The sequence below is a fragment of the Artibeus jamaicensis genome, unplaced genomic scaffold (genome assembly GCF_021234435.1).
Source record: "Artibeus jamaicensis isolate MK-2021 breed Jamaican fruit bat unplaced genomic scaffold, CSHL_Jam_final contig_465, whole genome shotgun sequence".
Taxonomy (NCBI): Eukaryota; Metazoa; Chordata; class Mammalia; order Chiroptera; family Phyllostomidae; genus Artibeus; species Artibeus jamaicensis.
In genome coordinates, this window is record NW_026521843.1 from 7,732,059 (window position 1) to 7,793,006 (window position 60,948).

The 60,948-nt window shown below is 36.2% G+C and overlaps 1 protein-coding gene and 1 non-coding gene across 2 annotated transcripts; one reads left to right on the plus strand and one right to left on the minus strand.

Annotated features, from left to right (window-relative positions):
• The first annotated feature begins 5,111 nt into the window (after positions 1-5,111).
• Positions 5,112-5,218, plus strand: LOC119054039 (U6 spliceosomal RNA). Its single transcript, XR_005083433.2, has one exon. It is a non-coding gene; the product is annotated as a U6 spliceosomal RNA (small nuclear RNA).
• Positions 5,219-50,417: 45,199 nt separating this feature from the next.
• RAD51AP2 (RAD51 associated protein 2) lies at positions 50,418-57,931 on the minus strand. The gene is made up of 3 exons (XM_037151751.2): positions 54,682-57,931; positions 54,277-54,360; positions 50,418-50,536 (listed from the first exon to the last, which is right to left on the minus strand). Exons 1-3 carry the CDS (start codon positions 57,929-57,931, stop codon positions 50,418-50,420), a joined length of 3,453 nt encoding a protein of 1,150 aa, XP_037007646.2.
• Positions 57,932-60,948: the final 3,017 nt, after the last annotated feature.

The window sequence follows — 60,948 nt, forward strand, 5'->3', positions numbered from 1 at the left end:
TAGTACCTCAGTTCACAAACATATATTTGGAATAAGTATTTTCAATAATTTTTAAAATCCTACTACTGATTCCAACTTGCAAAATTCTCATATGGATTTGACCTGTGCAGAAAGTACTACCATGATTTGAAGGACCAAGTAAAAACATTGGCATTGCCCTTTATCCATACCAAAATATAAATTAAAAAAAAGTTTATCTCTCAGGTACCATAGAGATGCCAACATAAAGTACTTGAAAGACATACATGTGATGATTCCTAGCAAATACCCATAGAACTCTAGTTTGACCAGGGCAAAACACTAATAATAGAAAAGTAGCGACAATGCCTTTTGCAGCAGCCTGACAGGCTGTTTTCCTTACTGAAGTTATCTGCACTAGTTTGCAGTTACTGATAGGGTAAATGTATTTTTTTTCCATTTCTGTAAACAAAGAACACTGAAATGAGTCTACTTTCACTTGACAGGGACAAGAGTATATCTGTGGAGTTGTAGGAGCAACCGCTTTAGGTTGTCTATTCCCCAATTCTGTGCCACAACTTAGTTCTCAAGAACCTCTCACAATCTTGTAAGAAATCAGGCTGATTTACTCCGTGAAAGACAAGACATTGATGAAACATAGAGCAGCAAGTTGTTTAAGAAAAGGTGTGGTGTTTAGTGGATACCATATGGATATTCTATTTGGATCCTTTTATGTAATAATTTAAAAAGTTGACAGCTCTAGACAGGGCCCAATGCAATAGAAAATGTTCAAGCTAGTTGTCACTTCTGTGCTGATAGCTTGGAATTATAGGAACATATGTTAATATATCCTTATAATTTAGCACACTTATTGAAGCAGAGACCCCTTCAGTTTTGGAAAATAACTATATATCCTCCAACAAGTAAGCAATCTTTCTTTGAAAATAGCTTCCAACTCACTACTAAGCTTTGAAGAAGACTGAATTCCCCAACCACGGGAAAATGTGCCCTCCACATCTGTGAATTTGTGGACATTTCAGCAGAACATTAGATCATCACAGACCACGAAATTGACACTAAGATCAGGGGGACCATCCTTGCTCCCAACCAAATTACACATATGTCCATTAAATAACTTGTTCACTAGATTCCTATTCATTTTCTAGGCTTATGTTTTATATTTGATGCCAATTTGTTGCTTAGATAGGAAAGCATGAAACTTACTGTTCAGTATTCTGTACGCACTGTGGGGTACCTTCAAATACATAACAGTATAGAACTCCTCTCCAACCCAAGCTTCTTGTCCTGCAAGTGTGTCTTGTTTGCAGCTTCAATGTCTTTGTGAAGCCAGCATCGTCTGATCACTGGAGGTGAGAATATTTTTTAAATGCACACACTTTCTTTTCTTCAATTAAACTAAGGCCAAAGCCCCATTTCATATTGTTATAAAAAGCCCTGTAAAGCCCTATTATATATGATGCTGCAGAAGCATGAGCTAATGGCAATTGCTGCTTAATGGCATCGAGTTCAGCTCTATTGCGAAAAACACCCTCCAGAAATTATATCCTCAGCAAGGGGAATATCAAACCTGGTACCATAGGTGGCTAAATAATGTAGTAAAACAAAATTGTTAAATGGCAAAAGCAGCATCTTAGTAATCTGTGTTCTTAACCATTTGTTTATTGGTTTTCTAATCTTGGGAATGGTTTAATTTCATAATGCTACCTAACACAAAGACAGAAATGTGATGGACTTCATAGCCTGAAGATTCCTGGTGATGTTATTACTGGCATTACTAATTGCATATAGCATGATGATGAAAAATACAGGATGTACAAGCCTAGGTGTGACTCCTGGAACCATCCTGGCTTTGTGATGCTGAGAAAGTTACTTAATCTCTGTGAGCTTCAGGGTTGGTTTGCGTTTCAAATGAGATCGTGTACATTGAACACCTGCCACAGCACTGACACCAACTAAACTTTCAACAAACACCTGCTGTTAGTGTCCTCTGTATTTACTCTGCAGGCAAAGCTGCCTCCAGAAGTGCCCTAAAATAGTGAAGTTTCATCTGGGAATACAGAAGAAGTTTAGCATGATGGGAAGGAGTAAGATACCATGCAGGTGCTGCATTCTCCCTTGCTTATCCCACTACACAGATCAGAAGAGTTCTGTTGTAGCTGGTGGCCAATCCCACATAACAGAAAGATGAAATGGCTTAGGAGGTTTACAGCCTTCCAGGAAGAAGGAAATGGGAGCTGCTGAAATTCAGCTGCCTAACCAAAAAGCATGCCAGCTGGTGGGAAAGGAGGAAGTCAGGGTAGTCACAGAATAGTACATCCTGTGAAAATATAATGTGCGTGCACAGCCACAGTCTGGAGAAGAGTTTCCAGCCTCTGCTGTGTTCGTTTAATCATCTGGGTTGACACAGAAAACCTTTGCTCCTGTGGGATATATAAAAAGGTCCAGGTAATGAATGTTCTACCACAGCTGTGTAATGACTTTTTGTCTGGAGGCAACAGTTAAAAATCAAAGTCTATACGAGAAGCAAGTCTATTTCCAGGGATACAACTGGATGAGTTCCAAAAGCCTCCAAGTACTTTTCTGGGGTTAAAAATAGAATCAGAGATATTTCTCATCAGCTCAGGTGAAGACAGATTCACACACTGTTTTGTGCTTCGCCCCTTTTGTGGAAGCATGCTAAGTGCTTTCATCCTTAAGGCTGTGGTGACCGATGTCAACAGCATCTTTCCCTTTCCAGGGTAAAATAATAATCAGTAACAGTGACTGAGCACATATGATGCCCCAGGCACACAAATCTTTAAAGAAAAAGGTCAGAATTTGTATCTGAGTGAGCCCAGTCGAGATACAATGAGCTCCCCCAGAGACTCTGCAGGAACTGTTTTCTTCTGTCACTTATGGGTGCCTGTGAATGTCCTTCAGCTTCTCCAGGTCAGATGCAAACAAGAAGGGCTCTTCTGCTCCACTATCACAAATGTCTCCAGTTATTCAGATTGTTTCATATTACTCTTTCCTTAAGGAAGTTTTTTTTCTCTAATATGTAGCCCACAGACATCCAGCGAGCCCATTGCAATCATTACCTTGATTTTCCACTCTTTGGTCGGTGCAGGGTTAGTGTCAGTAAATTATGTGCATTTTAAAGCCCTGGAAGGAATTGTCCTTTCTCCCTGTGGTCTTGCTGCTCCTCACAGTACTGACAGCTGACTTAAGTCCTGGTTATGATTAATGACAACTTGATAGCGGTTTTACATAGCACGTTTCATCTCCAGATAACAAAATTCTCTGTAAAAATTCTCTCACAGTCCCTCCCAGCAGGACTGAATAATTTAAGAAGTCAGTGAGATTGTTACATACCCAATAAATAGTAATGAAAAAATAGAAATTAAGTTCCTCTGGGTTTAAGTCACTGTGTCTATTTATGGAGACAGGAGGCCTTCCCTTCATGAGACTTTTCTGTGGCAGCCACAAAACAAGTGAGTCTCTGCACTACTCGCCAGAATCTCAAAATTTTTGTAGAGGTCCTGATGGGGTCCAGTCACACACTCAGTCCAGATGGTCTCAACAACACATTGCTCTCTCAAGGTTGCATCCTTGAAACCAGCTTCCCCTGGGTTCCAGGAATGGGGATGAGGAAATGGGGGGTGGAGCATATATTCCAAGGATAAGGAGCGGGCGAGGAACCTCTGAATTCCAGGCCCAGCACACAGGTCAACTAGTGGTCACATGTTCTCCTTAACCTCTTCCAGTGAGTGTGCCTCTTTTCTTTGGTCTTTTTGTTTGTGGCTTTGAAATAGATGGCTTAGTCAAGTGGGACTACTAGTATTCCAGTTATTGATCAAGCACCTTTTAAAAAGCTTAGGGCTGTAGTTTATTGATAAGCAGGCAGTTTTGTCATCCTTGTTTCAATATCAACAATAGTCAGGGAGAAAATATTATTGTATGTGTTTAAACTGGCCATAAAGTTCAAGACCTGTATTACAGACCCATTGAAATCACAATGACTCTAAACTCTTCTTTCTCAACTCCCACTAACTTATTCTCCACGTTGGAGAGCAGGGCCTTGAGGACTATTTAGGACAACTTCTGACTCAGCCATTTTTTCAGAAGGAGGTCAAAGAACTCAGGGGGAAAAGCTCTGAACTTGGAGAAAAACAAACCTCAAGCCCTGGCTCAGACCTGGTTTCCTGTGTGGCAGATTCTTTAATCTTCTAATAAGCTATCTCCTGGCAGTACAATAAAAATTCTGTTCCAAGAAAATTAAGGAACATATTAAAAAAAAGATTAAGTTATCTCAAAGTTAATTTGACCAGAAAACAAAATTCCTGAAATATAAGACATCTGAACACGTATATAGATTTATAGATATATGTATATGTATATAAAATAAATTTGGTTATTTTTATCGGTAGAGAAAGACAATTAAGCAACAATATTGAATGGAATAAAATAAAATTGGCAAATAAAATTATTCATTTAAGGGAAGGAGGAAGGAAGGAAGAGAGGGAGGAAGGAAGGTTAGTTCTATTCAAGCTTAGCTCCTAAGGGCTCTTATGCATATTAGCTCACCAGGATGAGAGTATTTCAAGCTTTTCCAAGGAAAATGACAGTAACTGAAACAATTTAAAATATTTTATGAAAATCTATGAATATATTTTATGGAGCACATAGTATGTACAAATCACTGGGTACTAAGAAAATAAAAATGTGAAACACAGTTTCTTTCATTCTGCATTTCACAGACTTGCCTTAGGTAATAGAGTATACCATTAAAAAAGTAACTGAAAATGAACCTCAGCTGTACAGTGTATAAATTGTGATGTAAATGCTAACAGAGATATATGTGAAAGAAAGAACATAGAAGGTATAGAAGGGTTTACAAAACTAAAGATGAAAGAGAAGGAAAAGGGGAAAACCAAGGTGGGATGGATACTTAAGCAATGCTGAGGTATTAAGAAAACACCGGGCTCCTGAAGGACAGCTGTTGACCATTTTACTGGAGATAAAGATGGTGCACAAGAAATTGCAGTAAACACAATAGAAAAAAGAGAAATGGAAGGCTTAGAATATCGGGGTATGATTCAGGCTCTACTGCGCATTCGCAAACACAACACAATGACAAGGAATAAGGGAATTGGGCGCTCGCTTCGGCAGCACATACACTAAAATTGGAACAATACAGAGAAGATGAGCACGGCCCCTGCGCAAGGATGACACGCGAATTCGTGAAGCATTCTGTGTTAAAAAAAAAAAAGAAATAAAGGAATAGAAAACCTCTCATTTGTGTTATAAATAAGTAAGTAACCTAGGCAAAACACTTATCAATAAATATCAAATCTAATGAAGAAAACATTGAAACTATAAAAGGCTCCTAAAGGACATAAAAGTAGACTTGTGCAAATGAAGAGACATATGCCTTTGAGTAGGAAGACTCTGCAAAAAAAGAAGAGCTGAATTCTTACTAGGTTAAATTGTAAATGCAATGTGATCCCAATTTATAAAATACCATTTTTTTCTGAAGCTAAATGAGTTGATTACAACATTTATTATTAAAAATGGTAATATGGAATAACACCTAAGGTATCTCTGAAAAAGAAGATAAATTGGAGGAGATAAGGGGTGGATACCCCTCCCATGTAGTAAAATATAAACCCTCTAAAAGTTTAGCAATCTGGCATTATGACATGTATTGACAGACATATCAATAAAACAGCATTGAATTTCTAAAAATAGGACAAGTTGCATAGGGATGTTTAATATTTAATAAGCAAATCAGTGGAGAAAATGCCTATAAGTGATGTTGGAATAAATGGATAGCCATAACATTTTGGAAAAAAGATTAAACTGGACTGTGTCTCACACACGACAACTCAGGAAAATTGCCAGTGTGTAAGACTTTTAAATGTAATAATTGAAAACATACAAATATGAGGGGAAAAAGCATGGGTAATTTCTCTATAATTTGGAAGAGGACAAATTGAAATAAGAAGTAGTAAACAAAGATTAATAAACTTAATAAATAAATATGTTAAATACTTTGTCAAAAATAAATTATAAGCCAACTAAAAAAGACAAATGACAAACAGAAAAACATTTGCAACATTTATGACTGGCAAGGATTAGTATCTCTAAAACAGACATTAATGAAAGAAAGATATGGATATAGATTTCACAGAAAAATTAAAATGAAAATATGTTCAACATCGTACATAATAAGAGAACAGTAGATGGAAACTATAGATAACATTTTCACCTATCGAAATGTCAAAAGTTTAAAAATGTTGCAATATGTTCTTGCTGGTAAGCCTTCAGAGGAAGTCTCATACTTTGCTGATATGCCAAATGGCACAACTTCTAGAGAAAAGAATTAAGCAGGACCTAATAAAATTACATATTTTTACCATTTGAATCAGCAATCTCACATCAAAGATTATTATGCAATTACACATTAACAGTCCCCTTTCCCCCATAAAGGCATATGCATGAGGCTATTCATTATGTCATTTTTTAAATTTTTTTATTTTATATTGGTTATGCTATTACAGTTCCCACTTTTTCTCCCTTTCCCCACCTTCTCCCACCCCACCCTTTCCCTTCCCTAAGTCAATCCCCATACTGTTGTCCATAGGTTAGGCATAAATGTTCTTTGGTTAACCCCTTCATCATCTTTCACTCCAATCCCCCACCTTCCCTCCAGCAGCTGTCAGCCTGCTCCATGTGTCTATGCTGTTTCTATATTGTCCATTAGATCATCGAGTTCATTTGATTCCTCATATAAGTGAGATCATGTGATACTTGGCTCTTCACTGGCTGACTTAATTCACTTATGTCATTGTTTTTGATAGCCAAAGAATGGAAACAACTCAAACGTCTATTCAATAGGAGAGAAGATAAATTAACTGTAGTACATTTACACACTGGAGTAGAAAAAAGATCATCACTAAAACTGTTATGTTATGTTATTGGTAGAAAGAGATCTGATCAGGTCACTGAGGAGGAGAAGGGAGAGGGCCTAGGAGGAGGTTGCAAATGGTAAACAGCCTAGGACAGGATTGGCTAACTGTTTTCAGCTAAGAAGCTGAATACCTCCAGAGTATATGGAATTATGGGCCAGATGATTTAAAATAAAAAGAAAAGGACAGATATAGGCTCTCGGGCTCTCTTGCTCAGAGATGACTGGATGACGGTGCTGCAGCTGCCTGCGTTTCCCAGAGGACAGTATTTTGGATGGGAAGGAACTCTGGGCACAGCCTAGGATCTGACTGGCCTGGCAGAGGGCGGCAGGGTTATTTTTGTTTGGGTATTCAAGAGGGAACAAGCTCTGAGGCAGAGCTTCTAGAATTGTGTAGCTTTTGTCTCTTGCGTTGTTTTAGTTTGTAAACTAATCCTATAAAATTAAGATAATTAAAAATTAACACTGGGAGTCTTAGGGGAACTCAGGAGTTAAAGATTAATTGATAGGCTTAAGTGACTAACACCTGCGGAAAGCTGTTATTCCAAAATTGTGTAGTTTTGAATAAACTCTCTTTCCCTTTATCATCAAACCTTTGCCTCTGGAATTTTGCCTAGAAGGTAGCAGTGGGCAGCAGGACCCATTGCTGTTCAGTTACATTACGGAATCATGTAAATGTTTTACAAAACTGTAAAATAAACTTATTCAAAAAATAATTGTTAAGAGTTGGAAACAAAATGCAACAAATGAGCTTAACCATGTATTGTTTCGCACAGACAAAAATTATTTCAGGTGATTTGAAAAGACAAAGACTTGACTGTACATTCCTAGAAGGATATAGCCTAACAGCAAAAAGAACTGCAAGGAAATCTTAATTTGTTTTTGGTGTTAAGGTTGGTGGTGTTATTCTAAACCATTGTATGTTTGCAGAGGACAAAACAGTGGGCAATAATGTCAGTGATGCTGGGAGTAGAATTTTCACCATGTGAGAAGAGAGGCAGAGAAGTTAAGTAAAAACACTATAATAATAAATTTCAGGTGGAGGCATCAATTAAATTTAAGATGTATTTTATTTTAAAATATGCATTTCCCACTTACGTTAACTAAAAAAAATTAGAGGTGATGGTGAATCCAGTAGCAATGGACCAATGTGTTTCCTTATCTCTTTATAGGATTTCCCACCATAGCAAACTCTGGTACCTATAAGAAACTGTTGATTCTGGATCCGGGGCAGTAAAGCACTACCACATTTTTCATTTTTGAAAAATCAGTTATCAAAGTCCACTGGAGTTTTATCAAAAGGACCCAAAAGCCAACTTCAAAGGACTCTAAATAACTAAAGCTAGAACAGTGTGAACATTAAAATCAATAAATATCTTCATGAGATTTAAATTCATCATATGTGTTTTTTTAATGATTCTAAAAATTAAAAACCAGCTCATTGCTCACCATTGGAGATGCTAGATCAACAAACATGTAATTTTAAAATTTATTAAATAAATGCAGAGAACTAGGCATCTGTCCTACTCTTCCTGTATCAGTTACATCTTAAAGTAACCAAATACTTGGTGATAGAAAGTTACTATTTTTAAAAGAAGTACAATTAACAAATAACACTCTATGTAACCTCTCATGAAACCAGATCAAAACAATGATCATCAGTGACTCTGAAGCCATTAGGTGAAAAGCTGATGAGCAACTTTATAATATCTGGGCAAAGCTGATAACCCCTGAGCCCACTAATTAATTTTAACATCACAAAGAGGAAAGAAATCAGCCATTGAATCCTACTGGAGGTTATGAACTACAAAGTTTTCACCTCTATGAAGTGATCTGTCAGAAATGTGAAGCTAAATCTGATCACACCTCCAGATCTCATTATTAAGTTGAAGCAAATAAAATTTCCCATCCTCAACCATTGTGATCTGCAAAAGTATAATTTCATTTGATCCAAACAAACATGTAAATAGAGGGAGCAGAGAAGCAAGTCAAGGTAAACTCAATGGTGAAACATTGGAAAATCCAGGCTGTACAAATCACCCTCAGTTTCTACAACAGAAAAAGAATTATAAGAAAATTTTAAAAGAAGTGAGGAGAGTACTTATAGGCTAAAAAAGACCTGAGATTTATTTATGAAATATACACTGTGGACATTATTAGGATTCTGATTCAAATAATAATTCTTTCAAAGGAAAATTAGGCCATGAAAAAATTTTAAACTATATTTGATGATAAAGCATTACTGTTAAATTTTTGGTACTTTAATGGTGGTCTCATTTTTAAAAGGAGCACTTATTGTTTAGAGATATATACTAGAGTATATTACAGATGAAATTTATATTCTGGTTTTGCTTTAACAGTTAAATTAAAGCATGACTGGGGGAAGGAAAGGAGATGTGCACAGAAATAAACAAGATTGACGATGTTAATAATTAAGGAAGATGAGTGCTGGGTACATGGACATTCATTAAACTATTCTCTATCATTTTGTATAGATATAGGTATAGATATAGATACAGAAAGATATATGACATTTTTCATCATTTTAAAACACAAGGGAAAAAAGGTTTAGACTTTAATCATTGGAGGGTCATTGAAAGTCTCTTCAGGGGAAAACAGATTCATCAATTTTTTTTAACAACACACACATCTTCCTTGAATTTTTCTGGCACTCACAGGTGCCCACTATAACGGCAATTCCTTTCAACCTGACTGAAGCCCAAAGCACAGTTATCTCCAAAATGAGTGGATGGCAGACACACTTGTCTTCCAGCTATTTTGTGAGAGAAATAAAATGAAAAAGTCAACATGCAGGTCAGATCTTTATTATTCTCTAATGCTCCAAAAGGTCAGCTAGAAAAGCTTGCCCCTGAATAAATTGATGTTGTGTAACTCAAAGACAGAAAAGGTTGTGCAAAGTTTGTGCATTTTTTTTGGAACAAAACTTTAAAAGTGGACCAATTTAAACTCCCTGAGCTGGGGTTAAAATAATATATTACTTTTATTTCTCTCCAATGGGAATAGTTCTCTATTTTCAAACACTCTTAGTAATCCAAGACACATTAACATGGTCTCTTTGCAAACTTGTTCATGTCATTAATTTTCTTTTCTTTTTTTTCTTTTTTATTTTTTAATTAATTTTATTTAGTTATTTTTCAAGTACAGTTTTTTGTCTATTTCTCCCATCCCAGCCTCCCCTGCCCCTTGCTCCCCACCTCCCTCCCATTTCCACCCCCCTTAGTTCTTGTCCCTGTGTCCTTCCTATTTGTTCCTCCAAATCCCTCCCCCTTTTTCCCCTTAAATTCCCTTCCTTCTCCCCTCTGGTCACTGTCCCCTTTTTCGCCATTAATTTTCTTAAGAAAGTTTTTTCCAAAAAAAAGCATAAAGTTAAGCCTCTGTGTATCTTTAAGTCTATTTACTTAAAATAGACTATTTACTACTTAAAGTAAGTCTATTACTTTAAATTTCAGACATGGCATCCAAGTACTTTCAAGATCCAGTTCCTGCCACCCTTCATTTTTGTCTTGCTACCACATGATTGATCTCTATGGTAGATACAACAGAAGGTGTAAATCCAGTTACACCTTCAAGGATTTCTTCCCCATGGTGTTCAAGCTGTTGTGTAATCTGCTTCCTTTGAGTGGTAGGCAAGATGTGGGACTTGCTTTGGAATAATATAATTCAGCAAAGGAGATGGGAGGTTATCCCTGTGATATTATATGACAAAAGCAGTGAGATTTGTCACTCCTGAGATTAGCATATAAAATACATATTACTCTGTCTTGCTAGCATGCACTATCTCCATCACATTCTTCCTTGAAGAAGCAAATTGTTGTGATGTAAATGAGAAGGCCACATGGCAGAGCCTCTAAGTGTTGAGGACCTTGATTCTACAACTGTAAGGAGATGAATTTTGCTAACAACCGTGTGAGCCTGAAAGGGAATCTCAAGCTTCAGAAAGGAACGCAGCCCAGATGACACCATGATTACAGCCTTCTGAGGTCCTGAACCCAGGACTCATCCCCGGACTGCTGATCCACAGAAACTGAGGTAACACAGTCATGCTGTGTTAAGCTGCTAAATTTGTGGTTATGTTTAGGCAGCAATAAAAAATAATATACTTGTGAGAACATTTCCATGGTCCTCATCCTGTGTTCAAGGTAGTCTTTTTATCAGGAACAAACTCCCTACCTTATATACTCCTCACATGTTTAAAGATCTTGTTTAAGCATCTTCTCTGGTAATTTTCTCCAATCCTTGCTTCTATCCATGCTCCCACCATCAGCCTTCATGTATCGCAGTTGTGTTAAACATGCATCTACCTATTTGTTGCAAATATCGTCTTACATTGTAATTATTTATGGCTTTCATTCCTTACCAGGCATTGAGTTTCTCATTTATTCATGCATGTATTTAACTAACATTTATTTTCTGCTTATAACATGCTAGATAGCATGCAAAGTGCTAGGAAGACAGATTTGAACATCTTTTCTCAAAAGATAGAGAACGTCCCTTATTCATCTTTATGTTTCCTGATGAGTACTGTATCTAGAACATTAAGAGTGGTGAGGAGAGCTCACTTTAGGTTAATTTTCGAAAACATCAATTATCCAAAGATAGTTTGCTGAATGGCCAGTTCATCAAAAACTGCCAAGCACTTTAAACTGGTTTTTCACAGCTATTTCACTTTGGGAGGCAGGGGCAGATTCAGACACAATTCTCAAAGCCTGCAAAAATTGAGAATCGTGTTCAATGAAAAGCTCACCTCTTGACTTTTGAGACATTTGCATCCTACAATACGAATCCCATGCAACGCTGATATTTAGCCAAGTGGAGCTCAATGGGGAAAAGACTAGCATAGGTGAGCAAATCAATCACCTAGTGAATTAACTGCAGCAGATTGGATTATAGATTATTATTCTTATCTCTGGTAGAAACAGTGAGAGCAACAGTGCTTTTAAGGAAGAGAAGATCCACATGAGCTTGGGAAACTGGTCTGACCATTCTGGAAAGGGTAGGACATGCACTAAACTTTCAAAGAGAAAATTTTAAGTGAATGAAGAAAAACTTTGAAGAAAGGTAATTATTTACAAAGGACAGTGAGGCTACCTTTCACCGAAGCATTTAGGTTCAATTTTAGTTTATTGATTATTATAAGTATTAATTATTTTATTAATTTTATTGATGAGACATATAATAAAAAAATAGACATTCACAAAGAGACTTAAAATTTAGAATGTTGTCTGAGGGGCAAAATGCTGACCTTGAAGAGAATTTCATTGCTCTGACAGTCAACTTTGGAGAATTTAAATTGTGACACTGGAAGGCTTTTTATTTTTCATAAGCAGCATGTTTACTTTAAAAACAAAAAGAAATGTAAAGGCATTCTCTTTCACCACAGCAGTAACTAAAATACAAATGCACCCCTCTTTTCTGTTAGTTGGTCTTACCCAATGATCTGCATGTGTCATCCATGTGTGTATTACCACTTGTCTTTATTGCTCCTTGATTTTCTTGACTGTCATCTGATCTTTGTCACTTTATAAAATGAGTCTGAGCTATTTCTGTGTTGGTTTTTACTTTGTGTTTCCTATCATTTTTTTGTGAAATCTTGGAATTATTTCTTCCTTCAATGGTTGATAGAACTTATTGACATAATCATTTTGGCCTAGTCTTTCTTTATCCTGATAGGAATATGCAGGTTTTCTATTTCTTCCTGGGAAAATTAAATTTTTCTAGAACTCTTATTCCATCTAAACTTTAAATAGATTAGCATAAAATTATTCATAATGTCCTTATATTATTCGTTTAATTTTTACAACATATATAGTTATGTCTACTTTTTACTCTTAATATGTATTTGTATTTGTACAAATACAAATACAAATACAATTTGTACAAATACAAAGTCCAAATATGTATTTGTACCTTCACTCCTCTCTTATTGATCAGTCTTGTCAATTTTGTTTGTCAATTTTATTTTCATCAAAAATGATTTGTCTTTGTTGATTCTCTACTTTATCTTCACTTTAATTTTTGCCTCATTATGATCAGTTTATTTAGTCTTTCTTTGGATTTGTTCTGTTTTTCCCACTTTTGAAGATTAGTACTTAGCTCATAATGTTCTTTTATGTATGCATTTCTTTAAAGTTCATTTTTATTTTCTAGATAATAAAAATAAAGACCTTTTTCTTAATATGTGTTTATTTAATTTCTAAGATTGTACAATTTGTTAGAAATTTATTGAATCATGTTTTATGGTCTAGTATGAGGTCAATTCTCCTAAATATTTCAACTGTACTTGAAAATCTATAATTAGTAGGTGCAATATTCCATGTATGTCCCATAAGTCAAGATGGTTATTTGTAATGTTCAAATAATGTATATCCCTTTGATACATTTTTGTCTGAACTCAACACTGAGATTTGTTATACCCTTCCTCTATCGTGATAGATTAATCAATTTCTTCCTTGAACTCTCTCAAGTTTTGTTTTATACAATTTGAATATGCCTTCCTATATTCAAATTTAGAATTTACTTTCCTGAGAAGTTAAACTATTTATTGTTAGTGATATTTCTGCCTTAAAGCCTTGTTTTAATATAACTAACCCAGTGTCTTTTTTTTGCTTTTTGTGACACTTGTAAAAGCATATAGCCTCATTTCATGTTTCTTTTTCAATCTGATAAATTTTGTCTTTTGAATGAAAAAATTAGTTCATTTTTATTTATTTGAATTACTGATGTTTTGTATATATTTGTGCTCTACTATTTTATACTTTCTATTTGTTCCAGTTTGTTTGTTTATTTATTTATACTTATTGGGGGATTTTTTTAGATGTCTCCCTTCTTTGTTTTGCAGTAATTCTAAAACATTTTAACCTGTATATTTAGTTAAGATAAATGTTAACAAATATTTTTATCTTGCTCTCAACAAGACAAGGACACAGGAACACCAAGTTTAATACCTACTGTGGTGGCTACAGAAGTGCACTTCCCACACCTTTGACTCCAGCTTCCATACTCAAAAATCCATCACTGCAGACAACCTAAGATTTTTTCATAAACCTTCCATCTTTTATTTGCAGAGGTTAGAATATCATGAAGGTCTTTGGGCTCTCCCACCCTGCCCCAGCTTCCCATTTCCCCTCGTAGACATTTCAAGTAAAAAATCATTTGCATGTCTAATCCTGTTTTGAAGTCTGCTTTCAGAGATCCCAGGCTAACAAAAATGGCGCCGGAAGTGGTACATGAAAATGAGCAGTATAACAGGGCTGGCTCACCTACCACTGAGTGGACAAACTGTATAGCATCCTGGTTGGCAGGTAGTACATCAATTGCCACTGTCATGAATGGTAAAGAACTTTAGCTCAGTACTTAGTAGATTCAGCATTGAACTAATCTAAAAGCTCCTACTGGCTTTACAGCCAAATTCTAGGGACTTTACTTTTGCTTTGTCAATATAATTCCACTCTTTCTTTTAATCAGTACTTTTTTTCTCTCTGCCTGGGTCCTTGCCATGATAGTCTGCCATAACCACATTTCTTCTAACACTGAGTTCCCATTTACCTCTAGCAAATCTGCTCATAACTCCTGATTCTGTGGTTTCTATTTACTGAGAAGCCTACCTACCATATGCCTGTGGTTAATCCTCACTAATCCTCAGAACCCTGCCAATAATCATTATTACCTCATCTGGCAGTGAGACTCAGAAATATTCAGTGAATGGAGTGAGGCTGTAGCTGTACCTGTGATCTCATTTGGCTAGGTTTATTTACATAGGAGATGAGGAAAATCCTGAATCCTGGCTAGTACAGACATGTTAAGTATACGTCCTTAACTTTGATATGTCTGACAGACAGAGGGGCCAGTGTGGACAGAGACATTTTGCAGAGATTATAAGGCTTATGGAAGAAAATTCACAAGAAAAAAAGAATGTGTCACAGTGCATATGATTCATAAATAATATATATAGACTAGTGAAGGAAACCAAGACAAAGTATGGAAGCTGTTACCCAGCCTAGTCCTTTTGCAAACATGTTGTAGGTGTTTGTGCTCTCTGGAGAGGAACAGAACTACAGATGTTTATTAAAATAACTATTACAATAATTGATGAAGAATTTGGGAACTTGGCAATCTTGTGAGAATTTTATCCAATCCACCACTACCATAACCACCACTCCAGTCAAACAGAAAATAAATAATAAAGAAGGGAGGAGTAGTCTCCTCATACTGTAAAAAGCATGAGAAAGAGGAAAAAATGAATAAGTGGAAATGCAAGGAGAAGCAGGAATGGACGACAGTGAAGTTTCCAGAAGCCAACACCATATGTTGGCAAGGAATTGGGTTGACTGGTGGCAGTGAAAGAACTGTCTCTCTCTGGACAACAAAGATGAACCAGAAGCAGAATTCTTTCTTGAATGGTACCAGGCAGGTTGGGGAAATGTTGGTTCATTCATTCAAAAATATTTATGGAGGACACACTGCAAGCCAGGCATTGTGTTAGATCCTTCTGTTGACTGATAATGAGGCAGCAGAGGATCTACAGCAAATAGAATGAAAAAAAGAGCTGCCTCACTAAAGTCAGTAATACTTTACTCCAACAGCCCCATTGTAAAATCCAAGCTTCCTTCTTTGCAAATGTTCTAATCATAGTCTTGATCCATTTATCTAACATGTTGTCATTTTCTTATTGATTTATTGGAGACAATTTTGTTGAGGGATGCTAATATTTTGAGAATTATATGGATTGAAAATATTCTCTTGTGTAATTTTCCTTCCACATTTATTTATGGCAGTAGCAGGCATTTGTTATTCTGTGGTCTGATGTCTTTATTCATGACTTTGTTGCAGAGCTAAATTTCATGCCCACAATATATCCCCATTAAGTCTCCATAAAAATGCTAGATTACAACTGGAATATCTAGATTATGACAAAAGTCCTCTGATATTACTAGTACTATGACCTTGGGTAAGTTTCTTGAAACTAACATCAAACCCAGCAGCATCAGACACTCTGCTATATTCTATTTATAAGATAACTGATTTAATTTTTATAATTATTTACCTATTTTTCAGATGAAGAAACTGTCTCAGTGAAATAAATTGATTTACCCAGTAATTCACAGCTAGTGAATGACAGAGTTGGGAATCAAATGTAGATATAACTACAAAATCTAAGTTGCCTTTAATGTGTGTTTCAGGATTTTCATGTGAAAGAAAATACTGCATATACATACTTGCACACACAGGTAGTTAAAGGGAATTATGATTCCTAAATCCCTCTGAGATTCCATGATTCAAAGCATCTATTGAAAAGCAGTAACCATGAGACACTCTAAGGAGGGACTAATGGTTGGAATCCCACTGGTTCCCAAAAGAAAAGCAATTAACAGCAAACAATAATGGCATTACTGATAATCTTAATTTTAAAAAGCCATTCAACACTGACTTTGAACAGGATTACTCCATAGTAGGCTAGAATAATCTCTTTATGACAACTTTGCAACTTCACTGGAAAAGTACTTAATGTACAGCAGATCTATTTCATTGAAAGTCTACTGTGTATTCATAATGCGACCTGTATCATCTTCTTTAATCCTCCAGAGAACCTTAGGAGGTAACTATTTTACTCTTCATTATAGATGGATAAACTGAGACATAAAGAGGTTACATGGTTCCACAACTAGTATCCCCCCACGCCTGTCTTCAAGACCCCCCACAACATATTCAGTCTTGAACTCCCCCCAACTAGAAATCAACATCAGGTATAAAATCAACTGAGGTGTTCCCCTTGCAGCAACTTAGTTTTTTATGACACTGTCATGAAAGAACCTCATTAGATCTTCAATATTTGAGGGTTCTTCTGAGTTAGCAAAGGGAAAGAAAGCATATCAGAGAAAAGTCACAGGTCTTTTCCAGAATGCAAATTCTATTAATATACTGGCTAAATACAAGGAAAACTTTAAAACTATATTTACTGATGGCTTTTCAGAAAATAACCTATGTTGAAAATGTAAGGCTGACTCATACTTGTTGAACAACTAAAAATCTGTTTTCCTTTAAAAGATGGGCTGGAAAATTCATGTGTTTTCTACTCTCAATTCAAGTTCCTGAATCTTGCTCAATATGAATCCTGAGATTAATTCCATGGTTCAAAACATCTATTTAAAACCAACAACATGAAAAATAGAGAATTGCATGTTCATAACATGGTGTCATTTAAAACTCCCTCATGAAGAACTCTCTCTCCTATGGACTTCTGAATCATTAAAATAGAGAGTAGTTATGGAAAGACTGATGGAAAGTACATGGAAAGTAAAAGGTGAGGGGGAAACAAGGCATCAAGTTGGTGTGCAGTGTGAATTCCGTAAGAGATTCCAGGACTCTTAAATTATTCCTTCAGTATGCTTTCAGAAGGAAGATCATGGATGTAATGGGATTACTAGTTGGTATTGTTTTTACTGCCCTAACTTACCCTTGCATTAGAAGGCTTCCTTACACAAGGTGACTAGATGATATTCTAGGCAAGTACAATTGGCTTTGAACAACCCTTCCAGTAGGGCTGAGAGCAAAAAGTGTAGCAACTGCCATCCTGGGTTTTGCTGCTTATTGCTCAAGTGAATTCTTTTGTTAGGCTATTTGGGAAACTGTCAGAAAATCATCCTGATTTAACCCTACGAACCATAGTCACAGGGCTTCTTGGTTTTGTATGAGATTTTCTAGTTCTGCTTTTTTCTAAAAATAAAAATTAAAAGGTCTGTTGTAGTTCTCCCAAATGCCAAAAGGGAAAAAACATTTAAAATAATGTTGCATAACATTTACCTTGCAAATATCAAGCTTAGAGTATGTGCAAGGTTGATGGGGCATAAAGTACCTTTCTTTTATGTGTGTGTGTGTTTAATAGTCTTTTAGAAAATGTCATAAAGTAACTTTAACTGCATATTCAAAAACTATTTCCTAGGAATACATAAAATTCTAAATATAGAAAAGCTAAGAGATGAACAGACTTCACCTCCCTGAAATCAAATACTTTTCAAAAAGAAAAAGGACCAACCCTCAGGGTCATTGACTTCTCCCTCTTCCTCATATCCAGTATTCACTCCATCACTGAACAGTTAAATTTATTTCTCAAACTATCTACCAGCCACACTCTCTCTCATCTTTCTTTAGAACTGTTTTAATAGCTTCCTTAATCACTTTCTAACTATGTTTCTCCCATTTTACTACATTGTTTGTTTGTCTCTCTCTCCCCCTCTCTCTTATCTCTTCTCTCTCTACCAGTTTGGTAGTCCCCGACCCCACCTTATATGTGGTTTTGCTTTCCAAGGTTTCAGTTGTTTTGGTCAATCAAGGCCTAAAAATATTAAATAGAAAATTCCAGAAATAAACAATTCATAAATTCTAAATTGTACACTGTTCTACCACTCTGAGTAGCATGATGAAATCTCTCGCCATCCCCCTCTATCCTACCTGGGACAGGATTTAAATCATCCCTTTGTCCCATGTCTCCACACTATATGTACTTCTGCTCCTTAGTCACTTAGCAGCAGTCTTGGTCAAATGGACTATCACTGTATGGTGATGCTTGTGTTCAAATAAGCCTTATTTTACTTAATGATGATCCCAAAGTACAAGAATCATGATGTTGGCTATTCAGATATACCAAAGAGAAGCTGTCTACTGCTTGTTGTAGGTTAAAAGGTAAGTAAAGTACAATATGATATTTTGAGAGAGAGAGAAAAAAAACACATTCACATAATTTAATTATAGTATACTGTTAATTGTTCCATTTTCTTCTCATTATTAGTCTCTTACTGTGCTTATTTTAAACCTTATCATAGGTATGTATGTAATTATAGTGTATGTAGGGTTTAGTATTACCTGTAGATTCAAGCATGCATTGGGTGCCTTGGAACATATCCCCTGCAAATGAGAACTACTATAGTTTTAAAACTGACGAATTTATATCCCTCATTGATAACATCTGCTAATTTTCTATTGCCTATAGGATAAAATATGTGAAATTCTTAGTATAGTACCTCACAAAGTGTGATTCTCAGAATACTGCGTCTGAATCTTCTGATCTCACTGTCGGGGCAGATGTACATTCTTGGCCTTATCACAGGCCTACCATCTCAGAATCCTGGTCTGAGTTCAGTAATCTACATTTTAACCTTTTACTCAGAAACAATAAGTTTCCTGGAGAAAAGAGAAAGCATTAAAATATATACATTTTGGAGAATTTCATTATCTGGCAAAATTATGAATAAGAAATCCTTAAAAACCATGAACACAAATTCCAAGATAAATGGTTGGACTATTTTGTAAAAAATTAAAAGAAATCCAGCAAATTTAAGGAGAAAAAAAGGAGAACATGAATACAAAGAGGTACAATGGATCCATTGATACAAAGGAGAAATTCAATCACAAAGATTTCATAAAGTCAGACCCAAGTCTCAGGGAACAGGGAAAAGGTGAACCCCACCCCCCAAAAAAAAGTGAACTCAGAAATACATAGCACAAATACTTTACTGTCTTACCCTTGGTTCTGAGAAGAAAGAAAATCATTCTCCCTGAGTATCCTTAACCAGTATCTAGTTCCTTACGTGAGTTGGTAATTTAAATACACAATATATACGTGCAAAATATATCTATAAACTACTTTGTTTATTGTGGAACCCAATCCATAGCATCTCCAAAGGCAAATATCTTTCAGAGAAACATATTGCCAGTACAAGCAACAAAGGAGTCACATAAATAAATTTTCAGATATGAGCTACTGATGAAGAACTATAAAACACACAAGGAGACAAAGCATCATGATGAGAGTTATTTTTTAAAAGTTCAGACTTTAAATGTAGATACTTAGAGATGTAGCATATAAAATAATTTTATAAGTACCAAGAAAAGATTATTGTTTGTAAATATTATTTCTCACTAAAAGATACCAGGATTACTTAGGGAACTGGCTGGGAAATAAAGAATAAATAGTAATCTTGGAATCAGAAAGTAATGAAGCTAATGAACTACTATAACTATGTCAAAACTACTCAGAACAAATAAAAAGACCCCATATTGACCAAAGATGAAACAATTTGAGCACAAAAATAACTGTTATGGGACCTGGCTGATGTAGCTCAATGGATTGAGCATGGGCCTGTGAACCAAAGGGTCACTGGTTCAATTCCCAGGCAGGTCACATGCCTGGGCTGTGGACCAGGTCCCTAGATGGGGCATGTGAGAGGAGACCACACACTGATGTTTCTCTCTCTTTCTCCCTCCCTACCTCTCTGTTGTTTAAAAATAAATAAATGAAATCTTAAAAAAAAATAACTGTTATGGGAATATCTCATAGTTAAAATCCAAAATATTTAAGTGAAAAGTCATAGGCTACCTGTGAAAGATTCTAGGAAACCAGTACAGTATACTGAAAACTGTTAAATAAAAGAAAGTTATCAAGCATTTATTCCAAATTGCAGACTGTACATCAAGAAAACCAAATAGTTAATAATTTTTTAAAGAAATATTCCATATAATAATTGAAGAAAGAAAAATAGACATATTTAATCAGCATTGTGCATCCCCTGATGAAATTATGAATCTCTGCAATGACTATGAATGGTCATTAAATCACTAGATGAAAAGATCATGGAAACTTTAAACCTGAGGATCAAGCCAACATCACCTAAATGGATAAATCTTATCACAAAAAGAGACAAATAGGCATAATGAGCCTCTTGATGAATGTACACAGCACTACTTGTGAAATATTCTTGCCAAAATATTGAATTTGAATTTAATCAGACTTCCTTATCCAACTATTCATTCACAAGAAACACTGGGCAAAGAAACATACTATCATGTAATGCCATTCTGATGTAATCAGCAAAAGCTAGGCTATGGAAGTCTCTATAGCACAAATCACCAATTTGTTCTTCAAATTATATTAAAATAAAATAACAGGAAGGAGTAACATATCGAATTTAAAAGACTTAGAGGACTGTACGTGTTTTCTAGGGCTGCCATGACAAATTCCAAAGACTGGATGGCTCAAGAAGCAGAAATTTATTTTCTCACAGTTCTGAAGCTGGAAGTGCAAGTTCAAGGTTTGGTTCCTTCTGAGGCTTCTCTCTATGGTTTGCAAATGGCCACATTCTCACTGGCTCTCACATGGTCTTTCCTTTGTATTTCTGCACCACTAGCACTTCCCCGTGTGTCCAAATTTTCTCTTATAAGTACAACAGCCAAATTAGATGGGGGACCATCCCAGTTGCCTCGTTTTAACTTGATCACCTCCTTAAAGGCCCTATCTCCAAATGCAGTCACATTCTAAGGTGCAGGATATTAAGACTTCAACATATGAACTTTGGAAGGACACTATTCAGCTCAAATCCCTATACCTTCTAGATCCCCCAAATTCATGTCTTTCTCACATACAAAACGTATTCACTTCCATCCCAGCAGCCCAAAAGTTTTAACCCACGTCAACATCTATTCTAAGTCCAAAATCTCATTTAAATTCATTTAAATCAAGTGTGAATGGGACTCAAGCTATAATTCATCCTGAGGCAAAATTCTTTTCCAGCTATGAATCTGTGAAACCTTGCAAACTCTCTGCTTCCAAATACAATGATGTCGACATAGAATAGACATTTCCATTCCAAAGCAAAACAACTGGGGAGAATACAGGTGCACGGGTCCATGCAAATCTGAAACCAGCAGTTGAACTCCACTAACTTCTAGAGCTTCATAATAAACCTTCTTTGGATCCACACCATGCCCCTCCGGGCTCACCTAGATAACAAACTCTGTGCCCTCTGCCCAGACAGTGGTCTGTAGCTTCATCCCTGAGGGTTAATCTCCAAGTGCAAGTCACCCATCCTGAGGTACTGGGGGTTGGGACTTCAATATGTAAATATGGGAAGAGGGACACACAAAATTTGGCCTATAACGTGATATTTGTCCATGTTTGCATCATGGTTTAAACAAACTGTTAAGAAATTATTAAACAATCAAGGCTTTAAATTTCATTAGATATCAGATAAAATTAAGAATATTTTAGAATAATTATATTTTAAAGTTCTTATGGAGATGATAACACTTACGAGTACTTATGAATGAAAATTACAATATCTACAGTTTGCTTCAAAATAACAAAGCAGAAGGATCTGATAGACTAAAACTGACCTTGATTTCATAATTGTTGGAAGCAGAATGGTGGGTATATGGGAATTTTACATACTATTATCTTTATTTGGGTATATATTGAAAAAGTTTTATAAGTTCAAATATAAGTAAATGTATTTACTGCGTTTAAGGAATTAAAGAAAAAAACAAAACATGAGCAAGGAAAACATTTTTAATCTTTGAAAAGTAATATAAAAATACTTACAAAATAGAAAATATTGTTGACATTTTAAATGCCTGTGGTACAGAGCCACTTTTGTAAAAATGCCAATTCTCCTAAAATGATGTATAGATTTAAGAAATTATCAAACATCCAGAGGGTATTTTATGAAACTTCATACTCTAATTCTAAAATTCATGTTGGTGACTAGATGGATAAGAGTAGTTGAGAAAATCCTAAATTGAAAAGCAAGAGAGAAAGGGAGAAGGATTGAAAAAGAAAAGGAAAAGAGGAGAGAATGAAACTGGAATCATCAGATACACAAACTTATTACATAGCAAAAATAGTTAAGACTGCTACAGTGATTTCAAGGAAATATGATAAATCAATTAATTAAACCACTCAGCACAAAAAGATACCTTGCACACATCAAAAGCTACAATAAAAGCTATATATGCACAGATAACATTGAAATTCTTTAGATGAAGATGGATAGATCATTAAATGATGTGGGGTCAATTAATTATCAATAAGGGAAAAAAGAAAATAGGAACTAACCTTAAAGCATAAAAAGAAAGTCCTCTAGTGTTTAGAAGAAAAGGATATTTAGAGTAATATGTTTTTTTTTATTTTAAGCCCCTCACAAGGCACAAAATAATCACAAAAAAGACTGAAAATTTTGAACATATTAAGATAATTCCATCATATCCTTCATATTACTTATATTGTTCACTGCAAGAAGAGTCAGATCCTCCCATCACCTCTCTCTTGTTCTAATTCCATAGTTACATGATAAATCTAAATAAATAAATAATAAATAAAGCTGGGAATGATAAAAAATAGGATAGTGGTTACTAAGATCAAGAGCAAGATGATGTGATTGGAATTAAGTACACAAATAGCCTCAAATGATATTGGTGATGCTCTGGTTTGCAAATTGGGAGGTCTTTTAGGTTTTAGTACCAATTTTTGTTGGGGGTGGTGGGGTAGGGCAGAGTGGGGTGGGAGTGTGAAGTACCTCCCATACCAATGTGAAAATGAATAAAGGAACTTCCTTTTTCAAAGAGTTTATCTACTTATTTTTAGAGAGAGGGGAAAGGAGGGAGAAAGAGAGGGAGAGAAACATCAATGTGTGGTTGCCTCTAGCACACACCCCCCCACTGGGGACCTAGTCTGCAACCCACACATGTGCCCTGACTGGGAATACAACTGGGTACCCTTTGTTTTGCAAGTCCCCCTCTCAATCCACTGAGCCACACCAGCCAGGGAAGAACTTCTTTTAAAATAGGCTCCAGAAGCCCTGAAGTAAGAGCTCTCTCTCACACACTACCATTCACCACTTCTCATGCTCCAACCAAAAGAACCATACAGTTATCTCAAAGGGAGAAAGCTTATTTTACTACTCCAGCAGGAAAAAGAATAATTTTCTCCTCGCCTAGCAACAGACCCAACCAATGGGGAACTGCTAGGACTCAGGCAATGGGAAGCCACTATACTTCAACCTGGGTTTTCTCATAACAGCCCCTTCCCTTCCAATTCCTCCCTTTTCTCTGTACAAGTGAATTCCTCTCCTTTGTTCACTGGATTTGCCTGTGGTTTTGCCTTAGCTTGCTTATCTCAAATTGCAGTTCTCTGCTATTCCCAAAACTCATTCTGCTGGTAAGGACCTGGCTATTTCATTTCGTTGAGGATGACAGCAACAAAAAGAAATTCTCTGGACACTATCTGGTGTCCTACAATTTAACTCAATTCTATCACTGTCTGCCTGGAAGTAGCATCAGATTCCACAGGTTAAAGTTTCTTCCTATAAGACTGCTCCCCCCACTTCAGATGCAAATGGCAAGCCCAGGTTATTACCTCTGCTTCTGACCAACTGGCTAAATATCGGAGGTTTCCATTACCTTCTCCTCAGGCTGAATTAATTTACTAAAGCCCCTCACTGAACTTAGAAGAAGATTTTGCATACCAGATTCTGGTTTATTATACAATGATATATTTCAGTAATAAAATGTACATAGGGAAAGAGCACAGAGTGTACATGCCCTTGCCAAGGGCCCATTGTCCCTGCATCTCCATCTGTTCACCAACCCATAAGCGCGCTGTGAACCCAATCCTGTTGGGTTTCTACAGGTTTCATTACATAGACCTAATCAGTCAATTCATTGGCCACTGCCCCTTGAATCAATCTCCAGCCTCTCTCCCCTTCCTGAAGGTCTGGGGGGCGAGGCTAAAAGTTCTGACCCTCTAATCACATGGTTGATTCTCTTGGCAACCGGCCCTCTTTCTTAAGTGAGGCCCCAAATTTACCTCATTTCCACAAGAAGACAATTTTATTGCTCTCATCACTTAAAAAAATTCCAGGAGTTTTAATAGCTCTGTGCCACAAACAAGGGTGAAGACCAACTATAAAGTCATTGTGTTAAAGATTAAACAACATCACTAAAATATAGTGTTTAATATGACTGTATTGTATATAAATGTATAAGTCAAGATAAATATTTAAAATGTTTTCTGTCCTAAGGAAAGAGGTGCTGAGTAGCTCTGAGAAAATGAAACTGGTGTCTGGCTATGAGGTAGTAAATGATAGCAAATGAGTTAGTAAATGTTCCTCATTGCCTTCTGTGCATGTTGCTCACTGGCAGTACCTGGCACCCTCCCCAGAGTGGGGCTCTTCCCTCTCAGAACTTTGTTAACATCCACATTGGTCCTTGTGGTACATGGGTGGTGTCTCGTGGCCACGAGCAATTGTGAGAACAATGAGGATTGCTCATGTCTAGAGGAGCCCAAATGTTTTTAGATTTTATTTTCCACATGAGTGAAGTTGAAAGATCATAATGCTTTAGCTTAGTTAGCTTCAGAGAGGAATCTTTGCTTTGGCTTGGTTGTGAAAATGTGTCTCCTCTGACTAGGTATGCAGCTAGAGCTGCAGACACTTTTTTATTCTCAGGAACTTGTATTTTTAACAAGTAACAGTTCTACTTTGTCAAAGCAGTTGGATGTTTTCCTTTAAAATCAAGTCCCTATTTTGAACTTTACATATGATGTGCATATATATTATAGATGCGATCTTTAGAGCATTTTTTTAGACTCAGAGTGTTTTTTACATAATAGATTATCTTCGGCACTTCTCAGATAACCACCAAGAAGAATTTACTCCCTCATCTTGCTCCTGTAATCAATGGCTCTGACATAAAAACAAAAAGGGATGTTAATATTTAGCATGATGAGTATGCTCAAAATTTTTGCAGAATTGCTCAACAGTATTATAAAATATGCTTTACTTTTCAGGTCTTCAAATGTAAGAAAGCTCTAAAAACAAAGAAGCAGCTTTATCTTTCCCCCCAGGGAACCACTAATTGTATTCACATTTTTCAAACTGTTTACATGAAAACAATTTGGTAATGATATGCACATTTTCAGGATGTGCAAGAACTGACACAAGTACTATCAGCAAAATCCTTGTAAGTGAACATGTCCCGTTGTGGAGCACTTGTTATAAAACATTATTGGGGTGTAAACATTATGCCGCTTAGAAGGCAGGTTGTAAGGGAAGTGTGTAACGTCCTATAAATTCATCAGTAACTTCGTCCCCCATATCGGTGGGTAGCAGAATATTAAAATGAATGCTAAAAACATAAACTGAACAAGTGTGTGCAGAAACAGAACTGAAGTGATCGAATGCACTGCTCAAAATTCTTTAAAACATGAGATCTTATTAAATGGAAGACTAGGAACTTCCCACATAAAATATTAGCGGGTAGTTAATGATGCTCCTGATTACTTCAGTGATTACACATGAGGAAAAAACATGTAAACGCCAAATAATATTGTTCTTTTTATTCCTAACACTAGTAAATTGTATGAACATTCACAAGTACAGGAAACCGTACCAGTAGACCTGAACAAATAGTTCCAGGGCAACAAGACGTAAGTGAGTTCATTTGGAGGTTAAGTAAAGGAAGACATTACAGGAACCTCACTGAAAGTTTTCTTTCACAACCGCTAACTTTAAGCACATAGGTAAGTGTCAAGACCTTCCATCTTAGATTCAAATGTCCTGTATAATAAGTTTCTTGTTATTAATTTGCTTTTTTCTCCCTAGACATAGGGACCAATGATTGATTTTATTCACTTGAGTGCAGACCCATGTGTGATGACAAGAGAAACCTCCTTGAGACACCTGGCAATCCTAAACTAATCCTAAAAGTAAAAATTCACTCTTTCTGTCAAAGTTGTCCTGACCTTTCATAGCTAGTCCACATGAGAAACTGATTAATATTTATCCAAGGAGACAGCATCCAACCTCATGTTTGTCAATAGGAAAGTGATGTTTCTTACTTTACTTATTTCTCCCTTACTAGATTCTAATTGAACTCCCATAAACCCAGCCTTATCTTTGCCCTCATATACTGCCCTGGTATTCTCTGTTGTTTAGAAGCTTAAAATATATAAAATAAAATTAAAATAACCCCTTTTTCTGATAACCTCTTTTTCAGAAACTGACTTGACTACATTCTCACTGAACAATATATCTACTTGAGAACTGTCACAAAATAAAGAGACTAAATAGGAATGTTAACCCACTCTTTTCTACCAATGTAAAAGATGGGATTTACAAATGCTCATAAAACCAAAAGCACCAAGGTGTTTCAATAAGTACATTAATAACTTCTACCTAGGGACTGCTTCATCTGACCTGATTGGTCATTGAGCATCAAATGTAAAAAGAAAAGAATTTGTTCTCAAAGACCACGTACAACTAAACCACACAAAAATTATACACTCGCACCTGGTTTCTGCTACTGTATTATTTTCTATGCAAAGATTCGGCAGCAACACATTCCTTGAATGTTTCTAAATGCTGGGTCTTCTCTACATAGCACATAACAAGGAAGGAGAAATCCCTACAATAACTGCGTCTTTCACCTGAGGTGACAGTCTAACATCTGTAGGAGAGTGTTTCCTTTCCTAAATATCCTGGGCATAATACTGGTTAAAATGAGTACTTACAGTCCTGGCTGGTATAGCTCAGTGGATTGAGCATGGGCTGCATACCAGAGGGTCGACGGTTCAATTCCCAGTCAGGGCACATGCCTGGGATGTGGGCCAAGTCCCCCATTGGGGGCCACATGAGAGGCAACCACACATTGATGTTTCTCTCCCTTTCTTCCTCCCTTCCTCTCTCTCTCTAAAAATAAATATATAATTTTTTTAAAAAATGATTATTTATAAAATTAATAGTTTTCTATTTAGCCCCAGAAAAAGATGGAAGAATCTGACCTATATTTAGTGACTGTTTTCTCTGAATATTTGTAATAGGAATGATAAAATTGTTTTTGAAAACCAGTATTAGCAACTATATTCAACGTTGCACTAAAAATATGACCTTTGCAGAGTATATCACAACTTTGTTTCTTTATAAATCTTAAAGTTTTAAAAACTATGGAACACTTTAGCACCCAAAGATCCATAAAGGAAAGTTTCAGTCTCCTTGTGAAAAGGCTGAAGCAGGGACTTCCGCCAAGATGAAAACATAGGTGGAGGAACCACCTTGCCTCTGTGCACAACCAAATCTAAGAACAACTATTTTTAACAGCAGTCACAACCAAGCCACACGGAAAATCAACAATACAGAGTCCAAAGGACAACTAGATACTCAACTGGACCCTAATGAGGAGCGAAGCCAGCAGCGGAACAGGTTAGCAAGAAAAAATTCCCAGGTGGTGCGCGGTGAGCGCGGTGAGCGCGCGCAAGCAGCCGAAGGCGCTGATCCAGAGCGAGCTAGCTACAGGAGCGCACAGGGAAAGGCGCTGCGGGCTGTCTGCGGTCGGTCGCGCACCTGCAGGTCGGTCGCGCACCTGCGTGCAGAGAAACCAGTGAGAAGGGAAGCCTGCTGGGGCAGCAGGCTCGCACAATTCCAATCGGATAAACAAGCCCCATGCACTGGGCTAGCGGAGAGGACCGCCATTGCTCCCTCTCTGACCACACCCCCACACACAGCGTCACAAACCAGCGACCGGGGTCTCCCCGTCCTGGTAAACAACTAAGGCTTTGCACTGCTTACTTAACAGCACGAATAGACCAAAAATGGCTCTAGGACAACTCAGAGCCCCAGAACCGATAGATCTAAGCGATGAAGAAATAGCCAGTCTTTCAGATGCACAGTTCAAAGCACTGGTTATCAGGATCCTTACAGAACTGGTTGATTTTAGTCACAAATTAGAGAAACATATGGAAGCTAAACTAATTGAAATGAGTGGTAATACAAAGGAAACCAATAGTAATGGAAAGAAAATTGGGACTCAAACCAAGGGAATGGACCAGAAGGAAGAAAAAAATGACCAAACAGAAAAGAATGAAGAAATAAGAATTCAGAAAAATGAGGAGAAGCTTAGGAACCTCCAGGACATCTTTAAACGTTCCAACATCCGAATTATAGGGGTACCAGAAGGGGGAAAGGAACAGCCACCAGTGGAAAACTTATTTGAACAAATAATAAAGGAGAATTTCCCCAATTTGGCAAAGGAAATAGACTTCCAAGAAATCCAGGAAACTCAGAGAGTCCCAAAAAAGTTGGACCCAAGAAGGGACACACCAAGGCACATCATCATTACATTAGCCAAGATTAAAATGAAGGAGAGAATCCTAGAAGCAGCAAGAGCTAAGGGGACAGTCACCTACAAAGGACTTCCCATCAGACTGTCAGCTGATTTCTCAAAAGAGACCTTACAGGCAAGAAGGGGATGGAAAGAGGTATTCCAAATCATGAAAACCAAAGATCTACAACCAAGATTGCTCTACCCAGCAAAGTTTTCATTTAGAATGGAAGGACAGATAAAGTGCTTCTCAGATAAGACCAAATTCAAGGAGTTCATCATCACCAAGCCCTTATTATATGAAATGTTAAAGGGACTTACCTAAGAAAAAGAAGATAAAAAAGATGAACGGTGAAAGGACAGCAAACTCACAGTTATTAAGAACCACACCTAAAACAAAAGCAAACTAAGAGGACAGCTAGATCAGGAGCAGAACCATAGAAATGAAGATCTCATGGAGGGTTAGCAACAGGGGAGTAGGAGGAGGGGAAGGGGGGAGAAGGTACAGAAAATAAGTAGCATAGACAGTAGATAGAAAATAGATAGGGGGAGGGTAAGAATAGCAGGGGAAATACAGAATCTAAAAAATTTGAGTCACGTGTTCATGAACTAAAGGGGGAAATGGTGGGGGAGGGGTATGCAGGGTGGAGGGGAATGGAGGCGGGGAATAGAGCAAATGTAATGGCATAATCAATAAAAAAAGTTAAAAATAAAAGGCTGAAGCAAATGATTTCAGAGTACAGCATGCTCATCCTATGGAGTTATCTGCTCCGTTGGTGAGATCAAGAACCCAGTCAACCTTTTAAAACAAAGGAGTAATGCCAGGACCGCTTTTCTAAATTTAGTCTCCACAGAGAGTGACTTGGAATTTCACCTTATCCATTAAAGGAGGGATTGTAACCTTCCAGCTGCATTCCTGTTCAGCGTATCCATGGTTTCTTAAGCCCCATAGAGAAGACAGTTGTCCAGTCACAGGACATTAAGGATAAGAACCTATCTATTTACATCAGAACCTATTTGCAGAAAATTTAATAAATAGAACAGAATAAACAGGATAGTGTTGATGTAGAAGTAATGCTTATGAAATGCTATAAGCAATGTGGCCTTACAAGGACGCACAACAAATGTTCTCACTGGGATGCTAACTAAGTATTGCATGACAATAAGATCCTAATTTAAGATAGAGTGTTGATTAGAGTCAAAAAGGAAAAGAATTGTAAATGGAAAATATTATGTCTCAGTGTTTTCTTCGTAAAATTTCTGTATGCCTTTTTCTTTTCCATATTTTAATTTTCTTAGGCTAGGCTTTTCTTTTCCCTCTTGGTGCTAAATGATGACATTATAGTGATATTACAGTGCTAAGATTTGAAATTGCATGTGGTTATAAATGCCGGTTAAAAAAAAAAGTCTCAGGAATATAAGAAGAAAAAGATGTTTCTCCCTACATCTGCAATACAGCTAGTTTTGATGAAACGGTGAATTGAGAACATCTACAAAAGTATTGATCTCATACTCCTACAAAATATATGTGGAAAAAGGTAGCCTGTTCTGCATCAGATTATTGAAACTGTCCTTAGAAGTGTTATTTGTACAAAATAGTCTTTGGAGCACTGGAATTTAGAGATTATTACTCTTCCCTTAGAAATATAACCTGTTAACCCTCCAAGTCTGTAATTCTGATTGTTTGTCAATATGTCATTGCTGTTTGCCCCAGTAATAATTTGAAGTGTCATCCTTGTTTCCTAAAATATAAATAGTTGAGATTTCTTTTTTAAGCTGGAGAAGCACATTTAGAAGTTCCTGTTCTCTCCTTTTATACATAAATGTCACAGAAATACCATGAAAATGTTGAATTCTTTATTCAAACCAAGAGTTTGAGATTCTTTGTCTCATTTTAATTAAATCTGGGATTTCCTAAAGCATTCTGAAAGACAAAAATCCTGGGACCATATATGTATTTTTTAATGCAGAGGGAAGATATTAATTTTTAGCTAATAATATATTCAGGAAAGATATATTCAGCATCTTTTTCAGTGCCTGCAGGTTGACTGAAACACAGACTATATCTTAAATTTCTGTCTCACTTTTACTTTGAATTCCCAACAACTATTTGCAAAAAACATATTCAAGTATAGCATACCAGCCCCTCACGGGAATCTTCTGATTTACAGATGGAACAAATTATAGGGCAATAGAATTAAGTAAGAATATCAGAATCACACATAAAAAGGGGAGAAGAGTAAGAGTTTAAGCTGCTAAGGACTAATTTCTGGGTGTATAACCCAGGCGCTGCTTCTTAAGAAATATAATTTATTCCATATGAGATTTAATATAGTTATAAATGTCCCAATACTAACATTAAGGGAAGTTTTCTAATATGTTACAGAAATAGAGTTAAGTGGAAGAGGAATCCTTTACTAGATTACTCATAATGAGTCCTTTTCTAGATCACTCATAATAGCTATCATTTTACTTTGCTTTTCTTATTTCAAAATGTATAAATGTCAGATGTTCAGGTAAATGTGTATGGGTTCATGTTCAAGAGAAGAAAAATTAATAGTGTTTCTTTCATATACATTTTCTCTTTCATTTAATAATGTTACATTTTCCTATCTTCATGACCATTACGAGCTCTGCTCCCCTTACAGAATACCTGTTTTAACTAAGCATACCATTTAAAGCACATTGCCTTAATGTAGGTTTTGTCTTCCATGTAGCATTCTTGATCCTTTCATAAAATGACATTTTGAAAGAGAAAATACAGGAGTATCATGAGGCAAGGCAGGGGCAGAGTAGGAAAAGCACTTCAACACAGAATGAGAAGAAAACTTTATTAAAAAGTTGAAGTAGTGATTGTTATTTTAATTTCTTCCTTCTCAATAACTACAGAGAGGAAGGATATGATATGATTAGCTAAACCAATTCCATATTTCCACTAATCAAGAAGAGGAATGAGAGGGATTTAATGTCCAGCCAACTGATAAGCAATTATGTTTTCAGATGTTAAATTGACCTTATTGAGCCAAATCATCCACTCATTAGGATGGAACACAAAATAAGAAAAGGCCCTTGTGGCATGTGTCCAGGAACTGAAGCAACAGATACATACAGAAATAATCAGGAGACAGCTGCTTGCAGGGCTGTAATTGAAGCGAGTGCTACAGAAACTGACATGGGGAAGGTATTGTTTTTGGTTGCAGGTAAGAAGGCAAGGGTGATTAAAAGACTTCTAGGGGATAATGTTTTCTGCCACCCTGTCCACATGAACCCTTTCTGTGGTAAATAGGTTAATAGAAAAATTATTTATAAAACTATGTATTACTGCAAAGGTAGTAATCTCTGCTTTCATTATTATTTAATGAAGTTGGATAGCTGAACTGCCCATCCTCTCATAGTTACCACCTGCTGAGTCAAGTGGAAACTCCTTAGTATAATATTCAAACTACCATTACCTGGCTTTAACCTATCTTTCTAGCTTTATGCTTTACCAAGTCACATTTTATTTACTACACTCCAGGAAACTAGAATATTGTAGGCTTTTCTTTCCCTGTGTATAATTTCACAGTTTCCTCTGTCTGGAATCTTTTTTCTTAATCTTATTTTTGTCTGTCATAATTATCAATCTCTCATTCTAAACTTAACTGAAATGCTATGTCATCTATCTTTCCATCCATTTGTGGTGGTTAAAGATGCCATAAACTTTTTTTGTCATTTTAATACCAAGAGGTATGGTGTATTTACCCACCCCTAATTCTGAGTTGAGACTATGACTATTTTCTGCAATAAAATACAATAGATATAATATTGTGCCAGTTTGAGAACTGGTCTTTAAAAGAAACAGCAGCATCTGTGTCTTCCTTCCCAGTGCACTTGCTCAGGGGAAGCCAGATGCCGTGTAAGAAATCCAACTACCGTGTGATGCTATGAGAAAGCCTGAGCTAGCCATGTGCCAAGGCCACACTGGAAGACAGAGGAGGTGAGTGAAGACGCCTTGCACTGTTAGCCCAGCTGACTCTTTAGATGTCAGTTACATCCGCCAGTTACCACCTTCCTGTAGTCCCTGGGAGAGTCCAGGCAAGAATGGCCCAGCTGAACCCAGCCAACCCAACACTACAGTTAGAGATAATAACAAATAATGGTGAAAACCCACCAAAAAACGGAATCGTTTGCAATGCAGCAGCAACTGATAATTGGAACACTACCCAAAAAGTATGTATTACAGATCTATAAAAACAGCAAAAGATCAGGACTTGGAGAGGAGGGAGGAATCATTAGTTGGGTCACAGGAGATTTTTATGGCAGTAAAATTCTTCTGTATGATACAATAATTGGTTTATACATTCCATAAATATTCATTAAGTTCCCATGATGTATCAGGCATGCTTACAGCCTTTAGGGACACATCAGTGAATGTACAGACAAAAATTCCTGCTCCTGTGGAACTTATATTCTTGTGAGGTCAGGTGGAGATAGACATTAAAATATAAATTTAATAAATATATAAATTATAGGTCAGAAGCCTAGGATTATGGGAAAAATAACTAGAGTAAATGGCTACTGGGAGAATATGGGAAGGGGGTGGGGTAATTTACATTAGTTGAATTAGTACAAATTTTACCATTTATCTTTATATTATACAATGCCAGTTTTAAGTACAAATATCAGAACACTTACCTCAGATATGGAATCACCAGAGGTGCATAATATACATTTCATAGCTATCTCCAGGAGGTTGCCTTGAGCTGGCAAAAAAATTAAAATGAAAATTAAAAACTTTGCACTCTGAAGGTTGGAAGGCACAGAGTCTGTGTAGAGAACACTCGAAGCCAAAGAGAGAGTCACGGGGTGAGTTCAGAGGTTCCTAGGGCTCTCCCTGTACCATGGGGCAGGCATGTGCTCTCTCAGGCCTGACAGCTGCTGGGTACTCCCCCTTAGAAGTCCCTGAGCTGATACACTAAGCGCAGCCTATGGGGAGTTTCCCTTCCCAAAGGCTGCCTCACCAACCCAAACAGACAAGAGAGCCCGAAGATCTTTTACAGCCCACACCAGGTCATGCTTAGTATCTAGATTAGATACTAATCTAATCTACAAGCGAGGCTTGTCCCTATGGAGATGAAGCCTCAAGCCGGCAGCCCACCAAATGCATTTAGGGGCGGAGAGAACAGCCAAACATGCCAGGTCCAGGATGCTACGAGGCAAGCACACCAGGGCCTACCCACCATGTGTTCACATCAAGGCCTCTGCTATGAGCAGAAGGCATCATGGGTCCCAGGCAAGGGCACTAAGAGGTTCTCTGTGACCAGGATAACAGGGATCCTGGAGTTGGCAGTTAAGAACTCCTTCCAGAGAAATGGGCAGAAAGCGAGACTCAGCATGAATTAAATCTCCACACCCCAGTGTGCCCTCAATTGTCCCATCAGACTGTACTTACAAAACACATATTCAGTGATCTAAGTATTAAGAATTTTGAGAAAACAAGCATAGAGGTGACACCAAGTATAGGGGCCTTCTGTAATAGGGCCTTACGTGCCTACCCTGACCACAAACCCATGAAGCCTGTCCTGTTCCAGATAGAATACAATTGTACAATCATCTATAAATGGTTTCTAAAAATTGGAAGAGGATCCGTTCTTAGAGAAATGGCTGATTCCAGATCTGGGCCAGGGAAAGTATAAAGTGAACATGGGTCACCTGATGTCAGAAAGCAAGGAAGTGCTTCAAGACTGATGTGTCAAACGGACATAAGAGCCTGTGTAAAAGTGCTCCCATTGGCTACATATAAAATAACTTGGGCAACAAATTGAGTAACTAGAATGGATTATTATACATTGATCACATAAAAATTCATGAGAACAATGTGGTACTCAGAAAGAAAATGAGAGATAGAAGAGGGAAGAAGCAAAGAAGGAAGGAAGGGAGGAAGGAAACCTACATGAGGGAAGGTTCAGCATAAAGCACACAGCCCAGGTGTCCATCCATTCAAAATGTCTCATGAAGGAACCCAGAGAGGGGTTATAGCTTCATATGGTCTTCTAAAAGAAAAGAAATGTAGTTTTAAAATCCAATTGAATAGCACTTTAATTACTAAAAAGTTTTAGATTTGGTGCAGTCTCATTTGTAAAACTGCCCAACAAGTTTTTATTCACTTCCTATTTAAAACACATTTAATGTTAAGAATAGCCTAAGCATATGCATGTTTTAATTATGTATTGTTTAAAACATAGTTAGATAGTATGAATTCTAATTAGGTACTGAGCTTTCATTTTCATTCTTTTATATGCTGTTGGGTATATATGGGTGTTTATGATTTTACAAAACCTGACTATTTCTTAATTATTTTCCAGCCCTCTGAGCTCAATCTGAAATAATAAGCTACATCATATATTGTATACATCTAAATATGTACAATTTTCTAAGAGAAAAAGATTTTCTAAGGAATTGAATTTAGAAACAGTGAAATAGCACTTTTTTTCTAAGTTTTTTACCTGTAGATAAATGCTTGGATTAAAGTTCCATAGATCTAAATTATTATGAGTGCCTAAGATTATATTTTTAAATAATCTAGTGAAATTTCTTTAGAAAATATTGTAAAACTAATTTTTATAGCCTTCTTGATACATAATAATGCACATTTCTTGAAGATGATATATTTTTAGTATCAACATGCTTTCTAAGTTAAATCATAGATTTTAATGCAAATAATCAAAGTCTCCTCATCTAGAGAGCAAAAAGTATAGTTTCTATTGGCAATTCAAATGTAGCTGACATTATCAATTGGCCTTTGAGAGAGGTAAATGAAGGGAGGGAAGGTAACTAACACGGACTGAGTCCCAGCTGCATGCCAGGTCCTTGGGTATACAGAGTCTCATTTAATTCTCATGCCAGCTACAAGGTAGATACTATTTTCTGCTCTTTAGAAAGTACATGGACTGGAGTTAAAATATTCATAAAACCTGTCTGATTCTAAAACTATGTTCTTTCTGAAATATCAACTATCATCATTAAAAATTAAAATTTGGAAAGCAAAATATATATATATATCACATGAGAATATATCACATGTACAACTATCTGCATGTTTGGGTGCATATCATGTGAAGTAAATTTTATTGCTAGTAAGAAATAATAATGGAACAAATTAAAGCATCCAGACATATTTTTCAGCTTTTATTGCCTTAAATATTGAAGTGACCAGGCACTGTGAAAGTATAAAACTATGCTTTCATTCTCCCAAGCTATGAGAAACTTTAAGCACAAGTTTAAAACACCGTTTTGAGGAGAAAAGAAACTGTTTTGTAAAAAAATGTATCAAGGCTTCCCACTTGGCATGGTAGTACCAGCACTATTTCAGAATAATCTTTTGGGGAGTGTGACAGGGACTATCCTTGCCCATCACACTACATTACACTTCCATGAATAGCACTGTTGATTTTTTTAATAGTAGATATAATTTTTAAGCCAAAACTTGGGCCTTAGGACAATATCAAATTAGTTGTTTTCTACCAAAAGAACAAAGTTAAGTACTCTGTACTTTAAAATTTGTAAAATTTGTATATTATTATCTTATGGACCTAGAATTGGGATTATTATTATTTTGAGAGAGAGAGAGAAACATCAATTTATTGTTCCACTTATTTGTGCATTCATTGGTTGATTCTTCTATGTGCCCTGACCAGGAATCGAACCTGAAACTTTCATGTATTGGGACAATGCTCTAACCAACTGAGTTACCCGGTCAAGGCAAATAAGTATAAACACACTGAGGTGATGTTTTTCTTCTCAAGGAGAAAAGATGTTTTTGAGGTTATTATTTTTCTTCTCAAAAAAAATTTATAATGAGAATTTGAATATATACAAAAGTAGAGAGAATAGAACTCTTTGTAACAATCATCCAGTATTAACAGTTTTCAACACACAAAAGCTATTTTGTGGGAAGTTGTGAGATTTAGATGAGAATATAAAACACAACTGAAAAAAAATAAAGTTGAAAAATATGTATGATAAGGATCAAACAGAAACCTCAATCAGTGATGGAGAAACTTAATTGTCATACAAAAAATGTTGGGTTTATTCTGTTAATAACAGTGAGAAAATCAAGTATATTAATAAAATCATGCAATTTTTTCTTTATGAAAAATCTGTTTGGTAGTTTTGATTAGAAACTTTGGTGATTTTAATAATAAAAACTGTTACAGTAGAGAAATCTACATATACCACCTTGGAACTCTTTTACATAATTTTATTCCTCCTTACAGCTTTCAAACCATCTAGTAGACACATGCAAAAAAATCTGTTTGAAAATGACAAGTGAAAGATGTTTTATAAACTCCAGATGGAATTTGGTCTTTACTCAGATCAAATATGAAAAGACACCAGGCACTAGGGTGTATATATAGCAAATAAATTCTATTTGACTTTGTGAATCAAATTTTTTTTTGCATTTTGCTAACTAAACTTTAGTGTGGAAGCTTAGCAGCTATGCTGCTATGGGGAGAGGGAAGGAAAAGTGGAAGGAATGGTAAAAGGTTACTATTATTTACTGAGAATTACAATGTACCAGGCACAAAGCCCGATATTTTATATCCAGTATCTCATTAAACCCAACAACCTTTTGACCTGAAAATAACTAAGGTTAAGTGTCTTATCCAAGTTGTTACATGACCAATGTCATCCAGTCACTGGGTAACCAAGATTCAAAATTCAAAGTCTAACTAACTGAAAAATATTTGTTTTTTTATACAGGTGATATGCACTTTTTTCCTCAATAACTCACTCATTAATTTTCACTCTACTCTTAATTCTTGACTTCCAATTTACTTCATCCAACTTTTAACCAAAACATATCTCTCTTTTTCTATTTGTCCAGTTGTTTCTAATACCAATGTTCACTGATTCTCTTCTCTATTTCTACGTTATCTCACTTATGGATTTATAGTGATGTGTTTTAAACTCAAGAGATAATGCCTACTTAATGTTTATGTAATATCAACAAAATTTTAGGTGCCTTTCAAATCATGATAGGGGAATTATAATCTAAACTGAACAAAAAAGTACAAAAATAGAGGGGCATGCTACCCCTAGTGTATACAGACAGTTTGTTGTGCTGAGTGGAAATATTCACTCTCAGCTCTTCACAATCACATTTAGGCTCTCCTCCATTTTCTTCAAAGAACACAGAATAAATCATATTTAGATTTAAAGGAAAGTTAAATGTTAGCTATCTTAACTTAATAAATACTTTGATATTCTCATCACTGAAAGCCACAAAAAAAAAATAGACTACTCACAGAAGGCAAAGAATTTTTAAAGACTTTATAGGAAATCAATTCAAGAAGTGATTGGCTAAAATCTCTCCAGCATTGTGATTTCACTTGAGTCATATATCAATAAATACTTGAGAAAGAAAAGCAAATTGATTTCTTCCTGAGATTCTATTTCTCTTCATAGTAATTTTCCTTGGTGGAGTTGACATTTTCAAAGGATTTTCATAATTAGATATTATTGCCAAAGAGTAGAATCCCAAAAAGTGAAAGATATCTGAAAAAGAACAAATGAATAGAAAATATAATTTAAAAAACAAGAATAAAAATATGTAGAAAAGGAGAGTTAACATGTCATTCTTTTAGTGAATGAAGAAAACTGATCAAAAAAACTTTTAAGGAAAAATATGGCTGGGAGTCAGAATAAAAATGAAAACATATCTAAGAATGACTAATTGGTTTACAAAAAATAATGTCTAAAGATACTTTGCACATATTCCTGGGTGGCTCTACAGCTGTTAACTCCATATATTTGCATCTCCTTAGCTATTCAAGCACCCACCTTTATTTACTACAATAGCTTGAACCTCATGCTCAAGATGGAGCTGTCTCCGTAGAGTATACTAAACCAAATTCTCTATCCCAAAATCCTTTTATCCTTCTGAGAAAACATGGTGCCCCCAGGCAAATACATGGTGGATCTGAAATATTAAAGTCTGTCTGAAGCAAAACAGATTAAATCACATTATGAGAAGCACTAAAGGAAATTATAAAACTTCTCATAATAGTTCTATGCAAGAATACAGAAATCCTATACAGAAAATGTGCTGACTCTGGCTATACTGTGTTTCTTATCTGCATGTCTCTCAAGGAATACTGGAATAAGAGGCTATTCCCTATTGCTTAGAGCTCATTTCAAAATGACTTTACTGAGGTATATGTTACAAATTATAAAATTCACCCATTTTGACTTTACAATTCAATGCTTCTTAATAACTTTACCAAGTGGTGCAACCGTGATCATAAGTCAGTTTTAGAAATTTCCATCACCCCCAGTAAGATTTCTCATTCCCTTATAAATTCTTACCTTACACCTGGGCCTAACCAATCACTAATATATTTTCTGCCTCTATAATTTTGCCTTTTCTGGACATGTCATATAAATGAAATCATACGAGGGGGGACCAAAAATACTGGAATGTATTTATTGAAAACTGTGTATTTATTCTTCCATGTTTAAACTTTAGTCACCTTCAAAGTACTCTACATTTGATGCAACATACCTATCAAGATATTTTTTTCCACTGCTCAAAACAGTTTTTGAACTTGCCAATTTCGATGTCTTAATAGCGCTTCTGCCTTTTTCTGTTTCACCTCTTCCACATTGGCAAAATGTTTCCATTTAAGGATTTTATTCATCCAGGGAAACAAAAGTCTCTCAGGGAAAGATCAGGTGAGTAGGGAGAGTGGGGCAAGGGGATAATGCTGTTTTTAGTCAAAAACTACTGAATACTCAGCACAGTGTGGGCAGGTGCACTCCTAAATCGCCCCTTATGAAATGGGCAAACACATTGAAAGAGTCTTCAAAAAATTCACTGAAGTCAAAAACAGCCTCCCATAACAACACCAACTAGTACACTGATACAAATGGGTTTTTAGAACACTCACCTAGCAGGGGAAGCCTGTACTACAAAGCACCTGCCCTGCAGAAGATAATTCCAGTTTGGAGGGGGGATTCCCTCATCATATTACATATAGTCCCTTATACTTGGATTCTCTCACTTTGCATAATGTTTTTGAGGTTCATTCATAAAGTAACATATGTCAGCTTTTTGTTGCTAAATAGTATTCCATTATACGAATCCACCACATTTTGTCCATCCATCTACAAGTTGATAGACATTAAGAGAGTTTCTAGTTTCTGGGTATAGAGATAATGCTATAAGCATTCACTCACAAGACTTTTTATAGACATATGTTTCTGTTTTTGTTAAGTAAATATCTAATAGAGTAGAATTGCTGGATTATATGGTAGTCTTAGGTTTAACTTTTTTTAAGATATTGCCAAACTATTTTCCAAAGTGTTTGTACTATTTTACATTCCCACCAGCAATGTATAAGGGTTCCTATTTTCCACATCCTCACTAACATTTGTTATTTATTATAGCCATTTTACTGGGTATGAAATGATACCTCTTTGTGGTTGGATTTGCATTTCCCTAATAACTAATGATGTTGAGCAACTCAACATTTTGAAGTGGCAAGTTCCTTATTTTACACATTTGAAGACTGACAGCTATACAAGTAACTGATCTAAGATTATTCAGGAATGTTGTGGCCAAAAGATAATATACATCTTTGTCTTCTTATCTAGTGCTTATTTTTCTCTATGAAGCAAAAAATATAACCATATTATAAAGAAAACTTAGACTCTTCCAATAGATCATAACTGCTTCTAAAGCAGTAATCAAAGTTTGCATCTGTTACCACACTCAGTACATTTTTAGTGTAATCTTTGTATTTATTTCCTCTTGCTGTGTACAAACTCTGGCATATGTTTGATGCTCCATAAATATCTAAGTAAATCACTGACTAAATGAATGAATGTTAATATATGTCAAAAGCACATGTATCTGAGGAAAAGCCAAAAATACTAGGAAGAAGTTACACAAAATAAGTATGCAAAAGTATGTTATATTCCTTCAAACAATGAGTGAACTCCCTCTTACTCCCAAATTGAATGTGTGCTCGCCCCTCCCACTTACACTTTCTGTGTGAAGTCTTCCACTATGTCTTTATTGTATTATATCAGTAGCATTAAAACAATCTTTCCTGTCACCAGATTTTTTTCTGTAACTCCTGTTTCTTGGTAAAATAGTAAATGCATGAACTCATTCCCCCACTTTAGTACTGCCTTTGTCTAGCCAGTTTTCTTAAGTCCAAGTTGTTTAACGTGATGCATAAGTCTTTGTCACTTATTAAGTGGACCTTGAAAATAAGTTAAGTAGATTAGAGATGAGTGGGCTAGCACCACCAAGAAACTTCTTTTCTGAGGCAAGCTTTCAACCTAGCCAACAGCTTTACTTAAGCTTTCCTGAGATATAATCCTGGATTTGTGAGGCCTTTCTATCCCTGCTTTTAAAAAATTACTGTTTTGCCATGTATAATGTACACTTTTTTGCCAAAATTTTTGAGGTAAAAATAAGTATGTACATTATACATTGGTAGTACTAACTCCATATCTATACAAATGTTTTAATGCTTTTTTTATGCTTATGCATTAAGAGTGTCACTCCAGAAAACAATAACAATATTCATATGCAAAATAATACCCTAGAATATGATCATCGATTGTGTTTCTAAATACAAATAAATTAAAAATTGAAATAAAAAATTAAAACAAAAGATTTTTTTTTTAAGTTCGGACCAAAAACATGGGTGTGCATTATACACAAGAGCACATTATACCTAAAAAAATATGGTAATTTTTTCTCTCTGGGCTGTTTTGATAGAAGACAAGAATACTATTTTCTGTCTGCAAAATCATCTCTATTTTTCTCTTCTCCTCTTAGAACAGAACCATCACTTTGATAAGAAAGAAATAAGTCCTGATCTAGCATTGAAAACTTGGGCAAGTCCAGTTTTTTCTGAGGTAGTTAAGCTACAGTTTAATACTTTTCTGAGCTTGCACATGCAGACACCCTGCTGATATTTTTATTCTTGGGTAAGGTAATCCAGCCTCTAGGATGACTTACTCACTGTGTTCACATGCATTTTCATAAATATTAACACAGATTAATGTATCAACTCCCACTTGGCATGAGTTTACAATTTGTTAAGAGCAACTACAAATTGGATTGCAACAGAAGATCAGAAGATCTGTCTATGTAGAAGAACACTGTGGTCCTTCCAACTTCTGGAATATGTAATGCTGCAGACAGGGCAAGGTAAATACCACACAAAGTAGCAGTATCAGTCTGCTTATTCTTAATTTTGTCAGGTTTATTATAGATGCCTTAAGAACTACCTCTAAAACCGTTTTTTTACAACATGCTTAAAAAATCATTTTGAGCACTTAGTAGGTGCCATTTCAGTTTTGCCAGAGCCAACGGCTTTTTCATGTCTTAAGATGATGTGCAGATTTTGTGAAATATCTAATGACAAAAATTTGGTGAAAGTTTTTGACAATACTTCCTGTTATACAAACCTTATAGAAATACAATTACATGTGAATTTAAATATCATGTAACCTTGAGATATAGTTTTATATTTTTGTAGATATCCCAGATGGTAGAATACCTAAAAATCTTTAAATAATTTTTAAACCATGGCAATGGCATAAACAGTGTCTACTGGCATTCTAGAAACCCACACTTTTTATTAGCATATGGCTCCCCTGTCATATTTTAACAGTCCCTAATAATAACCAAAACAGCTTGCACATAAATAGCATTGGTGAGTTGAGCTAAACCATACTGTGGGCAGAAATTATGGTGTGGTGACAGGAGCACAAAGTGTCAAGACCTATTGTTTCTAGCCTTGGCTTTAGCACTGTGTGACCTTCGATAAATGTTCTCATTTTTGTGAGCCTCTATTTTCCTATCTCTTGGATGAGAAGTATCACCATTAGGATGTTGAAAGTAAAAACTAGGGAACAGTTTATTTGCGAAATGATCTCAGAGAACAGAAGTGAAGAACAAGAGGACTGAAACAGGAAAGGAGAAGAAGCCAATGAGTGATCTGTACAGTGTCCAGTTAGCCGCTCTTGCTCAGAGCCTTTGGAAGCTACATGAAATGAGCAGTCTTCCAACAGTCCACCCAGGGACAAAATTGGGAAGAAAGCACTTAGTCATCAACTCCATGCACTATTGCATGTATTCAGAGCAGGGTCCCACAGGTGTCCATGAAAGATGTAAGACAAGCCCTGTTCAGGAAATGAGAGGTGTAAAGGGAAGTTGGAAAGTGCTCTCGGGTTTCACTGAACAAGAGAAGTTCAAAGCCTCCACAGAAGTGATCACCTTAGCAGTTAGTTACTGGAGTAAAAGAGAAGCCAAGCACATTTGAAATGGTGCGGGACAGGTGCATGATACAGACAATTGGTCAACATGCTCTCAAAATTCTCCCAGGTCTAATTTTATTTAATACTAATATTTATAACTTCCATATATATATACTTTCTACTATATATATAGTAGATCACTCTGCTTGCACTGATATCTAATTTTTGTTGTACAACAATCCTTTAAGTAGATATTGTTTTCTCCATTTTGTAGATGAAAAAACTAAGTATAGAAATGTGGAGTAATTTTCCTAACACAGGCTTCCTTAACCTTCATATTTTTGACACTTTGGGCCACATCATTCTTTTCTGGGACTGAAGGAGGCTGTCCTGTGTACTATTTGGTATTTAGCAGCATCTAATGGGTAGTATTTAACTTCTGCCCACTAGGTGAATGGAACCCCTACAATCATGAGAGTCAAGGATGTCTGCTAAATGTCCCCTGGCAGGCAAAGCCACCACCAATCAAAAACCACTGACTTCTAAAACCACAATTGCACTAAGCAACATAAGTGCAATTTGACTCTAGAAATGACTGACTCTAACATTTATTTGAAACAAAGAAGTGTCCCTTTGAATATCTCAGATTAAGCCAGCCATCCATTTTAAGGGAATTGAAGCTCTATAGAAATCAAACAATTATGAACAAATCAATTCTTAAAGATTATGTTGCAAAGTAGAAGCAAAGGTAGAGACACAGAGTTAGTGATCAGAATCCTGAAATAAGACACAGATATCCCATAACACCCCTGATGATATAGAAAATGAGTGGAGTCCAACACATTTTATAGTGGTCAGACTAGATTAGAATTACTCCCTAGGAAGCCCTAGTAACCAAATCTTATCACCTTGGTGATCAAAAGGAAATAGAAGCTGATACCAGAACCTTTACTATCTTTTATATTTGCATATATGTACAAAATGACTTATTAATAAAGTAAATAATCAGTATTAGTGTCTGCTTTCTTATTCCTAGGCAAGGAAAAAATGCCAGTACAGTCATGCCTCAGTATTTGTCTGCTTCAGAACTTGTCAAACCCTGTACTCAAATGTTTCATCACTCGGCACCTGCCAGGGACTCATCACACTTGCTAGAACTTGTATGAGTGACAATGCTTCCTTGCAAGCAAAATAAAATGTTTCATTGCTTGTTGCTTTGGCACCCACCTCTCATGATGAAACAGAGGTCAAAGGTAGATCCATAAGTCTCACAGGTAGCTCGGGAACAGTGCAGAACTCCCATGTATTTGTCATTAGTGTCTTGTACTTTTGTGCATTTTAAGTGCTAATCCTGGGTCTCAAAAAGGTTAAGAGTGATACCACTAAGTCTAAAAGGCATTTAATGAGAACCACAATCAAAAAGAAAACAGAGATTTGTAGCTAACTCTGAGAGTAGTATAGGTGTGACTGGTGTTGCACTTATGTTCAAGATGCCAGGAACAATGATCTTGAAGATAGTGAGAACTAAGGAATCAGTTCAGAACAGCAGAGTGTTGCTAAAGGCATAAAGTCTGTGTGTAAGCAATGTTCACAGACATTGGAAGAAGTTGAAAAATTGCTTTACATCTGGATCAATGGAAAACAGCAGATGACAGCATTTCTGAGGCAATAATTTGTGAGAAATCTAGGCAACTGCATGCTGGTTGGTAAAAGACAAGCCTGGAACAAGTGGTGAGGGCACTGAAGTGTTTAAAGCCAGTCACGATGGTTCAATAAATTTAAAAAGAGAACTGGCATTCATAGTGTGGTAAGGCATGGAGATGCCTTGGAGAGGTAAGGCATGGAGGGGCGGCCAGTGCCAACAAAGGAGATGCCAAAAGCTATGTCACCAAAATTAGGAAACACATAGAGATTGAGGGTTTTGTCCCCCAACAGTGTTTAACTGCAACAAGGCTGGTTTGCTCTGGAAGAAAATGCCTAACAGAACCTACATCACTCAAGAGGAGAAGGCATTGTCAGGCACAAGCTGATGAAGGACAGGCTAGCTGTGTTGTTCTATGGGACTGCTAGTGGGGATTTAAAACTTAAGCCTCCACTAGTGTATCACAGTGAAAACTTGTGAGTTTTCAAGAGAGGGAATGTGATAAAAAGCAAGTTAAGTGTGATGTGGAGGGCCAGTACTAAAGCTTATGTGACAAAGAAGTTCTTTACAGAGTAGATGAATGAAATTTTTGGCCCCAGTGTGGAAAACTATTTGCAGAAAAACAAATTGCCTCTGAGGGCTTTGTTGATTATGGGCAATGCTCCTGCTCACCCTCCAGGCTTGAAGGACAACTTACTGGAAGAGCTGAGTTTCATAAATTGAGTTTCAAAATTAAAGCCTGAGTGAAAAATAAAGATGAGAACACACACACACACACACACACACACACACACACACACATTTAAGATCATGTTAAAGACTTCTGCAAAAGCTAAGGGCAAGAGTAGTTATGGTATTTTGTGACACAAGTTTCACTCAAGAAAAACTGAGTGGGGTACAGATCTTCCTGAGAATGTCACTATTCTGAGCATGCAATTTTTAGTGAGAGAATATTTAATTTATATATTTACTGGGTAGCTTAAAGTACAAGACAGAATGGAAGCAGCCCCAAGATGGAAGGCACAGACTGGGACAGAGTCTGTGAAGCTGTTGAGAGCCCCAGACCTGGGTGAGTTGGCCTCAAAGCTTTCTCCCAGGTCCACTCTCCCCCACCTGCATGCTCAGTTATCTCATGGTTTCCAGCAGCCCCAATCAATGACCTGCTGGCATCAGTCTTCTTGTTCCTACCCATGAATCTCTTGTCAAATGTGTCAGGCTCCTGCTCAAATCTCAATCTTTGCCTTACTGAACTAAGGGAAAGTGGGCTCTCCTCTAAGAACACTGCCTCCCTGCAACTTTCTCAAAAGGTTGGTTTTTCTCCCACAGTATTTCTACTACTAAGTCTGCAGTGGGGTTGATGTCCTTTGTGTTTCTCATTGCAGCTTTCATCCATTCTCCCTACCTCCTTCCTAAAATCTAGAGCTTTAAGTCTGAGATTACCAAATTCACCCTCTACCCCTTTATTGTTGCTGCCCTCTGTAGGCCATCCCCTCCACTTCTCAACATTTTAGCCTGGCTTACTGTCACTCTCTAATGATACTTCTTGTTAATTTTTAGTGATTTCAATATATAGCATCTAGCAGAAGTAACACCTGCTTGAGTGTGGTTGGTAGGGTAATAATATGGGAGTAACAATTTATACTTTTAATTTGGACATTTCACCTAAAATGTCATATGGAGTGCTTGAATGTGATATTGTTCTGTTACAGAATTATATGCTTATGATTTTATAATAAAATATGTTGTAATAAAAAGGAGTGTTGTTTGTGCCAGACACTGTATATGTAAATAATTCTTCCAGAACTTTAACCTCTTAGTCAATTAAATTTCTTGTCAATAATTATAATCTTCCCACACTACCTCAGTGACTCTTTCCCATTGTCAGTCCATAGACACAGCAACCTCTCCATGATTTCAATCTCACTGTCTGCCACAATCTCCTATCTTGTCAGCTCACTTTCTAGTCTCCAAAATCCAATAATCCTTTGATCCCACTGGGACTCCCAAGCCATTAATCCTACCAAGCTTCCACTCTCCCTTACCCTTATTTATGTCCCTACTCTTCTTGCCCATCTTAAATTACGTAGTTAATCTTGATAATTACTCTTTGCTTGTATTCTTGACTTCCTTGCCCTTCTCTCAATGTTTTAAATTTACTTGGTGAAATTTATATCCCTGGCCATATTCATTCTCTACCTATTCTAAATCTGAACCCATGAAGCTGAACATGACTGGAGAAAAATGCAATTCCACACATAACTGCTTTCACTCTAAAATTCAAGACCATGAACCTCAAATGGGACCTTGATATTGCAAGGCACACATACCATAGGTCCCAATCTCCTTTTTTTCCTCACCCCACACACATTCAATGTCAGAAAATCCTTCAGTTTCTACCTTCAAAATATATTCAGAATAAAGTCATTTCTCACCAACTTTACTATTGTCTTAACCAAGCTTCTCTTCTCCTTCACCTCCTGACAGGTCTTTATTGTATTCTTTCCTCTCTGACTTCTATTTTCCAACAATTAAAGTGACCTTTAAATCATAAATCAGATCTTTCTCACCTCCTTCAAATCTTTGGTTTAACCTTACTTTTTCAATGAGCAGTATCCAGACCACTCTATTTAATATTGTAACCCCCTCCCCTGACACATCTCCCCTCTCCCTTACTTCTTTCTTCTTTTCCTTAACATCCTCTAATATGCTATATAATTTATTAATTGTTGTGTTTATTATTTATTGTCTCTCTGCCCCTATTGGGGCACAGAGGGTTCACAGGAGCAGTAAATTCTATTTTGTTCATTGATACATTCCAAGTGCCCAGCAAAGTGCCTTATACATAGTAAGTACTTAATAAATACTTTTGAATGAATTAGTACATTAATTCTATCATTTCTTATATTAATGAATAATAATAAACACTTGAGCAATTGCTTCATAATAGTGGTTAATTAAATATTAATTGGCATTGCCTTTGGAGAGCTTACAAACCTTATAAGTTTAATAAAAACTCTGCAAGTTAGGTCTTACTATCTACAATTTGCAGATAAAGAAACAAAAGAATCTAAGAGGGTATCACTAAAGGATCACTGAGGTGAGATCTCTCTATCTCCAAAAACCCATTCTCTTTCTGTTACAAGATGCTGTTGCTGCTTTCAGGTTTTTCATACCCTTTTGAGAAATGGAGGTATGATGTAACGAAGCCATAATGATGTATTCATTTTCATCTGTTTGATTTCTTTTCCACCACAAAACTGCAACCTAATCTGCTAAATATGTCTCCATATGTCAAAAGAAAGAGATGTTGGTCCATAATTTTTACAGTACTCAAGTCAGAGGGAAATATTTGAAGAACTCAATATTCAGTTAGAAAGAATAACATCCAGCATAGACTCTTAAACATCAGTGAAGTTGAAAAGTAGCACATATTTATTGGGAGAAAAGCTGATAGGTTCTATGTGGGGAAAAAGGAATTAAAGCCAAATATTGAAGTTAGAAAATGCATGGTTAGGAATGGAAATTAATAAACAGAGCTGAATTTGAGATGGTTTTTAATGTGTCTGAAAACCTTGGCTTGTAATAAGATAATTTAACCAAATCACATATATTTTATTAATTGATACATTTAGCCTTTCTTCTACCATTATATGCTTTCTGTTTTTATATTTTCTTGAGGCTTCCTTCTTAGTTTTTGATAAGTAGCCCATTTTAGTTCTTTGTCTACTGTTTTGAAAAGTATTATTCTGCTGATGGTTGCTCTAAAATGCATATATTCTATATTTCTCTTCTAATCTCAAGCATAAAAAGTAAGCTCCATAAGCAAGGTCTTCTCTATTCTATCATTAAGGCTAACACAGCAGTAGGATTATTAAAATATATTTGTTTTATGAGTGAACAAGTTAACAGTAAGTATTAACTAAACAATCACAATTCTGCTCTGGAACCAAAGATGGACTCTGGAGGGTGAAATAGAAACTAGAAAATGAATGCGGAGAACAGTGGGAAAGAATACAACAGAAGAGATTGCTTCTATCCACACCTAATACTTTGTGATTTTGAAAAATGTATCCATCCTCTTTGTATCTCTATTTTTTTCACTTGAAAAATAAGGGAAATGGATTAGAACAGTGATTTGTTACCTTTTTTCTAGCGTTATGAAAGTTTTATTTGGAAATAAACTTTCAACTATGAAAACAAATGTCAAAATATTTCTCAAAACATCATCCACAGAAACTCTCTTAATCTTTAAAATTTTTTTCACAAACATTTCCTATATAATTCAACATACAACAAAGAAATTATATATCTTTTTCCAATTTAATACGGTGAAAAACTATATATATAATATATATTACAAATTTTAACTCATCAACACTAGGCAGGCTAACAGTTTAAGTCTGTAAGTGAGAAATCTCCTAATAATAAATAATCAGAACTTTTTTAGCATCAGTAACTTCCATAGTAAAGTATTATTCTGATCAATAAAGCTTGCTATCATCAGGCTTCCAGTATAACTTATACCATAACTATTCCTTAATTTTCAGCACTGCTTCCCCACTTGGTTCTTCACAATTACTAACATATAAAATTGTTGCAAAGAAGGGGCAAGAATTTACAAAAACAAACAAACAGAATCCCCAGCTTATTATAAGCATGGATTTCTATGATGGAAATTTTTCCCAAGCAATGGACTTTCAAAGCATCAAAGCACTAGAACTGAATTTGCCAAGATATTTTTGCCTAAGTCAAGAAACAGAGGCATTTATTTATTCCAGCAGAGGAGCTGAAATTCAAGCTCATTGTTTAGTTTAGAGCTAGGTGGGGAAATTCAGCAGTGTGAAAAATGACCACTAAAAATAGGTTCACTAAATTTATTTTTTAAATCATAAAACATGTCTTGCAAAAGAGCATTACATTCTTCACACTGCTCTGAATGAATGCCAAGAACATCTGGACTATTGTTACTTTTTCTCCCTGTCCCAACCCCCTAAAATGTTACGGTGACCACAAAGTGTTCACAATAATTACATAGGGAGGATTTTCATTTTTAACTACCAACAGTGAACAAAAAGTAAAATTCACTCACTCTGCTGTTGTTTCAAAATTTCAGTGTTAGCTTTTTCACACCGTCTTCCCCACCCTGTTCATAAGGAACCAAAACATTCCACCTGGGGAACAGCAAAGATTTCATTATGCCTCAAATGCAGAACACCTATGAAGTGGAGGAATGCTGGCTTTTTCAATAGAAGCAGATAAGATTTTTGCCTTTTTAAGAGTCGCGCGTCTTTTTGAGAAAACTATAAAGGCTACACAGATCTAGTCCACAAAAGCATTGTCTATTATGCACATGGTATAAAAATAAGTTGATACATTTTATAAGATCACAAAAACTTTTGATGTGTATATTGTTAATGACATGAAAACATCGATAAAATATTATATAATTTTAAAGGTAATTAGATAATTCACACACACACATACACATACACACATAAAATTTTCTCCATACTTGTAATAAAGAAAGCCCCAAATCCCCAACATGGAAAAAAACCATTTATCCAAAGATATAAACAAAAGATTAATAGTTCTCATGACATGTTTTGAAATATTAAAGTCCAGTATCTTCTTTAAGTCCTCATAACATATTTACGTTAGGTAGGGATGAAGTTGTTTAAGCTTAGCTTTTCTTGACAAACCAACTCTGATCGGTCGACTGCATGTCTTTAGAGGTAGTACTCTTGAAATTCCATGTGAAAAATTACTACCTAAAAATATAAGACAATAAAAGCACTTAAGGGATAAAAATCACTCATAGTTTCTAAGCTTAAAATTTTTTTGATAACTTTTCATCATACTAGCAACATTTACTGAGTCACTGAACTAAGTGCTTTAAATGAGTTAGTTCAGTTAATCCTACCTCCATTTTTAAAATGTGGAAACCTCAGCACAAAAGTAACTTGGTCAATATAAAATGCAAACTAAATAAAATCATCATTCCAGTCCATCTCACTTAACAACAAAAAACCTATATAGATTTTAATTTTTAATTGATTTTAGAGACAGGGAGGGAGGAGAGAGAGATTTGTTGTTTTATTTATTGATGCATTCATTAGTTGACTCTTGCATGTGCCCTGACTGGAGATTGAACCTGCAACACTGGTGTATTGGGATGATGTTCTAATAAACTGAGCTACCCTACCGGGACATATATGAAGTTTTAAGTTAACTTAATATAGTGGCTTAAAACACCATGTCATTTTTTTAATTAGAAGCTAAACAACTAAGCTATACTGTTAATGGTTATGTTTGGCTTCTAATAGAGATTATTATCAATAATAGAACACAAATGGCATTTTCAAAACATTTAGTGAAGATTTATCTATTACTAAATCAGTTAACCAGACAAATAGGATCAATTACCACTGATAATAAAATACAACAATATCTCTAATTTTCAGAGTGCTTTATTTTAAAAATAAACAGTAGAGTACAGATTTAAAGCTGAAAATGCATCAAGCTTTCATTTAGTTTTAATGAATTATTAGTATGACCTCAATATAAATAGCATATTATATTAAAAATACTGCAATCAACATAACTTTAAATCTGACAAAAGGTAAACAGCATAATCTCTAGCAAGTTTAACTAAATAGAATGTGTGTGTAAACAATAATAAAATGAAATGCAAAAATTAACTGTAGGGAGGAAACAGTATAACATAAATATAAATCAGCTTATGATACTTTAGTCATTAAGATTGTAGTTACTTATAAAAATTAAGAAAAAAATTATCACCATTTTTTTATTTAAGCAAAAACGGGTTATTCAAATAAACCAAAATTGTTGTGTCATGTCTGATACACTGGATTTGGTTATAAATTAATATCAGCAATTTATGCTAAATGTATCTCTTCATTATGAGATTTTTATTTCAGAACAAAACCATGATTTGCTTCTTTGATTACTTTTTCAAAGTATAGCTTTCCTCTTTCATATTCCAATATGACAGTTACTTCTGGTAATTTTACAACAGGTGGTAAATCACTGAACCAGTTTCTGTTAATAGTAGGGCTTGTACAGCCCTGGCTGGTGTAGCTCAGTGGATTGAGCATGGGCCTGTGAACCAGAGAATTGGTTTGATTCCCAGTCAGGGCACATGCCTGGGTTGCAGGCCAGTGCCCACCAGGGGATGTACAAGAGGCAACCATACATTGATATTTCTCCCCCTCTCTCCTTCCCTTCCTCTCTAATGATAAATAAGTAAAATCTTTAAAAAAATAGTAGAGTCTGTACAAAGCATATGCCCTTAATGAGCCATTAAGTTGTGGTTCTGAGAATGTGCTTTTCCTTTTTGTCACCCTGGATTCCCTAAGTTTTTATTAAATAAATTATGACCCCTTTTATTATTGCTATACACTGGATTAATGTATCACTTTGTATTATTTAACAACTCTAAGTATTCAAACATGCTACCAGAGATTTTTCATTTTAAAAATCAATGATTAAAAATGCTATGAAATTTATTAGTTGTCTTTTAGAAATAACACTAACTCGATTGTTTTCTAAATCCTGGCAACTCTAAGCATAGTCCACAGACCAGCATCACCTACATTTGCTAGAAGCTTGTTAGGGTTGCAGAATGACGGGGCCTACCCCACAACCAAATCAGAACCCTTTAACAAGATGCCCAGGTCATTCGTATATACTTTAAAGTCAGGGGAGAACTGATGCTAAATGATGTAAAAGCACTTAGGACACCGGTTGGCAGGCTTATAACACCTGCTCAAAATAATTCCAAAACACTTGACTTCTCCGCAGAGAAAGGGGAGAGACACAAAGAGTGACAGGATGTTACTGGAGCCGTAAATGGTTAGAAACTTCCATTGGAGGCATCGTAATGACAAGTGGGTAAGTATCAAAAGCATGTCAGCGGAATCAGGAGTTTCCCAATGCCTTTAAATTCACACTGCATGAACATGTCTTGCCCCCACTTCCCAGTGTCTCTCTGACCTTCCCTCACACTATGGATTTTTAACAAGCCTCAGGAATATTATCCTACTTCTATGCACTTTGAAAGTAAATCCAAGAAACTATCCTAACATAACATTAAATAGTTCTGGCTGACCTCACACACATTATTTTTCATATTTTATAATAACTAGGCACTTTTCCTTGTGAAAACGCAATACAGTATTATGGGTTCAAATATTCCCAATGAATATAACATTTCTTTTCCAATTTGAGCACATAATTTAATCTTCCTCATACATTCATTCATATCACAATTATAATCAAGATGACAAATATAGGTGTATGTTTCATTCTATCTCAATATCAACCCAAGTTCTCCCTTCCTTTCTTAGCTAGAAGGAACAAGTCCTATCTTTCCCAGTCTAATTCTGCCACACATTTTTTTTCTTCTTTTCTCAGAAGAAAGTCCATAAGGAATGGTTCCGCAGTCTGTGACATACTCCTTTTAGTCTCATAAAGTATTGCTCCCCCAATTATTCCTTTTATTCAGGGCAGAAGAAACTACCTGTGGGCTTTTGACCCTCATGGAGTTGGATTAATTTTTAAGATTATTTTATCATAAGCTGAAAAAAAAGAGGAAAAGATGCATTTCTGAAGTGCATTTCTGAAGTGACTGGCTAAAGGTACCAGGAACAGCATTCTACTGATGAGGAGCCAGGAAAATATTTTAAGAAATGATGAATGGGTGAAGATGTTATGGTAAATATAGTTCACCTACATTATTACTGTTTTTAGATCTGGTCTTGTGTGTAATAGCAGCAGTTTCTAGCCAAATGAAAATTTAGTCATTTAGAAAACAATTCCCTAATGTTAATCCTACCTGTCTCATCTCATTGGCACTATTATAAGTTAGAGTAGATGCTACACTTGCTGTGTTTTATTCTGATATTGTAGACCTCTTAGGCAAATAATAAAGTTGTTTAACTTTTATTACTTTTATTTGTATAATAGTAATTAAAATTTTAAATTCCATAGTCATAAATCTTGTTAATATATCTAAGTGATACTAAATTTTTAATTACTAAATAAAATATCCATATAAAGAGCCTCATAGTAGTTAAAGATAGAGAACACTGATGATAATTATACAACTGGGAGTAACATGTCATCAATAGAAATCCAACTTAAATAAACACCTTTTTTGGTTTTGCTAATGAATGTTATGTATATTAGATGTGTATACTAGACGTGTAACACCTACCTTATTACACAGTTACTGCAGTGCATCCCTGCAAGTATTTAAACACTTTTAAAGAGCCCATTTCCCAATAATATTCTAAATCTAATATTCTGAAATAGCATTTCAATTTTTAGCCAGTTTTTAACTATTAGAATTTCCTTCAGTAAGTTATTAATGTTTATAAAAGTACAAATCTTTGTATTTAACAATGTAAGTATATTTTCCTCACGCTAAGAATACAAGAATAAAAGAATCATCTTGAAAGGTATTTTAAAAAATAACCAAAAATATTACCTCCTTTCCTGAAATAATTAAGTTTTTCTTCCTTAAATTCATCAGAGAAAACAGCAGGTCTTTTAGTTGAAGGTTCTTCATAATCTGAAAATAAAGATCAATATGTTATAGCAAAAAGTAACTTTTATATAAAATGTTAATAAGAAATTACTTTTTCAAAAATATTCTTCCCGTTGGCTCCTAATATTTAGGTAAATGAAGCAGGATGCTTCAAAGCTCCTTTTAGAATTTTTATCACTTGTTTTCTTCAACTTCATTATATTATTTAATGTTTGGACAGTTGTTTATAAAAAATATTGTACATTTGTAAACATTGTCTAGATATACTTTATCTCCTTTTTTGCCAAAATTATATATTTGGTCTACATAGAAAAGAAAAGCAACATTTTAAAACTAATTTCATACCTTTCTCAGAAGTGGAATACAGTGATTCTTCCTCTGATGTTCTTACACAGCAATATTTATTAGGAACTTCCTGTGTTCTGTTTCTGGGTACTGTTTCCCATTTAAATAAACATTGGTGTCTTTTACCCATGTTACGACTTGCTGTAGTATCACAGATCAAAGAAGATGCACATATTTTGTTGACTGTACTCATTTCCAAATCCTTTTTTATTTCCGTTTTTACCTCTTCGAAGATGTTGACATCAGTATTTTCTCTAAAATAATTTTCTTTTGCATTATTTGTTTCTGCGGTGCTTAGAATTTCATGTTCTTTACTGATTTCATGGAACATACGAAGTTCTTCAAGTACTAAATCAAATTGACTCTTCATCTCAAAGTCTTTGCCTAAAGTCATAGTTTCTGTTGTTGATAAACACTTGTCAGTTAAGTCCTGAAAACATTCATTGTTCCTTACACTCAGATCAGTTTCAAATTGGTGTTTAACACATCCTGTCTCAGAGACATTCCTTGGACGAGAATGATTTGAATTAGCTAACTCCCTTTCTTGCAAAACATTCTTACATTCATTTCTGTCAGCTAGATCATTTTGATTAACATATTTAGCTTCTTCCACATTCACTTTCTTATTTATTGCGAAAACTGGTTGCACAGAAAATATGTTATCCATTGAATAAAAAATATTTTTCTCTTTTTTTTCAATCTTAATATTTTTATGAACTTGACAACAAGTTGTGACTTTTTCTTCCTCCTTCAAAATTAAGTCATGTTCTTTTGCCTCAATTTCACTTCTTAGCAAGCTCCAAAAATTTCGCACGTGAGTTATAATCGTGGAATTGGTTTGTTCAGAATGTTTTGTGTAGTGGCTTGTCAGTATGGCTTGTGGCCTAACATTGAAGAAATCTTCAAATATGCACTTAAAATTAAAACTACTGATCTTATTATGCTCTTGTTTTCTTTTAGTATCTAAACCTTGATTGTACATATTTAGCTCGTAAATTTTTTCATTAATATGTTCATGGTTGTTCTGTATGAAGTGAGGAAGAGACTTAACATGTGTTTTCACAGTATTGGTACTACAGTGAGCCCAAGTTTTCACATTCATAACTTGTTCAGGACAAGTCTTACTCTTGTAACTAATTTCTTTTGTCAAAAAAATTGCATCCATGTCATCAAAGTCCATTAAAACAAAATTTTGGGCTATCACACTAAAGAAATTGATGGGATTTTTCTTGGACACTTTGAAAAGTTGTTCAGTTTTAAATAGCTTTATTTTCTCTAACATAGGTTTCATATTATTTCCTAATGGTTTTAAAAAAGTTAAACTCCTTGCTAGGTATATAATATGATTTTCCACTATATTTTTTGGATAATTCAAAGACATTATCCAATTGAATATGCATCTCTCTTCTAATTTAGAATCATTTTCAGTTCCAGTTAAAGAGTCAAAGTTATTGAGCAGAGAAGCTATGTTGTTTTTCAATATGATATGTAGAGATTTTGAAAAACTGGTTTGTAAATATGTGTATAAAATATTATTCTTTCTATTGACATTTATATTCCTAATTATTAGATTTTGAACACCATCAGTTTGCTTTAGGCACTTCAAAATTTTATGCCAAGCTAAAATACTATTATCTTCTTCGTTTTCTGAAGTACTTTCATGGAAATAAAAACTTTCTGTAATGAAATTCTCAAAAACATTGCTTAAATAACAGTCTCTTTGTGTAGCATAGTATTGCCACTGTAGTACATTATTGTTTTCTCCTTTACCATTTAACCAAAAAAGTTTTATTAAAGCTTTTTGACTACCCAGTGTTCCTATGATGAGACGCTTTGGTTGTTCTTCATGTGTAGTCACAGCTTTTGCATTATAATAACCTTCTTTGCCTGAAACACCTATTTCTAATAATTGTAGCAACTTCAATTTGTCTCCAGTTCTTTTAATGTTTTCACATTTAGTTTTGTAATTATGCATAATATGACTATTTTTCCTATTTTTTCTCAAAATATGTCCTATACGATAGTCCCAGCTTTGCGATTTTCCTAATCTGGTAGGCAGGTAACTGTCCGGACATGTTTCTGCTTCCTCCCAATTTGCAGTTTGTAGTTTTACAGTAAAACTTTTATCAGGGCCCCTTACATCAGACGTGATACTACTGTGCTTATAGTACAGTACACTGGTCAAGTTTTTTGCCCTCACACAAATATTTTGGTTGCTGACTGACTGGTGGTTACTTTCATAACCCTCAGAAATAATATTTTCTGCATCCGCAATTTTTTTGTCACCCAGTACGTTTTGCTTCTTAACATTCACTCTATTTTGGGAGCAGTAAATGTTTGTGAAATCCCCAACATATGTCTCATATTTGTCATTCATATTCTTTGCTAATTTCTTTAAATAGACAGGGGACATTTTGCTCTTTACATCGGTTGGAAACTCAGGGATACGTATGGTGCTGCTATCTCGAAAAGAGCTGCGTTTGGCAATTTTCATGCTGGGCTGGTTGTGAGATTTTGATATTTTTAGCCTAGATGCTGAAACGTTATTTTCTTTTTTATTTGATGGCGTAACACCGTCGGCTTTATAGCTGTGCTTAATTTCATGAAATGTTGGTTCAGTTTCCTTGTAAAAGCTAACGTGCAACAATAGATTTCCCGTCTGTTTTCTGTAACTATCGTCTTTCTGACTATTGTCTGCCCCTTGAACTATACATTGTTTCCCGCGCTTGTTTTTAACTCCTTGCACGTCGTCCATGGAGACGGTGGGCAGAAGCTGACGAACCGCAGTTCGGGGTCCGTCACTGTGGGGCACACCGAAAGCCTCCTGGTCACACAGCCCCGGTTCAGACGACCTTCCGGAAGCCCTCAAACCGGAATCAAGTTTTTGTGAGGCGGGAGGCTGCAAACCACTTTTCATCTCCCATTTGCTTTCTTCGCAATCCCCCAGATTGCTTATCTGCTTCCCACTGGCTGATTCCTCCACACACACGTCTGTGGAGTTACCGAAAATCACGTCAGCTGCAAGAAGCAGCGCCTTGCAGGGCCTGGGCGGCAGGTCCCACTCTTTTTCCACCTCAGACAAGCGAGGCACCGAAGGCAGTCGCCACCCCGCCTCAGAGACGCGGCCAGGCTCCTCGAGGCGGAGCCGCTTAGGACACGGGGACTGGGATTCGGGATCTTCAGGGGGCGGGGAAGGTGAGGCGGGATCCGTGAGCTCCGCAACCTCTGGCGTGAGGCGCTTGAGCGACATTACTGAGAACTGAGGGTATTTGTCCTTGGTTTTCGCCAAGTTCTAGAAGTCTTTAAGCGGGAGCAAAGAAAGTCCTCCCCAACCCAGGGTTACCCCGCCCACGGCTCTGACGCGCCTCTCGAGGTACGGCCTCTGCCTCAACTATATAGTCAGCCCGGAACCACGCCCCCTCTACGCCCGCTTTAGCCCCGCCTCCACGCAGACCACGCCCCCTTTGCCCCCACCCACCCCATCCCGGTGAGCACCGAGCCCCCGGCAGCCGACCGTTACAATGTTTATTTTTAGCGCCTTCTGCTAATGCCAGGACTAAGGCTGGTCTAAATATTTTCTTTTCCTCTGTCAGATTTAAGAAGAAAAGTCAGAATCTCTATTATTTTTCTAGTTTGTGAAGGAAAACGGCTTTATTTTTTTAATTCTGAAATTGGTTATATCGCTTCATAAATTATGTAAATGCGTAACCGCTGTGCCGTACACCTGAAGCTAATATAAAACACAAGAATGTCAACTGTAATTGAAAAAACTTTTAAATTAAATTAAGATAAAAGTGAAAAAAATTCTGAAATTCTGTATTTTCCTCAGAAGCGGCTTCCCCACAGTCGCTACCAGCGCCCTGTCCAGTAACATGTTGCAGTTGCATGAGCACCAGACCAAGTCTCTCTGTGTCTGGAAAAACCTTTAAAAATGCTGTTAATCGTCTCGGTGGCCCTTAAAATCAGATTTCCACTTTACCAACAAAGTGTGGTTCGGGGGAAGAAGGCACTGGTCCTTAACATTCTTTCCTGAAACAATATTTCAAGAGAGAGTGTGTGAAAATTATTATCCAGAAGATCATTAATCTTCCCTTTAAGACTCTAGGAAAACAGTTTTCCTATCTGCTGTGGGGCTTCTTTCTCTGGTATTGCGGATAAAAATACTTAAAGATAAAATGACCTGTTTCAACTATTCTATTTCTTGTAAACATAAATAATAACATAGTTCTGACCCACACCGAATAAATTTTGAGTGTCATGTTTCTTTTCCTTCAACAACGTCCTAAAATAATTTATTAATAATTTCAGTTCATTCTGATTTCTGTCAGTTCCATAGTCATAAAGCATCAAAATATTTATCATTGTAATATCCATGGTTTGTTAAGAAACATGTCATTAGTGCTCAGTAATCAAAAACCTCAGTCCCCTGGATGGTTGGTTGTTTCGAAGTCGGTTCGTTTTAAATAAATGAGTAAGAACTACGATACTGTACAGCAGGAACCCTAATGTCAGAACTCAAGGGGGCACACAGGGCAAGCTGCAGCGGACGTGCTACTTCAGGCGACACGAGGCTGACCAGCCTCCTGTCTTACAAATACCCTAAGACACAGTGAGATTCCAGCTCCGGGCATGTGCCATGACTTCAGCTATAAATGCCTCCGGAGAAACGTGTGCTTGCTTTTGTGGGACACTGGACATAATGAAAGTGGCCGTGGTTCAGATGACCCGTTGGCGACTTCTCAAAGGGCTGCCTCTGCAGATCCTAATCCCCATCGCTTTTTTATCTCAGATTCTCCCCAGTTCTACATTCCATCCGAGTGCAATGTGTTCTCGGTGTGCGACCAGCCCGGACGGACTGACTGGCCGCAGCCAAGGGAGGTGGCACTGGTGCCCTTGCTCGGCATTAGCAACAAGCTTTCTGTCTGTCACGTGAACGCTGTCGCTTTGTGGGTCTAGATGGATTTGTAACATAGTGTCTGAGTGTTTGGCTACAAAGTTCTTCAGAGGTCACCTCCAGACTGGTTTTTTCAGCTGCTGTGTCTATTTCCACCACACAACGTGCCTTTCCCGCAGCACTGAAATTCTCCCCATTCCTTAAATACGTAAAGTCCTTTCAGAATTTCGGTCTTCGGCACAGGCGGGCTCATCTGACTAAAGTTGAAAGACAGGACCTAGGCAGCCTTAGGAGAGAGCACCTTTGAGAATAAAATAACAATTGGCCTTAGACGCAGAAATATCGAGCTCCGCTTTCTCAGAGACTAAGGAAGTGGGGAACTGGCGTTAGGCTGAGAGGTAGATGTGAAGATGAACTAACCAAAGGCGTCATTGGTCCCAGGGGTCTGGCTACGAGGACGAGCCAGCCTGTTAGGATGTAAAACAAGTGGGGGGGGGGGGTCTGGAAGAAACTAAGTGATATTTTTTAAAACTAAATCTAAACAGAGATGATATTACAGTAAGTAACTTACAATACCTATCCCGAATGTAATATATGCCCCTGAATTTCTCCAATTCTAAAGAACTGGTTTGCTACATCGTTTGTAACTGAATTCAGCGTGTTCTCGACATCAGTGGATCTTATGATCCATCATTAGGAGAATTGATGATTACAAACAAACGTAACCAATGCCATGACCCTTTGGGGCAGTTTTTTGAAGGAGTCTTGCAGAAAGAGAGCCAAGAACATAGAAAATGGGAAAGGAAGGCAGCAGTGGGGCCTAAGGAGAGGCCATTAGTTGCCTGTCCCTTGAAATGCTTTGCCACACAATTCTACAAAAGAACAACTCTTTTCCTAACTTTTGAAAGTTTCTCACAGATAACTATGCCTCGTGAGAAAAAATATAGGATGAACACACGTGTATAGTTTTGTAATGTAATCAGACACATCGTCATTACACACATGTCATTATTTGTTGTTTTACCTAGTATTTGATCACAAATGGAAAGGAAGGGAAGTTACAAAATGTCACATACTTTGCAGCTTTGCCTGGGTCCAATCAAGCTAATCACCCACTTACTATAGTTTTACATCAGCTTCCAAAACTTAAACCCGGATCTCCGGAGACCACTCCGAATATAGAGGTGACCTTCTCAAAAATTATCTAGTGCAGAACTTGAACAATAACCTGAATAAAAACAGATACAGAATAGGGGCTACTTGGTTACAGTTACCATGCCATCTATAATAAAATATTAAAATAAAGCAGGGGGCAGGGCTTGGAATATAATGTTAAGCAGGGACAGAACCACAGGAAGCATGGTTGAGCCAAA

Coding starts and splice junctions, on each gene's coding strand:
- RAD51AP2 (XM_037151751.2), bottom strand. CDS start 57,931: ATGTCGCTCAAGCGCCTCACGCCAGAGGTTGCGGAGCTCACGGATCCC. Junction 54,361..54,681: donor GTATTCCACTTCTGAGAAAG/GTATGAAATTAG, acceptor CTTTATTTTCAG/ATTATGAAGAACCTTCAACT. Junction 50,537..54,276: donor TAATTATTTCAGGAAAGGAG/GTAATATTTTTG, acceptor TTATATTTTTAG/GTAGTAATTTTTCACATGGA.